This window comes from Herpailurus yagouaroundi, unplaced genomic scaffold (assembly GCF_014898765.1).
Source record: "Herpailurus yagouaroundi ecotype Mexico unplaced genomic scaffold, PumYag 164, whole genome shotgun sequence".
Taxonomy (NCBI): Eukaryota; Metazoa; Chordata; class Mammalia; order Carnivora; family Felidae; genus Herpailurus; species Herpailurus yagouaroundi.
Window position 1 is genome coordinate 14,478,737 of NW_024412405.1, and position 72,089 is coordinate 14,550,825.

At 41.8% G+C, this 72,089-nt stretch overlaps 1 long non-coding RNA gene across 1 annotated transcript; it reads right to left on the reverse strand.

The window, feature by feature from the left end:
• Window positions 1-14,476: 14,476 nt before the first annotated feature.
• Window positions 14,477-41,599, reverse strand: LOC121037785 (uncharacterized). The gene is made up of 3 exons (XR_005793977.1): window positions 41,291-41,599; window positions 32,737-32,819; window positions 14,477-15,448 (listed from the first exon to the last, which is right to left on the reverse strand). It is a non-coding gene; the product is annotated as an uncharacterized LOC121037785 (long non-coding RNA).
• Between the last annotated feature and the right edge of the window lie 30,490 nt (window positions 41,600-72,089).

Sequence of the window (72,089 nt, forward strand, 5' to 3'; positions counted from 1 at the left end):
TTCTGCTTAGACTTCAGATTTCTGCACCACAGTCAGGAAATTATTTCCGGACAGAGAGCCCGGGTGACCGTGGGGCTTATAGCATTACCCCGTCTATAGTCCCAGCCTGAAAACATTGGATCCTGTGTTTCGCCCGGTCCTAGTGTTGCTAACAGTGGGAGAGCCTCTCCCTGACGTTCTACTGTACCGTGTACCAGGTGGGGGAGCGGTATCCGTGTGGAGGATTCCTGCCTTTCTCATTAATGCTTTCCACAAAACATGGGAGATTTTAGGGGCTCCTGGGTGGCTCAGTCAGTTGAGCATCCGACTTCGGCTCAGGTCATGATCTCACAGTCCGTGAGTTCGAGCCCCGCGTCGGCTCTGTGCTGACAGCCTAGAGCCTGCTTCGGATTCTGTGTCTCCCTCTCTCTTTCTCTCTGCCCTTCCCCCCTCATGCTCTGTCTGTCTGTCTCTCTCTCTGTCAAGTACAAATAAACATTAAAAAATAGTTAAAATGTGGGAGATTTTAATTTAAACATGGAGGTGAGTCTCCTCCTCTCCTCAAGTGACACTAGAGCAATGACAGGAGCATAAGTATAAAGATATTGGAAGGTATGGAAGCTGAGAGCCCATGGTTGAGTGGTGAAGCCAGACAAAAACAGAGCTGGTAATGCGGGGAATCTGTAGGTAGGCTGACGTACTCTGGTTAACTGCAAAATGCTTAGGAGTTACAACAACCACTAGCTCCCTCTCGGGGACGGTTGTAAATGGGACTGACAACAGGACGTTTGGTTTAAAGCCTGAATAAGAAACAACGGCATCTCCAGAGACTCTCCCTTCTCCTGTGCAAACCGACGACTGTCCCTTTCCCACACCAGAATTCAAGGCTCTTCATTCTGGGGAGGTTGCAGCAGGAAGTTTCTTGGGGACAATAGACAAAACCGAAGGCAGTAGAAAAGCGAGGTGCCAAGTACTGGATAAAAAGACGTGGCTCTGCTACCAAGGGCAACTCGTGCTTGCACTTCCTGGCAGAAGATTGGTGCGTTCTTCTCTATGGAAATGAAAATACAGCAATAACCGATACAAATTCCTGATGTGGAAGAACGGCTTTCTTCACGCACCCAGGTGATCTGACTTCAGAGCCTGTGTGCAGAACTACTACACTCTCCTGACTTACATAAAAGGAGAGAAAATACTCGATGCTAACAGCTGGGGAATGGCTCAGCCTGCTCACCCACGGGGCTGCCTACGAGTTGACCCCCTCGTCAACCCTGCTTCTCAGCGCCTTCCTCTTCAGAAGGAGCGGTCAGCCACAAATGACAAGGCGACCGATGAAAGCCTGGAGTAGGGATCAGAGACTCCAAAATGAACACACAGGGAAAAAGCACTCAGGGAAACGGAAACACCGTAGGGAGCATAAGAAAATTTCAAAAAAAAAACCCTATAAATTAATACTCTCAGAGACACGTTTGAAACAGACCAGGAGGTTCTAAAAGAATGACTGTTCAAAAGACAACAAAGAACTCTTGGCTGCTGAGCAGGGGGAGGTTAGTGGGGTTATTCCACATGCCCTCCGCTACCTGCCCACGTCTTGGCATGTGCTCTGCACTGGGGAGCCGAGAGTTCTCCTGGCATCTTCTTTCAATTTATTCTAAATGTTTCATAACTAGAAGAAAGTCTCCGAGGCTGGTAGCATGATGCCAGAGTTATTTCCTGATTTCAGTGCAGGTAAAGCATTCTCTGATCTTTGTAATCTTGAGTGCCTCTGTGAGGTTTTAGGAAAGTGGGATGTCTTTAAGTGTACCCAAACACTGAGTTCCTTGAAGTTGCCCTATTTCCTTCTTATTTTACCTCTGTGATCACATATGAAATAAGAGTATATGTTACGTGATTATATAGTAGCATATCATTTCTTTTTCCTGTGATTTGAAAACATGCTCATAGCCTGAACATTGTTTTTCTTTCTAGAAATGCTCGCTGACACTACCTTAATGCTTCTAAATGATTTTTGGGGGGTTAGTCACAAGACCTTGCAGGAACATTAACAGAAAAATAAAACATACGTGCGTAGATTCTTTTTTAGTCTTTATTTATATTGCTGCTGGTTAAGTAAAGGGATTTATAGAATGGAGGAATGCCTTCATGTTCAGGACTCGATATCAGTTTTAAATGCAATCAGGTTAACTAACACCAGCATCTTCTAAACCTCTATACCATGTGCAAAGTTCTGTGCTACACCCTGGAGACAGAAACCTGAGTAAATAAGCAAGTCTGCTTCCAAAGATAGACAATCGTGCAAACTAGCTGCATGATTGATATGTACCTTTTAGGGTGATTATTTATGCTACTCTGCATTTACTTACCAAATCTCAGCGAAATGTTTATCCAGTTCATTTTGCATTTTAGTTTATTATTACCCTAGTTATGTTCTAAGGAGCTTAATCCAAAGGGACTATTTCAGGAACATATATAATTATCTAAATCTCTCTCACTGATAACTCTGAAGGGTGTTCTAAATGGCAAAGCCACAGAAATATCCTAGGGTGCTAATTGTATATGGTTAAATGCCCTATTTATCTGTTTAAATCCACATAAGAGATAATCAATACCACAGTTAATACTTAGTATTATTTCATTATCAGAGGCAACACTATAAATATCTGAATCGTACACCATGAAAGCCAAAAAAAAAAAAAAAAAAAAAAAACCTACGTGTGCATCACAAATGATGCTCTCTAGATCAAAAAACAAAGTACCTTCTTGCAAAACATTTTCTGATTCACATAGTCCATTTTAACTAATAGTGCTTCCCCCTTCCCCAAACCCAGATGTTATTCATACTAAAGAATTAAAACACAGCCAATGTTAAGGCCTCTATTCAATTTTTAGCCATCCACAAAAGCACTGCTGAAGTTTAGTTTTTGAGAACTTTTCTCCAACCATCCAGCCTAGGAAAACAAGCTTCCCACCTCTCTTTTCTATTCATGAGGCATTTTGAGCACTTTATTACACAGGATTTGGATTACCAGTCTTCCATGTCCGTGCATTCTTTTTGTCTCTGGTGAGATTTTAATTCCTCCAACACACAGTCACATTTACTTGTGTTTCCAGCTCCTAGCAATGTGCTAGAAGGTATGATATATGGAACAACACAAAGGAGCCTCTCTGAGAATAAGAAATATCTACTTATAATCCCACTTCTTATTTGACCAATTTCTGGATATGGAAAATTCATGCTTAAACTGAGTCCTTGTATTGCCTTTGAAGAAGAGGGGAAAGACTTGTTTTTAGTAACATGCTAAATTAAATCTACTGTGCAACCTTCCAATTGGAAACGACAAAAATGGCTAAACAAAGTATTGTCGTAAGCACCTATAAAAATGCTCACTGAGCTGGTAAGAAACTAAAAAATCCACAAAGGACAAAACACAATATATAGCTAGGGAACTAGAGGTCAGCAAGCAACAAAAACAGCAATTTTCCAAACAGTATCTGGTGCTTTTGAGCCTAAGTTTTGATATCTGTGTTTGGATAAGTAGGGTGATCGTATATCTTGGTTAATGCCTGTTGCCTTGGTGTAATTATTAGTAGCACCTACTCTTATTCTTAAAAGTATCTTGAGTGGTACATGGTCATCCTAATTATAAGAGACAGGACATAATGTAGGAAACTTGAAAAAGTAAGGATTCTATTAGGAGATCTCACGAAAACCAGTGTGTTAATGGGCTCCATTCTCCATGTTAGGAAGAATGATAAATAAGGACACAAAGCTGAAGGAAGCAGCGTGTGAAATAGCCTGTATTTACTTTGACACCGGGCAGAAGGAAAATGAATCTGCCCCTGAGAAATCATAGTCAGCATCAAGCCCTCATGTACATTTGTTGTTATCTGCATGTTTAAATTGAAGTTCAAGCGGAGAATTGCATTTAAAGTGATTTCCAGATGGGTAGTACCACCAGGCAACTGGCAGAGCATATGCAAAACCTCTCTGAGGGGACATAGCTTTCACCTAGGTCTCCAAGAATTCCTGGTGGTAAAGTTTCCAAGGAAATGAGAAACACATTTAAAAAGAAAGCACAAGAAACGCCAACCAAAAGGCACAATGGGTGAAGTACATCAGAGTTGGAGGATAGAAGAATCAGAGTGTCAGACTTTCCTACGTGAGAAATGTTAGGCATGGATTATAAAATGGAATGTTTATTTTGTTCAAAAAATTAAGAAAGTTCTAAGAAGTGGACTGATAAAGATAAGACAATAAAATGATTAAGCAAATTTAGGAAAACAAGACTTCCAGAAATAACAAATGTAAGTCGCTATAAAAAATATTAATGGATTGGTAAAAGAGAGGATTAGATACAGCAAAAAAGACCATTAAGGAGTTGGAAATGAGATAAGAAAGAAACTACCTGGAATGATACCAAAGAAACCCAAAGAAACCAGAAAATGAAAAGTGTAAAAGGGCCCTGGATTGAAGACTGAGGAGGCTTCACATATACATGAGCAGATTTTCAGAAGGAGATGGAAAAGAGAATGGGGGAAAAAGCAAAAACAGTCACACAATTAGGTCACACGTGTTTATCCTAGTACTTAGCATGCAAACAAATGGATCATACGAAGGAAGGCTTTGCATAGAATGGTGATGAGAATCTGTCATAGGCCAAGGATTGTGATGAATCCAATTCTGTCACATGGCAGGTATAAAAGATAAGTCAGTCAACCAGCCAGTAAATAAATAAATAAGTAAATAAATAAATAAAATTTAAATGAAATCAAGAAAGAAGAGGGAAAAAGAAACAGAAAAGTGGAACAAACAGAAGCCATACAATGAGATGGAAAAACAAACACAAATATGTCAGTAATCACACTAAATGTGAAAAGACTAAATATCCCAGTTAAAAAGAGCAAGGCTTTCAGACGACCCTTTAATTTAATATAACGTATGGCCTTTTAAAGAGACACATCTAAGACATAAAAACAAGTTACGAACTTGTGAAAAAATGAAAAATGCAACAGATTATAACCATGAAGGAAATAGAACTAGAAATTGTCTTAAGACAATACAAGTTTGATACTCATTAAAAAAATCAGTGTAGATGTTCCTGGTCAGAAGGCAGCTTTTGTCCATGCAGTGATTCATGGACCGAAAGACTTTTCACTTCATGAGGTGTCCACTGCCCAGGGCCTCAGAATCTTCTTTTCTTTTAATGTTTATTTATTTATTTTGAGGGAGGGAGGGAGAGAGAGAGAGAAAGAGAGAGAGAGAGAGAAAGAAAGAGTGTGTGTGTGAACGGGTGGAGGGACAGAGAGAGGGAGAGAGAGAATCCCAAGCAGCCTCTGTGCTGAGAGCCTGCTCAGTCCCACAAAATGTAGGCTCATGACCTGAGCCCAAATCGAGAGTCTGATGCTTAACCAACTGCCACCCCACTGCCACCTTCGTGCTCCCCGAATCTTCTCACCTTTCTCACATTCCATCAGCAATAACCGATCACAGTTCTCTCCAAATGGTTTGGTTGTAAGAGCCTCATTATCTGGCTATTTAGGAATTAAAAGACTGGTTTTCTGCTGACCACACCCACCTCAATACAGAACAAAGTAAAGATAATATCAATGTAAAAGCTCCTTCAGAGAAAAACGAAACGGAAGAAGACCATAGTCATGGAAATGTTGAACCCCTGCCATGTAGACATTGTGAAAACCCTCTTCCCTGGCTGTGATGTTCCGGATTAGAATCAATTCTGTTCTCTAGAAGAAACTTCCTTTTCACTGTTCCCCATCCTCCGGGAGATTTTTCCTGATTCTTTCTCCTCTAAGGCAGGGGTTTTAAGATTTAGCAAGCATCAGAATTCCCCGGAGGGCTTGTTACAATACAAATTGCTAGGCACCATTCTTAGAACCTCTGATTCGGTGAGTCGGGATAATTTACATTTCTAACAGATTCCTGGGTGACGATGAAACTGTTGGTTTGGGGACCACACTTTGGGAGAACCACAGTCCTAAGGCCCCATCTAAAATGGGCTGGAGGAATACGTACTCCTTGAGGGTGCTTCATGTTCACTGCCAGCTTCCTACTGGGGCAAGTTTGGAGGCGTGAGAGCTGTTTTATAGTTGCAGGCTTTTTAATTTTTTTTTTTTAACATTTATTTATTTTTGAAACAGAGAGAGACAGAGCATGAACAGGGGAGGGGCAGAGAGAGAGGGAGACACAGAATCTGAAACAGGCTCCAGGCTCTGAGCGGTCAGCACAGAGCCCAACGCGGGGCTCGAACTTACGGACCATGAGATCATGTCCTGAGCCGAAGTCGGACGCTTAACCGACCAAGCCACCCAGGCGCCCCGTTGCAGGCTTTTTAAAACCAGGCTTCAGTTTATTTAGCAAGATATTCCCACAGATACTTCCTAGATTCCTCATATATTTGCTTCCAGTAAATTCCATGTATGAATAACCACATTAGTTCTTCCCTGGATAGAATTCTTTGATGTGTATCTTTACTTTCTGCTCCGCACCCCCCAAGGTTGACTCTCTCAAATGCAATGACAGGTATCTCGAGGCCATGTTACAAAGTAACCTCGAAGTGGAAAGAAAGAACCTTAATGCAAACTTGGCCACAGAGCCGAACCCCTTCGTGTAACTGAGAACCCCTGTGGGACCTTTGCTGCTCAAAGTCCTTTGTTATAGCTTCTAATTCTGCTTTACAGCATAGATACAGTTTTGCCAATCCTCAAACGTGCAAGTTCCTGGACTCTCTCCATTCCCGTTCATCTCTGCCCTTGAGCCAGCCACTTCTTGTGGGGACTCACCTTTTTGTTTTTTGCACTTCACTATAAGAAGAAACCAACACACCAACATTTCTAGCTCCTTCCAATTACTGCTTGCAAATCCACACATTTACTAGGCATCAGATACACTTTCGAGATTACAGCAGGCCACGTTTTATGCTACCAGGGAATAGAGCTCTCCGTATTTCTGTCTGGTTTTATCGTTTTCCTTGCTGCCTGCCACCCACCTATTACCTCAATGCTACAAATTTTACAGTTTATTAAGGGGCGGGGGGGATTCCCATTTCAAGATAGCAATTTCCATACTGGTTAGGGTAATAAATGTTAGCTGATGAAACAAAATAGTCCCCAAATATAGTGATTCACGCAACAGAGGTCCTTTTCTTGCACAAGTGACTGCCCAACATAGGTGTTCCTGGCTGGCAGGCTATTTACCTACGTGCAGGGATTCAAGCATTTCTGTGCTTTCTATCTGTGGCCTCACCAAGTCCCAGGATCCCAGAGTCCCTGCATCTGAGTGGATAAGGAAAGAGAGAAGGCATGCACTTCTTGCAACAGTGCCATATCACTTCTACACATATTCCGTCGTCAAGAGCGGGTCATGTGGCCCCATCTCCATGCAAAGGTGGGTCAACTAATTGCCGACTGAGCAGACGCTTTCCCACGGTAGCTACCCTCGGGAAGTGGGGAGGGGCATGAGTTAGGGGGAGCTTTCTTTGCGACAAGTATCAAAGATAATACGGTAACACTTTCGAAGGTAAAGGAGCCTGTCTTTAAACACCCGAAAAGGAAAGGATTTTTACACAAGCCACGAAAAGTTACAAACCGTAAATATATTGATAAATTCAACTATGTAAAAAATTAAGAGCTTCTATTCATCCAAATACACCATGAAGAGAGCAAAACGACAAGCCTCAACTGTCTTTCGAGGCTGTCTCTGAAGATATTTGCTGTAGAAACAGCTGGCCCTACATACCCAGAATACGCGCAAAACTCTTCCAAGTGAGTAAAAAAGATAATTCGGTAGAAACAGTAAGTAAAACCACGTAGGTAGCGACTTCCTGGAAGTAGCACGAAAGGCCACCAGGTATGTGGAAAGCTGTTTCCACTCATTGGAATTTAGGGAAATGCAAAATGGAAGTGCAAAGAGCTGCCCTCTTGCACCCGTCAGGTTGGGTGAGTGTTTAAAGGTTGGGCAAAGCGAAGTATCAGTGAGGAGATGGAGAGAAGTGAATTCTCTTACGGTGCTGTTAGGGACAAACATTTACACACTGATTTATCAAACAGACTGACGTTGCCTCGTAAGGGTAGTGGGTGCCAGGGTTCTTGTTTTCTCATTATCCAATAGTAAACTGTGTGTGTGTGTGTTTGTGTGTGTGTGTGTGTGTGTGTGTGTGTGTGATCTATCTCACAGTACAAACATTTAAAACAGCACTCTTTTGAAAATATGGTGTAAGAACTATGGAAAAGAGAACGGCCACACCTCGGTTGCCCTGGACACGTTTGTGACGTCCCGTACTGCCTCCCTGTTTAGAACTGGCCCTTTCTTCCACCCCTGGATCAGAGGCGGATGGCATTTCTTCTCAGACTGATGAGAAATTCCAGCCCGAACAAATCCACCTCATTTTAGTCTCAGTACTGGCGAATGGGGGATGAGAAAGCCGAGCCATGGAATCTTCTCCATCCCAACGCGCAGCCCTCTGCAGGAAATTCACGGAGGAAGCACACCTTCTGTTTATGTCAGAGGGGTTAATTAAGAAGAGTTGGTGTCATTTCCAATAATTACCAGAGATCGAAATTTACAGAAGGCCCAATGAGGGCCCGGAGGCTCTAGTAAAATAAATCTGCCTCTGACCACAGGGCTGCAGCTGTTACATCTCAGAACGTATTTTTCAAATCACCTTGGCTTTTTGAAAGCCGGAGTCTGAGAATAGCGTGATTCCAACCACGTGGACTGGACCAGAAAACAAGAAGTCCCCACAAAATGCCACGTGGCTGTCCTCGGTGGCCTTAGAAAGGGACACAATTCATTTTCCATTTCTCAGAGGAGTGAATTTTAAAGCTTCTTCTCCAGGATCCAGAATTTAAGGACAGAAATAGGCTCTTCTCTGTCAACTTTCAGACTGAAATAACCAGTTCTTATAATAAACTATCAAATGTAGTCTAAGTGAGGCAGAATTTCACACAGCCCTGTGTTGGGGAGCACAGGAAAAGAGGTTGGAAAGATAAATTGGAAGTTTGCAACCTGTCTTTGTGGAAGGTGAGGTGAAGCCTAGAATTCAAGAATCTCCCGTTCTCTGAAGGTGCTCCAGAAACCACTTCAAATCCTACAACGAGTGCACAGCAGTTTCTCCTTTATTCCCCACAGGCGAAATTTTGCTCCCTAATTGCACATTGCCTTGCCTCAAACACCAGAAACAAAACATCCACTAGAGGGCATAGAAAAGCTTATTAGAAATAAAAGTGCCTCCGAGAAAACCCTCAATATTGGACAAAATGAAAGGCTTAAAATGCGATCTCAGCCAAATGCAGCTGGGAAAGGCAAAGTGAGGATGCATTTTAAAAATACAGTCTCTTTCTATAAAATAAGATCCTCCTTTTGGAATGTGAACTAAATAGACAAAATTAGTAAATGGGCACCTTTTCCTACTGATGTGAAACAACTAACAATTTCTAACTTACCTTACAATTTAGATTAGCCCACAGATATCGGTGGTTTTCATCCAGAAAGTTCTTTCAAAAGAAAAGTACTGTAGTGGCTATTAAGCATCACAGCACTATTGGCTTACAAAGCCAACACTTTCTTAACTCACTGTGCTTAGAAGCTTCCAAGGGACCCCTGACCCATAAGAGATGGGGTCTAATGAATGGAGATTTTGTTTGGGAGAGAGTAGGATCATCTGTTTTAGGAATCTGTGCCTTGAACTCACTGGGAAATAAAGTCATGATCATTTAGCTGGCTAATCCTTCATCTGGTTGGTTTATGGCCTTTGTGTTGTTGTTGTTGGTGGTGGTGGTGTTTATCTTGGGTCTATGGGTCTCTCTCCGGAATGTAAGAAATGCATATCAGCTTTGGAATCCTGTTTTGCGATAAAAATGAATTGCTAAGTCATGCTATGACTTCATTTGCCAACCACATTCCTTCTGCCTCTGCCGAATCACCAAATATCTCCATGTTGCTGAAATCAGTTGAGCTACAAGTGAACTTTTAATAAGTATTGATGCATAAGGAAGATGAGGACGTACCTGGAGACGAGATGCTGAGGGAAATTTTGTTGATCCCAACAGATAATCATTTGTTTTAAACTTGCAAGAAAATGGAAGTCAAAGGAGAAGTTGCCAAGAAATATAAAAAATTATGCTGTGGGTTACTTGGTTCCACGGAGCTTGTGGCAGAAGAGAAAAAAGGGGGAATGAAAAATGCAACAAAGGAGATAACACACTATAACAGAGCATATGTTGGTAATATTTCAACATGGAGACTGCTGTTATCTTTTGTCTTCCGGGATGGAAACATGGAAGAAGAGCTGAGGAGCTTTTGGAAGAGACTCTCATCTTTTAGTGACAGGTACGGTTTCCAGACCAAAGAATTCAGTGGAACCTCATCTAAAATTCCCTTGGGTGTCAGAAGCATCTCAAGTGAGCAGAAATTTTGAGGATTACGTTTTCTCCTGTAAAGGCAGTCTGTTTGCTTAAATTTTTACTGTGTGCTTGGCTTGGCGTGTACAATAGAGGAGACACTTCAAATCAGAATTAAGAAGAACCATTAGACTACAGAATAATGATGGTGGTATCGATTATGACGATGACAGCAAATTCTTCAGAGTGCTTGGTTGTAAGCGCTTTGTGTATACTAACTCATCAAATCCTCACAACGACCCTATAAATTAGAAATTACTATTATTATTCCCATTTATAGATGGAACTGAAGCGCAGAGAGATTAGGGAACTCACCCAAGGTCACGGGAGTAATAAACAGCGGAAATGGAATTGAACTCAAGGCATCTGTCTCAGGACCTATGATTTTAACTGCTGGCCAAACTGCTTCTCTAATAAATAAATATTGTCTGTTATCGTATGATGTTATGGTAAAACTTTGGTTTGTGAGCATAATTCGTTCCAGAAACATGCTTGTAATCCAAAGCACTTGTATATCAAAGTGAATTTCAAGAACCGTTGGCTCCGTTGTGATCACGTACTACTCGCTTTGCAAGACATCCCTTGTTTATCAAGTTAAAATTTATTAGAAAAGTTGGCTTGTCTTGGGGAACACTCACAGAACAAGTTCCTCACAATCCAAGGTATTATGGTATTGTATATTACTTTATTGTCTATTAGCCCTCGTTGTGTGAATGAAAGGTAGTAATCTGTAAGTTCAAGTGTCCTGTACCAGTTGACAGATCCCTGCACAAGTTAAGAAGAACGAATGCTATTATTTGCACACAGTCTCATCTCGATTTTGTATCTTGAAATGTACAGTGGTATCTCAAATAATAAACTCTAAAGAAGCAGATCTCAACAATGTTCTTCATGTTAGATAGAATGTGCCAAAAATGTTTATATTCCTAGTCGCCTGGAAGGAATGGTTTGGGGCAATCGGAAGGCAAGTTCAGACACTGGTGTCATCCACTCGGCATCTTATTCCCTCCACTACCTTATTCCCACGTCTCCCTCTTCATTTTCCAGGCCTTTCCACATACTCATGACTATAAAATTTGCTCTCGCCCAGCAGTTTAGAAACTTTCATAAGACTGGTATCACACAGCGTTGGGGCTTTCTCTGAAGGTATGTTTCCCTCCCATCAGTCATTTTTAAGTAGAGCTTAATTTAAAATTCTATGACTTTGATCAAACCTAAGGGAATTCCTCGACCAGAAAAGATTGAGGGAGTGCCCATGAGGCACGGTTTTTATGGGTTTAGTTGGCCTATTCCTGTACTTACTCCCACCAAAGTAGAAGACTTTAAAATGTAGGTTTTATATTTAGTCCAATCATATGATCTCAGGCATTTTGCTTACCAAGTTTATCTGAGCATCTGCCTGAACTTTTCTAATCATTTCTTTCAGCTAATATTTTAGACATTAGGAGGTTTGAAAAACCATAAAACAATGCCACTCTTTTCACAAATATCTTTTGCTTTGGTAAATACAGTTATCTTTCAGAAATATGCATTATTTATGTTAATACGTGACAGGTTTATTGTCATTTTAAGTTAATAAATAAATTTAAAGCTTATTCTTAAAAATTTTAAAGTTTATTTATTTTGAGAGAGACAGAGAGAGAGCATGCACACAGCAGGGGAGGAGCAGGGAGAGAGGGGCGAGAGAGTCACAAGCAGGCCCTGCACTGTCAGCACAGAGTCTGACATGGGGCTCAATCCCATGAACAGTGGGATCATGACCTGAAAGAAATCAAGAGTCAGATGCTTAACTGAACGAGCCACCCATGTGCCCCAACACTTTTTTTTTGCTTTGATATCTAATATCACATTGATAGATATAATCCACATTAACCAAATCTCTTTGAGGTCCTCACCACTTTTTTCATGAGTGTAGAGTGGTCCTGAGAACAGAGTCTAAAGACTTGTGCTTCACACACCTGGCCTCAGCAGCCCCAACCTCCATGCCATCAGAGGACCTGCCATGCTTCAGTGCCAAGACCACAATGGTAGAGTCTATAGCCCTGAGTCTGGTCATGACTGACCATTTACTAAGAGGTGAGTCCTCCATGCCTTCATCCGTAAGGTGGAGAGAATAATAACTAGTTCTAGGGATGTTAGAAAGCTTGCATAAGTTGCCAGAGGTTAATGTGCATAGCCCAGGGTCCAGAATAAAGTAGACAAGAAATACATAGTAGCTCCCTTCTAGTTTCCCGGGTGCCTCGTATGCACCATACCATTACATCATATTGTCTTTAAATCCTTAATTTTTAGCCCAATAGATCACCGAGAACACCTGCTTATCTCTTTCCTAAATAATGTTCTTTCTAAATCTCTCCTCATGACAAAATCTTGTAACCAGAACCACAGCTTACATTTATATAGTGCTTGCTGTGTGCTAGGCACGGATCTACATATTTCATCTGTATTAATTCATTCAATCCTAACGACAAACTCAAGAGTTAGGAGCTATTACATATAGTTTGGTTTTACACAATAAAAAACTGAAGGACAGATAGCAAGCAACTAATATCATATAACCAGCAAGTGTTGGAGTCAGCACTAGAACTCAGGCTGTTTTCAGATTCTACGGGCTTCACTTCGGCTGATGGTGCTAAACATTTTATAAATGGCTCCTAAGGAACTCTGCACCGGACCCCACGGGTTCTGTGTGCAGCCAGTTAAAATATGACTAGTGGCAAATTGACTTCATCACATCGATATCTGCTTGGTTGAGAAATTGCAACAGCGTCTTCTCTCTCCTTGCTTTGGTATCTCCGTTGCAAAACAGGCCGACTTGTCAGCACTTAAGTAGGGTGGACCAACAAACCCAAGCTCCTTCTTCCGTGCAGTGGCTCTTTGGGACTGTTGCTGCTTAAACGCAATCAGATAATTGCCTCTGGAAGATAAACAAAAACAATTTAATATTTTCCTTCCAAATAATTGCACTGTAATCCATCAATCGGACTAAGGCCTCAGCATCAATGGCTACTTGACAGCCCATGTTAAACATCTTTAAGTTGCCAGGGTTGGACAGAATGGGACATTGATACTTTTGTTGATGTGGGCACATTTGCATCCACACATACTGGAGACTTTTTAAACATTTTAATAACATAATTACATAAATACATGACATACATTGTGTATGCACTCAAGCAGTAATTTCAAAACACGTTGTAATTTTTAGAACAGACGCTACATTGCTGCCAGAAGGATCTGAACAAGCCATTGTTTGGTGCCATGAGAATACTTCTCTTAATTTGTTTTTTTCCCCCTCACCTAGGTGTTAAACGACTGTCATTATTTTGTCATCTCCAGTGCCTAATCAAGTTAATTCGGAGCACCAAACATTTTTCTACAATAGGACATAACTTCTATTAGTTTTCCCAAGCTCAGTGGAAGGTTGAGACTCACAGAATATTAAAGCTGGAGGGGCCCTGAGGGACCACCTAGTTTCTCCCTCTGATTTTACAGGTGGGGAAATAACTCGGTATATGGTTCATGTGGGGTCCGTTGTTCAGACAGGGACGTAGAATGGGGGAAGGATGGTATTTCTATTTCTATTTCTTTTTCTAAATTTCCTTGCTAACTCTGGTGACCTAGTTTCTTCGGAGTTCTTTTTTTCTCTTTGATCTCTGTGCTTTTCTCTCCGTCTTGGTCACATGATGGGTCACATCTGTCTCCTTCACACGCCAAAAGTTCCACTCACCTGATGAAGTCACAGAGAGGAAACTTTCACTGGACGTAGGTAGGAGTAACAGCATGGGGGCACTGCATCTCCTGACCACATGGTAGATGAATTTAAATTGAACATTAGAGGGGCGCCTGGGTGGCGCAGTCGGTTAAGCGTCCGACTTCAGCCAGGTCACGATCTCGCGGTCCGTGAGTTCGAGCCCCACATCAGGCTCTGGGCTGATGGCTCAGAGCCTGGAGCCTGTTTCCGATTCTGTGTCTCCCTCTCTCTCTCTGCCCCTCCCCCGTTCATGCTCTGTCTCTCTCTGTCCCAAAAATAAATAAACGTTGAAAAAAAAATTAAAAAAAAAATAAATTGAACATTAGATCCTTCTTTTTGTAAAAGTCTCTGCTTCGTCTGGTGACATATGTTTTCTGCCACATTCTCTGGATCTCTTCTGCCCATCCCCCCATCTCTCCCCCTTCTCTTCTCTCCCAGCTCCATACTGCCTTTTGTGGGTCTCAGGTTTTTAATCTGTCTCTGTGTTGTTCCTGCTTTCTCTCAAGGCCTTATTTTCTGTTAGCTGTAGCTTTTCAGTGTGTTTTCCTAAACAAAAATGGTTCCTTCCCTAACCGGAACTCTGGTGTCAACAGCGAAACAATACTCTTCTTTTTACCCGTTATATCATAGCTGAGATATATGCCAGAGCATTTTGGACAACTGGGCAAAAATGCTTCATCCTATTATAGGAAAGGTCATGCATGGCACCATTTGCTGTGGGAAATGAAGGAGGCAAGTTGGGGGAGGAAGTCGGGTCAGGCCAGAAGAGCCACGTGGAGGTGAACGTAGAACAAGCAGCAGTCTGCAGGGCACGGAGGGGCCTGAAGTTCACAGTTCCTCTGGCGGTGGGAGGCGGTGATAGGCAGATGGATGTAGGGGCAGATAGCAAAGGGTCTTTCTTGTCATGGTGGGGTATTTAGATGGGGAACACCAGGCACCAGGATCTGCTCCCCTGGATCTTTAACTTCTCTACTAACATACTCTCCATCTGCCCTGCTGTGACCGTGGTCCAGCCTGCCATACCTTTTGCTTGGACTACTACTGTGCTTTGAGGTACAGAGACAAATAAGGACATGACACATGAGGCACACAGACTGTTAACTCAGGAGAGTTAGAGGAACAACGTGGAGGAGTAGATAGGAGATGAGGGGAAGACAAGCAGGGGCCTCGTCTCTTTCCAAAGCTGACTCTCCATCCACTCAACTCTCGAAGATCCCGGCAATCTATCTACCCAAATCTGCTTATTCAACCTCCAGGAGGAAGTGTTCTCACCATCCAAACCTTTCTACCCACTGTCTTCTGGAAAAAACAAAACAAAAACAAAAACATGAACAATTTATGATTCTAGCGGATTTCTAGTGTCGCATAAAAGTTTCTTATAAAAATGAATATCAGAGTAACAATATTTTATTGATAAAGATCAATGAAATTAGTAGAGACGCTCCACGTTTACAAGAACTGGTTGTAATAATGTTTAGTTATTCTAGGCCATCTGTGCACACACAGAGATAGCCTCATTATATGTAAACACATAATAATACTAGTTATTAAAATTTGATTCTCTTTGTAGTGTATTCAAACAAAATGAGAAGCAGAGAGGCTAAGGTACATATTCTTTTTTTTAAATTTTTAAATGTTTATTTATTTTTGAGAGAGAGAGAGAGGCAGAGCTTGAGTGGGGGGAGGGGCAGACAGAGAGGGAGACACAGAATCGGAAGCAGGCTCCAGGCTCTGAGTCATCAGCGCAGAGCCCGACGTAGGGCTCGAACCCACAAACAGTGAGATCGTGACCCAAGCTGAAGTGGGACACTTAACCGACTGAGCCTCCCAGGTGCCCCACTAAGGTACATTTTCTATGAATGTGGAATCAGGAAAATAATTAGATGTGAAAAGAACTGTAGAGTTAAAACATTTTTTTTCCCCTGGGATATTTATAGTTTTCATGAGGAAATCCAAGATGCCCTATAGGTTATCCTAGCTACTGACTAACCTTAATCACCCAGAGCTGGCAATGTTCGTATATGGAAGTTCAGAGTCATCGAAAGCAGCAGGCTGCCTTGGGGAGTGTTCTCTGTCACACCATGTCATGCTGTCGTGCTGACCACGATCTCTGTCAAAGTCCCTGACGTTGACGAAGCCCATAATAAATGGTAGCTTCCTGGGGCACCTGGGTGGCTCAGTTGGTTGAGCGGCCGACTTCGGCTCAGGTCATGATCTCGTGGTCCGTGAGTTCGAGCCCCGTGTCGGGCTCTGTGCTGACAGCTCAGAGCCTGGAGCCTGTTTCAGATTCTGTGTCTCCCTCTCTCTGACCCTCCTCCATTCATGCTCTGTCTCTCTCTGTCTCAAATAAATAAATAAATAAATAAAAATAAATAAATAAACATTAAAAAAAGTAAATGATAGCTTCCTTCCTTATTGGGTGAGGAAGGGGCTCCACCATCTCCACTGGAGTTTTACTTTCATAATTTATGTTTTGATTCTTTTTGAAGAAAAGAGAAAACAAGGCAACAGTTTATGGGTTTCTAGTATCTGCTAAACACTATGCACAATAGTTCTTCGTATGTGTATACACACATACGTATTTTTTTATATGCAGAACTGTCTTGTAACGTTGGTTTTACCATCTTCGTTTTACCGATGAGGCAAAAGTCTCAGCTATCGAATGGACACTGCAGACTGTAGACTAGATGAGCCAAAGAGCCAATATTTAGTTCAAGTTCTTGGTTCTCCAAAGCTCATCCTCTTCTTGACCTTTCTTATTCTCCTGCCATCAGCTTTTTCCCCATGGGACTTGGGAGCCGATTAAAGAAACTTAAAGCCTTTTCTCTGACATATATCGAAAAAAGATGTCCAACATTCTGCATCAGCTAAGTTTGGGTTTTACGGTTGAAGCACACTTACTATTCACCCACTAGCTTTTGAAATTCCTTTGAATACAGGTAGCCCTCACTGCAGATGCAAACTGAAACCACGCAAAGTGGTTTGAATAATCAATAGGAAAAATCATGCGTGTTCCTTGGCCTTTAAAATTTTATACTGAGACATTAAAAACTCCCTTATGTCTGTTGTAAAACATTAGAAGCACTGAGAATGAAAGTGTTTTCTTTGTAAAAAAAAAAAAAAACGTATCAAGAGTAGTTTGAAGCGTTCTCACTTTCTTCTGATTGTAGAACTTAGGACACGGAGCAAGCATCTTTTCTATACCTTGTTGAATTGTTGTACTCCTTTATAAACTTGGATCAGCTCTCGACGTTGTGTTTTCTGGGCCTTCAATGTCATGAAACACCTCTGAGAATTCCTTTCATGTGAAGGTTTTCTTTGCCAGCTTTGCTTCCTCTGGGACATCTTTATTTATTTATTTCTTTTATTGCAACCACTTTCTTCATTTATGTTGATGAGTTCACTTCCAATAAGTTCCTTCTGCTGCACATCCAGACTCTCTCAAAAGGAAGCAGACTCAACATTCTTGACACCTGCTATTGCTTCTATAGTTCTTTTATGTTTGATTTGCATTTTACTTACATGGTTATCAGTTTTCACTTTTCTTTTTCTTTACTTTCTTTCTTTCTTTTTTTTGGCCATCTTTGTTTCAATTTCCTCTTTATTTCCTAAAAAATGTTTATTTATTTATTTTGAGAGAGAGAGAGAGAGAGAGAATGAGAGCAGGGGAGGGGCGGAAAGAAAGAGAATCCCAAGCAGGCTCCATGCTGCCAGCACAGAGCCCAGCGCGGGGCGTAATCCTGAAAACCATGATACCATGACCTGAGCTGAAATCAAGAGTCGGACACTTAACTGACCGAGCCACTCAGTTTCCTCTTTAGATCACCCTCACTGGTAAAGGCAAACATAACGATCCATACAAAACTATAATGGGGACATTTAAACCACTTTTAACCCTAATACATAAGTTAAAAGATAAAAAAAAAATTAAGAACTACAACTACAGAAATTTGCCGGTGGATGTATAGCATAAAACATGTTAAGTATGGGGGATAAAGGGAAAGCATAGGGAATATGGTCAACAGTATTGTAACAGTGTTGCATGGTAACGGATGGCGGCTACATTTGTGGTACATGCCTGTTGAATCGCTCTGTTGTATGCCTGAGATGAATATGATATTATGTTTCAATTATACTTCAATTAAAAAAAAGATATAAGTATGACATCAATAACATAAAGGGTTAAAGGGGGAGGGGTAAACATGGGGAGACTTTGTATGCGATTGAAGTTCAGTTATCAGCTTAAAATAAACAGTTGTAACTATGAGATGTTTAATGAAAGCTTCATGGTAACTACAAAGAAAATACCAACTGTAGACACACAAAAGAAAAAGAGAAAGGAATCAAAGCATAAGACTACATTAAAAAAGAAATCAACAAATCACAAAGGAAGATGTCAGGAAAGGAAAAGAGGGAAGGACGAAAGAACCACACATCAGACAAAAAAATAACAGAAGGGTAATAGTGACTTTTTACCTAACAATAATTTCTTTGAACGTAAATGGATACAGCTCTCCAATTCAAAGATACAAAATAAAATCAGGAAGTGTGATGACTACAGCTTTGCTTTTCTTGTCCAAAATTGCTTTCTCTATCCAGGGTATTTTGTGATTCCACATGAATTTTAGGATTGTTTTTTCTCTTTCTTTGAAAAATGTTATAGGAATTTTCATAGGGATTGCATTCATTCTGTAGATAGGGGGAGGGGGGGTGGCATGGACATTTCAACATTATTCATTTTCCCAACCCATTAGTATAAGATATCTTTCCATTCATTTGTGTCTTCAATTTCTTTAATCAATGTTTTATGGTGCTCACTGTATCGATCTTCTCCCTCCCTGGTTAAATTTATTCCTAGGCATTTTAGTCTCGTTGATGCTACTGAAAATTATTTCAAATAATATTACAAAGCTACAGAAATAGAAAAGGTATGGTGCTGGCCTAAAAATAGACACAAGAGTAATGGAACATAATAGAAAACCCAGAAATAAATCCAACTGATCTTCGACAAAGGTGCCAAGAATACACAACGGAGCAGGATAGTGTCTTTAAGAAATGGTGCTGGAAAAGCTGCATATCTAAATGCAAAAGAATGAAATTGGGTCTTTAGTCTACACCATGCACAAAACTCAACTCAAAACGGATTGAAGACTTAAACCTAATATCCAAAAATGTGAAAATTTTAGGAGAAAATATAAGGGAAAAGCTCTTTAAATATTGGTTATGGCAATGATTTCTTATATATGGTGACAAAAAACACAAGCAACAAACACAAAAATGACAAAAAAAAAATCCAGCGGAAAAGCTTTGTATAGCAATGGAAACAATCAACATAATGAAACACCAACTTTTGGAATGAGAGAAAATACCCAGAAACCATATAAGTCATGATGGGTTATTATCCAAAACATATAAGGAACTCATACAAGTCAATAGCAAAAAAAAAAAAAAAAAAAAAAAAAAAAGTAACCCAGTTTAAAAATGGGTAAAGGATTGAACAGACATTTTTCCAAATAAGACAAATGATGGCCAGTGAAAAGATGCTCATTATCTAGGAAATGCAAATCAAAACTGCAATGAGATATCACCCCACACCAGTTAGGATGGTTATTATTAAAAAATATATATATATATATGGGGCGCCTGGGTGGCGCAGTCGGTTAAGCGTCCGACTTCAGCCAGGTCACGATCTCGCGGTCCGTGAGTTCGAGCCCCGCGTCAGGCTCTGGGTTGATGGCTCGGAGCCTGGAGCCTGTTTCCGATTCTGTGTCTCCCTCTCTTTCTGCCCCTCCCCCGTTCATGCTCTGTCTCTCTCTGTCCCCCAAAAAATAAATAAACGTTGAAAAATAAAAAAAAATACAAGTTTTGATAAGGACGTGGAGAAAAGGAAACCCTTATACACTCTTTTTGGGAACGTAAAATGGTTAAGCCACTATGGAAAACAACAAAATTAAAAACAATAAATTAAAAATGGAACTACCATATGATCTGACAGTCCCGCTCCTGAGTATACACCCCAAAGAATGTAAATCAGGGCCTCTAAGTGATATCTGAATAATATCTTCACTCCCATGCCATGACAGTAGTATCCACAATAGCCAAGTTATGGAAACAGCCCAAGCGATCATTGACAAACTAATACATAAGGAAAATGTGGAATATTAGTCAGCCTTAAAAATAAAGGAAATATGGGGTGCCTGGGTGGCTTAGTTGGTTAAGCATGTGACTTCGGTTTAGGTCATGATCTTGCAGTTTGTGAGTTCAAGCCCCGCGTCGGGCTCTGTGCTGACAGCTCGGAGCCTGGGGCCTGCTTTGGATTCTGTGTCTCCCTCTCTCTCTGCCCCTCCCCTGTTCACACTCTGTCTCTCAATAATAAATAAACGTTAAAAAAAATTTTTTTTAAATAAATAAAGGAAATACAGCCATTTGTGACAACATGAATGAACTTGGAGGACATTTTGCTAAATGAAATAATCCAATCACAGAAGGACACATACTGTATGATTCCACTCACATAAACTACCTAAACTAACCAAACTCGAAGCACAGACTGGAATGGTGGTTATCAGGTGCCAGGAACAAGGGGCACCTTGCCAGGGGAGAGGGGCAAACGAGGAGTTGTTCAACTGTTCTAAAGTTTCAGTTATGCAAGATGGATAGTTCTAATGATCTGATGTCCAGCATAGCACCTAAGTCATCACTCTGTATTATGCACTTAAAAATTTTAAAGTGTGGCTCTCGTGTTAAGTATTCTTATGAAAAAATCCACAAAGAGATAGAAGGAAACTTCAGAGGTGTTAGATACATCTATTACCTTGGTTGTGGTGACGGTTTCATGGGTATATACATATGTTGAAACTCATCAAATTACATACATTAAATATGTGCAATTTATTGTATGTTGATTATACTTTAATAAAGCCATTTTTTTATTTGTTTTTAACAACAAGCTAAGTGCATAAAAGGAAGAGTGAATTTCCTGGACAACTTCAGAAGCTTGTTCCTGCTTTAGGCACCACGTGAAAGAGTTGTCCTCAGTCTTTGTAACACCAATTTTTAACTCTGCTCTTTGGAGAATTATTTCCATGACCATGTATTTACCCAGCTCTTGGAGTCAATGAAGAAACTGCTTTCACTAATATTTACTTACTGCTGTTAACATATCTAAATGTTGAACGGCAGCTGGCCACCCCAGTTTCCATTGGGAGCTTTTATCTTCTTTTAGAGACGATTTTGTTTGACTATGTATCCCAGACTTTCTTCATGGTAAGTCAAGATATTTGCTCATATAAATATTTCAGGAAGGAATACAAAGAGCCTCGGAAAGAATCCTTGAAGAGGATACAGATTTAAGTCCAGATTCTCTTCCTGTGACACTTAAATTCTTTCTTCTTGTTTTCTAAACACAGTTCCAGAAATACTTCACCAGTGCAATCTCTCCAGATCTGAAGCGTCTCCCAGAGAGGGTCTAAAACAGGTCCAACCAGGGGCTGGCAGAGAGCTGCTCTTAGTCTGTGGTATGTGTCAAGCACCATGCTCTCATTACAGTGCAGGGCTCTGTTGTGATGGAAGGAAGGACAAAGCATTCAAAATAAATATCTTGGTATTTTAAAGAGCCTTAATTATGGAAAAAGTGGCATTTTCACAATTCTTTCAACACTGTGGAAGGAAAAGCCTTTGTGCTCAAATGGCTTATTTCCTTGATTATTTAAAGGTTCTCTGCCTGTGCAGAAGGTCTTCTCCCAGAGGGAGGCAGAACCCTTGGGTCTCAGGGGGAAGAAGGTGCATCTGAATTCCACACAGTGGGTTAGTCTCAAGGATGAGCTTTGATGAAAGGAACAATGAGGATCGAATTGCATAGTAGTGATCGTAAACTTCATGCTTCCAAATCCCTCTAAGCTTTGGAGTAGATGAAGTTCAGGGTCTGCTGTCTACAGAACAGACAGTCATGATTCCAGTTGTGTCCACTCCTATACTATCCACTTACTCCTTCAACGAACTGATGTTAGAGTCAAATTTCAAATAAAGGACACATGCCCTCTTTCGGTAGGCCAGAGAAGACATCTTGGTGAGAAGGAGTGAGTTGTGTGCCTTCCCAAATGAAGTTATATTGCAAGCCTGAGTTTGTTGTTTGGAAATATGGTAGTTCAATCATCTTCAGAGAAATTAATTATTCAAGAATGTTCTAAGAGAGTAAAGAGAAAGTTTTTAAAGAAAAAGGGGATTAGCAATAAAGCTACTGATGAGCAAATATTGAAACTAGAGATAATTAAAATTAATTCACCAGATATTTATTGAGCAAATACGTTATGCCAGGCAGGTCTGCCATGTGCGATTGTGTAGTATGTAGACTGTGCAAAAGCATCTGGCTACTCACAAAGAAACCATGTGAATTAGTGGAGACCCGAAAGTGAAAAAGACATTTCAGCTCTGGGGATAGAATGGTGAACCCAACAGACAAAATGCCTCTCCTAATAGAGCTTATATTTCAGTGGAAGATGCAGACACATTGGCAAGCACTTCTATAACAGAGTGTGGGATGTTGCATATGTGGAATGCCATGGGCACAGTCAAGAGGACTCTGATCCAGGTAGAGGCTGGAGAGGGCAGAAAAAAATAAACTAACACCAGAGGGTGAGTAGGATCTAGACAGACTCACACACAGAATGTGGGCAAAGGGAGGGTTTCAGACTGAGAGAAGGAAATCGGTAAAAACTCAAAAGTGTTCCTGAGCTTGGGATTTCCAAGACTCTGAGTGAATTCCATTTTAGCTGGAGCATCAGAAGGAAGGCTGGAGAATGAGGCTGGGGGTGGGGGTGGGGGTAGGCCAGGCAGGGCTCCCTACTGCAGAGCTCAGCTGACCATAGCAAAGTGGTTGGAGCAGTGAGTAAATGTTTTTGAGCAGGTAGGGAGGGAAGCAGGGGTGACAGGATCTTTTTTTTTTTTAATGTTTATTTTTGAGAGAGAGACAGAGCACGAGTGGGAAAGGGGCAGAGAGAGAGGGAGATACAGAATCCGAAGCAGGCCCCAGGCTCTGAGCTGTCAGCACAGAGCCCAACACAGGCCTCCAACCCACAAACTGCGAGATCGTGACCTGAGCTGAAGTCGGACACTTACCCGACTGAGCCACCAGGCGCCCCAGGATCTGCTTTTTGAAAAGACCATAATGAATGCAAGGTCCAGACTGATTTAAGGGGAGCAAGAGACGAGTGTGCTTTGAACACACCCAGTATTGATTTTACTTTGGAACCATATACATTACTTCAACCACATTTAAATAAATTAAGAAGTAATTACTTAAAATTGAAAGTAAAATTAAATGGATGACCTTAACTACATATCTATTTGGAGACAAAACCATACAGAGAAGAGTTATTCCCAGTGACTTTAAAAAAACAATCACTAGATTGACCCTAGTGGGATAGACCTTGAGGAAAAAAGCACTGTAAAAAAATCCCTTAAGATTTTAGAAAAATCCCTTAAGATTTAGCAATTATTTTGTTGGAAGAAATGTTAATATAAGTTTTCTGATATTTTTCTGTATGTGTCATGAACAATATCAAACAAGTAATTAAGTGAGCTTTTCAGCAGTCTTGAAAGAAGATACAAGTATCAGAGCAAGGAGGTTAAAGGAAAACTCTATAGGCCTGACTTTGAATGGCAAGTATTACTATAAATTTATGCTCCATTTTTTATTTAAGAAAAATTATATTATTATTAGACACAACGAGCAACCCATCTGCCGTGACACCATTAGTGCCCAGAGTGTCATCCATAAAGAGTGAAAGGAATCAGAGATCTTGTGAGAAGTATATTATCCTAGGTCTTGGCCCAGAATATGCACAAAATGAGTCTGGAATATCTCTTTGCACCAAAAGACACGATCTGAATTAGTTCCTGCTGACCAAACATGAGCAAATGCGACCGTTAATAAGTACGATGGATTAAAAGACAATGTCTTCGTATGTTTGGGCTACCATAACAGAAGTACCATAGAGAAGGGGGCTTATAAACAATAGAAATTTCTCACAGCTCTGGAGGCTCAAAGTCAATGTGCCTGCATGGGTCTGCTGAGAACCCTCTTCCTTCCGGGTTGCACATCACTGACCCCTCACTGTGCCTCACACGGAGGAGAACAGAGGAAGCAAGCTCTGTCTCCTGAGTCTTAAACCCACCCTCATGACCTTATCTAATGCCAATCACCTCCCAAGGGCCCCACCTCCTAATACCAATGTGCGAGTGGGTAGAATTTCATGTGAATTTGAGGGGAGGACACGTTTATTCTAGAACACACAGCAAATGATATTTAAATGCCTGACCTCATAGATACCACAACAAACCAATAAATAAACAAAACCAAACCCTTACTGGTCAGTATGGGAGGATGAAAATGACTGACCTCGTGACCAAAGGTCCTTGAAGTCTTTAGACATATCTGAACCCTTGGGGCAAGACAGCCAGTACTGGGATCAGGGTTCGACCTAAGATTTAAGCAGAGTCACCCATGTTTGTGGGGTTTCTGTTTCACAGTGTTTAAAAATCCCATTTATGCTCTGGGTCCGAGAGAAAGCCCATTATTACTCAGAGCAACAGGTCTCACTCACCGAGACAATACTACCTTCCCCATTGTAAATGAAAGTACAGCTCTTTTTGGGCTGAAACCAAAATGTTTCTAAGTGATCTATGTGATCATCCATCACATAAATGAGATTTCCTAATCATATAAGCACAAGAATTTTCCAACATTCTAAAGAAATTGATTCCTCTCAGTTTAAATAAAAAAAAAACAACCGTGTCTCTCTTTTAAGATATAAATGGTGGAAGCTACAGAAGAACTATATCCAACACAAAAAAGAATTTCTTCCATTAACTAATTTCCAGAGACTGTCATTTTCTTAAAGACAAAAAAACAAAACAACAACAAAAAAACGCTAATACAAATTTAGCTGGTTGGGAAAATCTTGAACTTTGCTAAATATGTCACTGTTATTTCTTTGTTTTCCCTGTAACAACGGCAGCAAAAAATAACTATTATTGGAAAGCTTTGCAAGTTAAAATGAAGCTACCCTGGGGAACCAAATAGAGTTGCTAATCCTGTATACTTAGCTGGTTAGCTGATATTTTAGACTATATTTTTCAATGTACAATGAAGGGCACCTGGGTGGCTCAGCTGGTTAAGCGTCCAACTCCTGATTTTGGTTCAGGTCATGATCTCATGGTTCATGGTATGGAGCCCCCGTAGGGCCCTTCGCTGACAGCACGGAGCCTGTTTGGGATTCTCTCTCTCTTCTTGTCTCTGCTCCTCCCCTGCTTGCATGCTTTCTCTCTCTTTCTTTCTCTCAAAATAAATTAATAAACTTAATAGATAGATAGTTGCACGTCAAGAGACGTCCACTTAGGGAAAGTAAGAAACTGAGGGCTAAGCTAAGAAGGGACCCAGTTTGTATCGAGCACCCCAGCACACATCTCCCAGGCCTGGGCCCTCTCCTGTTTGAGAGAGTTACTTGCAATCTAAACAGAAAAAGGACATTAACTTGCATTCCTAGTGCTCTTAATTCGTCTCCCTACAAATCGATAAGAAAAAACAAATAGGAAAGTGTGTGAAGGATGCAAAGCTGCTTCTCACAGGACAGGAAGGCCGCTGGTCAATAAGCACATCCCACTCGTAAAGGGAGAAAAGCAGACGAAGCAGCAGTCCATTGCCATTTCCCACCTGCCTGACATGTTGGCCAAAAATTAGAAGTCTGACCAGCCGTGCCCGGGTGAGATGCGGGGCAATGGGAGCCCCACTCACTGCTTGTGGGATGAGACACCAGTCCACACATTCTGAAGGAGAATTTTGTACCATCTGGAAGTCCTGGATATTTGTTTCTTCTTTATGATGAAATATTTTGAGTATTAAAAAAAAAAAAGTGGGGGAAAATATGCAAACATCCATGTATCCGCCACCCAGAAGGAAGGATGCACGTGAAAGAAGCTCTAAATGTTTCTCCTTCTCATCCCTTTCTCCTCTTTTCAGATGAAGCCACCGTCCTGAAGGTGGTGTTTGCCGTTCTGATGCTTACTTCCCTGTGTATGCGTCCACACGCCAAGTCCTCGAACTCCACGCAAATGATCTTATATTGTATATTTCTTCCCGGAACTTGGTTATTTTTATTTTTGTTCTTGGTTGCACGCACCATTATCTTTTCAGGAGTGACCCATATATCCACTTATCTTTACATCCATGGTAGATGTAGCTGGAGTTTTTTCCTTTTAACTTCTTGCGGTGTTCCTTTGATAAATACACTGCAACTTATTTTTCAATCCACTACAGATGATCAATTATTTTTTTCCAGGTTGTTTGTGCTTTCTGTTTGGTTGGGGGTTTGCTATTATAAGCAATATTTCAATAGGCTTTCCTGTGTAGATAGCTCCTGTGAAAATGTGCGCGAGTTATCCTGGGTGTGATTTGTACTCTCCTGTGGAGTAGTCTAGTTGAAAACCTCCCCAACTTGTAATGTGATTGGAATCTTTTTCAAATGCAGATTCTGGTTCAGTGATGTCTGGGGTGGGAAGAGAAACCTCAATTTCAAAAACTCCAAGGTGATGCCAGGGTTGCTGGTCTGTGGACCACTTGGGGAGTTATGAGATATTAAGTAGCCTTTTGCTTCTTAGGACACTCCCATGCCCTTACATCAGTGAGCTCATGGTGTCCTTAGGTACGCCTTAAATGCAATTGGCCTGCTTTAACTCTTTAGTGCAGAAGGGACCACTTATCTCAGTATACCTTCTCCGATCAATTCAATACACCATAACGGCGTTTTTAAGAGATGTGATAGAGTTTCTTTACAATGTCTTAACGTTGCCATAAGGCTCCCCTTGATTTTCACGTACAGGAGAGGTGACATGCAAGCCTTGGCTCAGCACTGGCACTAAGCTGTCTCCGAACACAAACAGTGCTGGAGCCTGGGGTTACGAGGATGATTGCCAAGTGAACATGTTTTGTCCCTGGTCTTATATTTTATTCTCTTTACTGATTAGTGAAATTGCGTGCGTGTGTGTGTGTGTGTGTGTGTGTGTGTGTGCATGCATGTGTTTATTTTAATAAAAAAGTAATAAATGCACTTGGAAAAAACTAAACTGTGAAAAAATGAAACTGGATCCAATCCAATTGTGTGGTAAGTTACATGAGATTGTAGCGCTCATCTTGCTTGAGTTCCTTGCTACTTTGAGGGCTGTGTGGGTCCCGTGTGACATCCTTTAGGCGCCAAGGGGGGGGCCTCAGCTTCTGCAACAACCATGTGAGTTTGAAAGCAGATCCATTCCAGGGCACCTGGGTGGCTCAGTCGGTTAAGCATCAGACTTTGGCTCAGGTCATGATCTCACAGGTCATGAGTTCGAGCCCCACCTCGGGCTGTGTGCTGACAGCTTAGAGCCTGGAGCTGCTTTGGATTCTGTCTTCCTGTCTCTCTGCCCCTCCCCCACTCTCACTCTGTCTCTCTCTCTCTCAAAAATATATAAATATTAAAAAAAAAAAAAAAAGGAAAGCAGATCCATCCCAGTCAAAGCTTCAGGTGAGAGCACAGTCCACCTGCCGCTGTGACTGTGCCCTCAGAGGGAGTCCAGCCAAGCCATTCCCTGACTCCTGACACAGAAACCAGGAGATAATGAGTGCGTATTGTCCTAACCATTGTAACAACATGGATACACAGTAATAGAAAATGAATACACTACTTCCATAAATGATAAACACATACAAAAGATTTATACATTTCTCTCTCTCTCTCTCTCTTTTTTTTTTGCTCCAAATTTGGAAATTATTTAACATGGTCATATATGCATGTACTCTCTTAATTTCTAAGGCTGTCTTGTATTTCAGAGATTGAGGCTCCACATTTTCCTATTTTATGCACTTCTAGATTGTTTCCCTTGGCTTTCAAAAGATCCCATTCTGTCGTCAGGGAATATATGAAAGTGGCTTCCAATGCCTAGGGACAGTAAACCATTTTTAAACATCTATCTGCTTTAGTTCCTGCTTCCCAGTCTTGTCTTTCTAGCCTTTCTTCCACTTGAGGTTTGAACTAAGATTAGTAACCATTTGGTTTACTCAGGACTAGGGTTTTTCTGGAATGCAAGATTTTTGGTGCTAACACTGGGGCAGTCCCCTCTCCCCCAAAGGGACAGTCGCTAGTCCTGCAACCCCTTTAAAAGTTCAAACAAGAGGAAAAGAAGGCATTCTAAGGACTGCAGGTGATTTCCTCTATGCTCAGCCAACAGTGAAGGAATAACAGTCCCCACGTCTGGTCTCTGCATTGCGCCACACTTGCATACCCAGCTTGGGGTTCCCTGCGAGGCCTCTGCTAAAAGTGAATATGCAAGTGTCTTTACCTAATGCAAGAATGAATAAAAGACTTTGCATTTTCAGAGCAATCATCTACCTCTTTTTATAGGAGGGATAAACCTCTCAACCTAAAAGAATAGTTACCCACACAGGGCTTGGATTACGCCTCATAAAACAGCAAGCCTTCTATTATCACCTAAATAAAGCTGCCATCAAGCTGGAACAAAGAGGCCAGGCAGAGAAAGTCTCTGAAAACAAGAGGCTCGGCATTTTACTTTTTTTATTTTTTATTTTTCTCTCAATATATGAAATTTATCGTCAAATTGGTTTCCATACAACACCCAGTGCTCATCCCAAAAGGTGCCCTCCTCAATACCCATCACCCACCCACGCTCCCCTCCCTCCCATCCCCCATCAGCCCTCAGTTTGTTCTCAGTTTTTAAGAGTCTCTTATGCTTTGGCTCTCTCCCACTCTAACCTCTTTTTTTTTCCTTCCCCTCCCCCATGGGTTTCTGTTAAGTTTCTCAGGATCCACATAAGAGTGAAAACATATGGTATCAGTCTTTCTCTGTATGGCTTATTTCACTTAGCATAACACTCTCCAGTTCCATCCATGTTGCTACAAAGGGCCATATAGTATCGAAAATCTATAAACAGCTCACCAAACTCCACACCCAAAAAACAAATAACCCAGTGAAGAAATGGGCAGAAAACATGAATAGACACTTCTCTAAAGAAGACATCCGGATGGCCAACAGGCACATGAAAAGATGCTCAACGTCGCTCCTCATCAGGGAAATACAAATCCAGACCACACTCAGATATCACCTCACGCCAGTCAGAGTGGCCAAAATGAACAAATCAGGAGACTATAGATGCTGGTGAGGATGTGGAGAAACGGGAACCCTCTTGTACTGTTGGTGGGAATGCAAATTGGTGCAGCCACTCTGGAAAACAATGTGGAGGTTCCTCAAGAAATTAAAAATAGACCTACCCTATGACCCAGCAATAGCACTGCTAGGAATTTACCCAAGGGATACAGGAGTACTGATGCATAGGGGCACTTGTACCCCAATGTTTATAGCAGCACTCTCAACAATAGCCAAATTATGGAAAGAGGTTCGGCATTTTAAAGGCTTCGGAAATGCACAGTAGGGTGGTGATGCCGGGGTCTGGAGTCTGACTGGCTAGAGGCCTGGAGGAGATTACTTCCTGCCTCCGCTTCTCTGTTTTCTCATCTGCAGGGCCTAATACATGGCAGACGTTTTGTAAATCTACATCCCACCCTCTCACTTTTCCAGAAGAGGACACGGAGGTCGTGCCGGGTGGTCCGAGGTGAACGCTCGTTTCAGAAGGGCGGATAAGCCCATTCGACCTTGATGACACCCGCGTCCAAGTGCACTTGGGAAGAGGCACTGAGAGGAGGCTCCAGAGCCTGGGGCCCCACTTCCTGCCCTCAGAAAGGTGACACCCCAGGTTTACGGCCCACACGTGAACTATATCCAGAGACAGACATTGCAAATCTGCTCAGTAGCACATTTGAGAGTCTCCACGAGGACAGATGGTTAGGGGATGTTTCCTTGCGCCCAATGGCAGGATTTCTGGCTTTGTGTTTATGACTTCATGCTTCCTTGTCAGCGTTCAAAGCTATGGTTCTAAGGAATGTAAAAAAACAAAACCTAAAAACCTACACTTTCATATACTGGAAGCCCATAAATTAAGCACCTTTTAGCCTTTTCTTTCTTGGACTCAAAAAACCCAATCCACATACCATTTCCTGGGGAGCTGGAGATGCATTTGTGTGGCAGCTCGGAGCCTCCCATCCACAGCTGTCATTCTGCAGTCACGGTGCTCGGAGACCCTGGGACAAAGCTGTTACCTGCGCTTGCCAGCTCAGTAGTCAGGCTAAGTGGAATAAAAAGGGGTCCCAGGCAATGAGCACCCTCCTTTCACTCATGACGCTTCTAAATAGAGGCACGGGTGCCTGTGTGTTTGCTATTTTTATTTGCAAGTGTCCCATCTGCGGAAGGGCCTTTAAAACAACAAATGGGCTTTCGTTGGGGAAGGAAAACAAAATTGTCCGTTGAGAGTAATGAAAGTTTACTGATGATGACAGAAGCCATTAAAGATTTTTCAATGTTTATTTATTTCTTTATTTGAGAGAGACACAGAGTGCATGAGTGGGGGAGGAGCAGAGAGGGAGGGAGGGGGGAGACAGAATCCTAAGCAGGTTCCATGCTTAGCACAGAGCCTGACTCAGGGCTCAATCCCACCACCAACTGTGAGATCATGACCTGAGTCCAGCTCCAGAGTCAGATGTTTAACCAACTGCACCAGCAGGTGCTCCTGTTAAAGACTTTTAGAATAGACAGGGATCTGGGGTCTCCCATGTGTGACACCACAAGGTGTGTTATCAAAGAGAGAGATGTGGTTAAATGACTGTTCCTGGGCCACGGGGACAGGAAAGGAGCCAGAGAACCTTCGAGGAATGGCCGACAGACTTCCCTTTGTCTGGGGGCTCAGAGGGCAGAAGAAACAAAGGGGGGTGGTAGCCCATGCGGATTCCTTCTGTACATTTTATCTTCTTACCTCCCTTTTTGCCCCACTCCCACCCCCTGGCCCTGAGACCTTTTAGTGACGGGCCTTCTGAGCCCGCAAACCTATCATGTAAGGTTTATATAGCCCCCTTACGAGGAAGCTAGGATTGCATCCCTGAAAATGTCACTCAAGGTTTTTGCAGGAATCATTTCGGTCTCCTTGGTTACTCGAAGCCATCCAGGTGACGTGTGTGTCTTTCACAAGCACGTGCTGCGAGGAAGCAGTTGAGAACCCAAGTGTCACAAGCACCAGGGTGTGCACTGCCCACGTTCAGCAGCAATGGCAGTAGAAGAGGCAAACTGATATAGAGTTGATACGTGACTCAATAATGATGCATATTTCCGCTCTGGAATTTTTCACTGTCCTCAGTCATTCGTTCATTTACCAGATATTTATTTGGCCCTAGCCATCATGCCCCTCATGTTCCCACTTTCTCTGCAAACACCTTTAATTCCCTTGCTCTCTACCTGCCTGGCCGATACCAATACTAGAGAAACCAAATATCCACTTATTCCATTCCTGCAGCGGAGTAGCCAAACATTGGCTTAGCAAAGCACACAGTTTCATGTGTTTGTCTCACTTTGAGTCATGTTCATACATTTCAAACGGGCATACAATGCTGCTTGCTAATCTTATCACAGATCCCTAGTGGTCTCTTTCCCATTCCCTAAAGTGACTTTTTAACACATTGCCCTCTCTCCTCAAACATCTTGCTTCCCCTCCTCCCCCTTCACTCTCAACAAATGACCTTGCTCTAAAGTTCTAAGAGAAATTAGAAACAGTGAAATAGGAATTTCTTGTGCTTCCCTCCACTAGATTCACCATGAGCCTAAGGTTTGCACCTGCGCTCCAAGGGTGGTGAATAAAGTATCTCTTCAGATGTCAACCACATGTCTTCCACCTTCTCTCCCCTTTTCAAGAACATCACTCGTGTAAGTATCCCTTCTTTCTCCGGGATCATTAGTTTCCTCTTTGTACCAGATCATTCTAATGTGAAACAAAAGTGCCTCCAATCCTTAATAAAATATAAGATAGAACCACAGAATCCTCTCTCAACAATCTACCAATCTATTAGTGCTCCTTACCTCCCCAAGCAAACATTCTTGCAAGGGCTGTCCAGAGTTCCTGTCTTTACTACACATTGGGACTCCGCTAACACTGCTAATTAAAATTCCTGAGGATCCTGACTCTGCCACATTCTTTCTCTATTTTTGCCTTACCTGATTTCTACGGAATAGTTGATGTGATCAGACATTCTATCCTTCTTCAAACACTTTTTTCCCTTGGCCTCTGTGATAGCACACTCTCCTGATTTTTCTTTTACTTAGTTGTGGCCATTTATTCAGAGTCACTCATTCTTAGTCTCCTTTATTGACTGATGCTCTTCTGCTTGGCCTTAAATATTGGAATATTCCAAGGGATATGTCTGGGACTCCTCCTCCCAAATGATACTCTCTTTAGGTGGTTTCAAGTGTCTCATTTCAATGTCATTTATAAGATAAAAAGTCTCACCTTTGTGCATATACAGATCTTTTACACACCAGACTCTTGCATCTAATTGATTACTAGATGCCTTTACTTAGTAACGTATCCCCCAGTCTTTCCTATATCAGTGACACTTGCAACTGAAAGTCAAAAAACAGGATGAAGTCTCTTTTTCCCTTACCCATCATATTGAATTAATTAGAAGGCTCTGAAAATTCTTCCTCCAGAACACATCCTGAATCTCTCCATTTCTAATGCTACAACCTGAAAGAAAGCCAACATCATTACTTCTCTAGATTATTCCATTAAGCCCTCAATGATCTCTCTTCTTCCAGGTAGGTATTATCTGTATTTAACATATGAGGACACTAAAGCTCCACAAGGTCAAATGACTTCATACATTCATTCAGAAATATTTCTGAGCACCTGTTTTGTGCTGCCAGATGCTTGTCTAAGTTGCAGGATATAATGGCAGTGCCAGTTCTATCTGACGCTAAAGCCCTGTTCTCAGTCTCACATACCATATTGGTATCGGATCAGGAATGTGCCAGAACATTCCTTCTAGTACAAGAAACAAATACATAGAAAATACACTGGTATGTAAGAACATCACATGCTTTATAATAGCAGAAATATACTAACTCAACCTGAGGGCTTTGGGGAGTTTACCTAAGGGAGCCAAACTGATCTATTTCTATTGGAAATTTCTCCCAAGGATCCTGACATCTTTTCCTTTACCAAAGTGGCTTTCTCTACCTGGCCTACCTTGTAGATCATTAGCCTGGCTAATGACTACTTAACTCTGCAAAAGCACTGCCTTATCTAGGAATGGTCTACCCTTGGCCTATCCATGTCAACAAAAGTTCTCTTCCTCTGTGTTCCTTAGTTGATGCTTATTATATTGTATTGCAATTTGGGGTTTATACCTACAAATAACTTTGTGAAATCCTTTAAAAAATATTAGGTGCAGTTGATAAATCTAGATGGAAATACTTGGAAAATGCATAGGGAACATCTAACTATCTAACTTTCCTTTGCAAAACCTGACACTCATCACCATGTTCTCTCTTACTAGCCTACATGTCTTGAAAACTAAAGAAGTTTAAAATGTGTATTCAGTACAGGGTTGAATGGAAATGTCATCCATATCAGTCACTACACAAGCCTTGAAAACAAATACAAGCCCTTCTCTTTGATCTTTCCAATGAATCACAAGACTCATTTGCCTTTCTTAGTAGAATGGTGCTATAGTGGTGGTGGTGACACTTCCGAGGGCAAAACAGAATCTGAACCAACTTTCCCCCGCACTCCAGGAAGTGGAGACTCTGTAAGGATGTTGCTGAAGATTGAGCCATCCCAGCCATCAAAGAAAGTGGGAGCTAGGTACTTTGTTTGCACGTGTATGTATTTTTTTATTCCGAATGACTCGGGTTTTAGTTTTAATGGTTACTGCATCTCTCATTCAAGGCTTTTCATCTGGAATTCATCTCTATTCAAACAAAGTTGGGTTTATGGATGCTTGGCGCAGCAAGCAAGACCACACATCATGGGGAAACGCCCGGTATTTCAGTAGGAGAGTGTCTGAAAGGATAATTAGTAGGGATGTGGGCTCTGCTGAACATCAGGATGTTCTGGCACATTCCTGATCCGATACCAATATGGTATGTGAGGGGGTTTGGGGGGGAAATTTAAGGAAGCAGGAATGCTCTCTGCATAGGTCACTGTCAGAAGGCAGGGGTAATTCTATAATTGAGCATGTCTCTTAAAATTTATTTATTTATTTATTTATTTATTTATTTATTTATTTATTTTTGAGAGAGAGAAAGCGAGAACGATCAGGGGAGGGGCAGAGGGAGAGGGAGAGAGAATCCAAACAGGCTCCAGGCTGTCAGAGCAGAACCCTATGTGGGGCTCAAACTCGTGAACCATGAGACCATGACCTGAGCCAAAATCAAGAGTTAGATGCTTAACAGTATGAGCCACCCAGGCACCCATATATAATTGGGTATCTTAATAAATCTTATATCTAGAACCAAACAAACAAACAAACAAATGAAAACAAACAAAAAAAACACACAAACAAACCAAAGAGTGAGGTCAAAGCATTAATTGGTAAAGGTGAGGTAGTCACTCAAGTTTGCCAGGAGAAGGGGCCTGAGATATTATGAATTATAAGAAATGTACATATCTGATCTTCACCCACGTCTTTTGGGTGGCTCACATTTGGGGCCATTGCCTGAGTAATACCCATAGGGTATGCAGGGCAAAACCAGATGTACACCTTTGTTCAAGTTTCTAGAACTGCTAAGTCAGCCCTTGCTAGCAAACCACCAAATCATCACCTGGCTGGACGGCAGAAACCAGCTGGCTTTTGGAGGGGTAACGTGGTACCAATGCCACCTCTGGGGTCCACCCCAGACTCTGAGGCTGGAATGCTTGGGTTTGAAGGCTGACGTTCCCACCCATTGCCTAGCTTTGCACATCTATGCTCTGTTTCCTCCACTAAAATAGTATATACCTTGTAGGATCATTGTAAAGGTTGAATACTTCCATGCATGTGAAGTTTCTAGACCACTGAATGGCATATTGCCATCTGTGTTACTTTTCAACCCCACCACGCACACACATTCCTGGAATCCTTGGACCCCATACCTGAACTCAGTGGTTAGACAAACCCAGTTAGAGCTCCCAGGGCTGCATGGTTAGACAACCTGGATTAGCGCTTTCCAGTGAGGGGCAGGGGTCGTGGTGAGTAGGCAGGCCTGTCATGTGGTATTTGTGGAGCTGCAGAGATCAGAGTCTGAATCTGGCATGAGGAGTCTGAATTGATTCTGCCAGTCCCCTGGGTCCTACACAGGGTGCCTGTAAGGCAGGGGTCATGGACCATGTGCAGATAAACACACTCTTGAGTGCAGTGGGCCAGAAGTGCCATTTTTCCAGGCCTCTTTCTTTCCAACGTGCATTTTCACACACAATAGATCCCAATAAAGCCTGTAAAACTGCCACAGTTTCCCCATTTTAGGAAAGGCCAGCCTCCCATTATAGGGAGGGGCTGTGTGCAGCAAGCATTAGTGCTGTAAATCACAAGGATGGGCTCTGCACACAGCGACTCCTTGCTTATAAGCCTTTTAATGTCTTCTTCCGTCACTGGGGCGTATGTTATTTACTCTCTGCCGGAGCTTTGGCTTCTGGCCTTCTGCTGACCATAAAAGTAATAGCCTATGTTTGTGCACAATGACAAATCAGAGAAAGCAAATATTATACCTGTGGAGTACAAATCCACCTGAACTCCTTTTGATCCCTATCACAAGGTTAGGTTATTTGGATGTGTCAGAGTAAGAGGATTTGGCTCTGTTTCCTTATGAGGGTAGATCTTACGAGCAAGCAGAGCAAATAGGCAAATACAGTTTGATTTGAGGGGTACAGACAAGGGCCTCTGTCCAGCTCCCCATCCTCCACAAAATGTGCAAGTATACTTTTAATCTATGTGCCATTGACTGCTTTACTCAAGAGTGTACAGTCTGAGGGCGGTCAGCTGGTCTTTCCTATTGATCTATTGCCAGATTTCAGACCTAGGGGCATTTGAATTTCAAGGAATGCCAAGAGTTTAAGTTGAAGGAATACATCTCCAGTTGTGTAATTCAACCAACAGTTAGTCTGTGGTGGAGGTATTTGCTGGAGCATGGCAGGTTGAGGTCTAAGGTTTTGGGCTACAATTTGCTATGCATGTGAACGTGGGTTCGTGCCCACTCAGATTCTAAAAGATATAGACAATTCTTTTTAGACCATTGAGGGACCATTAGTCCCATTGTGGCCACTACATTCTGTTTTGGTTCAGTTGTATGCTTATTATTCTACATCATAAGCAAAAAGCTCCCAATATGGATCATGATGAAAATAATTTAATTGCCAGCTTGATGGAAACTCAGAAATTCCAACATCCCACCTCCTAAGAACCTATGCTAATTTCTAGGAGAAAATTCCCAATCGGGTAGACTATGAGCGTGGAGAAGGCTTTCCTGGGGCTGTGTTCTAAGGGAGGCCCATGTTCTGACCCTGGGGAAAGAAACTATAGACCCAGGTCAACTAGTAACCACAGCTGAACAAACATAGAAACAGAGGAATGGAACAAGACATGCCCTGGAAGGATTGCGTTGAGAAGACATGACTCTGGGCAGGAGATTCAACCCTGTCATGAAGTCTGAAACGTCCATTAAAGTACTCTACCTACAGTAACGAGGACTTATGAATGTGCAAGTATAGTTTTAATCTATGTGCAATTGACTGCTTTACTCAAGAGTGTACAGTCTGAGGGAGGTCAGCTGGCATTATATTGGAAAATAACACATTTCAGGGGTAACTACAACATGTATTTCTGATAGCTAAATTTTAATCAACCCACAGTGTTCATTTGTATACCAAATGTCAGAAAGGGTCTTATTGGTGAAAAAATATTGATCTATTGAGTAGTATGAGGACTTAGAAATGGGATCTGATGGGTAAAATTCAAGGTTTCCAAGATATGTAGGTGCGCTAAGATATTTTGGAGATATCTCTGTGTTCCCTGCATCCCCCACATCTCACATGGCAAGGGTATAAAACCCAGCAAGGTCGGTAATCTGCTTATGCATGCATAACCCCTGAGATCCCCAAATGGTCCTTCATCCAGCCATCAGGAGGATTTCTGAACATCTGACTAACTTTACATCCCAGAGTACTATGTCTGCAATGTTATGTTTGGCTCAAGAGAATATTTCATGCAAAGTAAGGCCAGAACATTTAGAAGGACCAAGAACCGGACCCTCATTGAACTTACTGAATGCTAATTATTTTTGCCTGCTTGCTTAATGTTGATTTAATAAATGTCTGACATGTGGATTGGCATTTTGACCTGCTCTCTTTAGAGTATGGTAGTGAGGTTATGGATAAAAAGCCACTCTCGGGGCGCCTGGGTGGCGCAGTCGGTTAAGCACCCGACTTCAGCCAGGTCACGATCTCGCGGTCCGTGAGTTCGAGCCCCGCGTCGGGCTCTGGGCTGATGGCTCAGAGCCTGGAGCCTGTTTCCGATTCTGTGTCTCCCTCTCTCTCTGCCCCTCCCCCGTTCATGCTCTGTCTCTCTCTGTCCCAAAAATAAATAAACGTTGAAAAAAAAATTAAAAAAAAAGCCACTCTCATCTAACTTAGTCATTTTGGGGTAGCTTCTAGTCTCTACCAAACAAACTAAAACAAAAAAAACACAAAGAGTTGGACATTACTATTTTTTCACCTGTTCAAGATGTAGTCTGAAACCTTTTTTTAGAAGGATAATTATACTATGTGGTTTTTAAATACTTTTCTAAATATAAGGATCTGTGGGAACATTTCTCTAGAGACATGGGGAAAGGGAAGGGAAAACCGGATGGGGTCGGAAAAAGCTTCAAGTCTTTAGAGGGCATTAAACAGAAACACAGCACTGAAGGGAGTCAGAGGAACAGGTTTTCCCTTGGTTCTGCCACCAAACAGTTCTTTGTGGTTGGCTTTTCCTCTTGGACTCCGTTACTCTCAGCTGTGTAAAATAAGGAAGATGAATAGAAAAAGCTCAAAGGTTCCCTCTGGCTCTCAAGTTCTAGGTGTTCCAAGGGGTACAAGCAAACGGATCTCTCCACCTTCTGGGTAAGTCACCAGGAAGGTAATTCTATCCCAACAGATGAGCCCCCTGCCTGACGTTCAGGTAATAACTGGAACCACACTTTGGTGAACACTCCTCCTTTTCAATAAAGTATTATTAGAGGACAGTGGGAAATTACAAACATTTACAATTCATTGAAAATGAATTTCATTGATAGCTTTCTGATAGCTGTTAACACTTCATGAACTAGAGTGTTGATCATTCTTCCATGACTGGAAGGGGAGGTAAGAAGGAAAAGAAGGGGTCATTTTCATCAGTGGTACAGCACTGAGGACAGGAATGGGGGAGGAGGTATGTTGAGGGGTGTTCAGGACACGTGTAAGCACAAGTGGTGGTTAGTCAAAACCTGGACATCCAAGATTCCTAGGTTGCCTGGGGAGTGAGAAAGGGAAATTGGGAAAGGAGGGACAAAAAAGGCACAGGTGATTACTAAGCAGATTTGCCTATGGGTTACCTCTCCCCCAACAGGCCCTGTGCCATTACAGAAGCCACTGATGAACCCTGAATTTAGATTTGAGAGCAGAGAACACTATCCAGAAGGGGAGAAGGCACTGCCGTCTTGGGATTCCCCAACTTTCCAGCTCTCTGCCACCTTTCCTCCAGAAGCTAATGCTTTCTCCTTCTCTTTGCTTTGTGAGCTGACTCAATGGGAAGGCCCAGGTTAACAGGGCCCACCCAGTTAACAGGTGTGTGTGTGCAGAGCCATTTTTGGTTGAAATCTGCTTCCCCTGTCGGCAGTTCAGAAGGAGACTCCCGGTCTCATCTGGGCCCCCAACAGAAGCTGACATGGCATCAGCCTTCTGGTGCTCGAGGTAAGATGGCAACATTCCAAACACACTTCACAAATCTTGCTCGGGGAACATGGGCACAAGCTGCCTCAGGAGCCTACCGTTGGAGCACCTATCAGTCCCAGAGAGGGCAGCAGCCATCCTGCTTTCTTAGTGATCATCCAGCCCTATCTCTTCTGCCAAGAATATCTTCCAGAAGCTTTCTAAGATGGGGGGAGTGAGGGGGAAATTAGAACTTTTGCATATCTGAGCTCACTTTCATAGTCCCTACTCACACTTTATTGATCACTTGGTGGGTATAGATTTCTGGATTGAAAATGATTTCTCATTTTAACTTTGAAGGTGATGCTCCATGATCTGCTAAGCTTGTAATGGTAGCCTTGAGAAGTCTAAAGACATTCTGGCCCCTTCCCCTTTGCTTTTTGTCCCTGGAGCATTTAGGGATATTTCATCACACTGCAGTATTTTGGCATTTGGCAAAGATATAACTTGGTATTGCTGCCCTTGCTTTAATTATGCTGGGGACTCATTTTCCTCATTTCTCAGAAATCTTATCATATTTCATTGATAATGTCTCTATTTTCTCTGCTATTCCTTTCTTGATTGCAATTTTAGCTGGATGTTGTATGCCCTAACTTGATGACCTACATCGCTTATATTTTCTCTTCCATTTTCCCAACTTGGTTTTGCTGTTATTCTGTTTGATGTTTTGTAAAGTGTATGTTTTCAATCACTTTGATTAAGTTATATTTTCATTCCCCACAAAGTGCTCAGTTTAGAGTTTATCCCTTACTTTCCTATTTCAGTCTATGCACGTTTTCTTTTTAGTAGTGTCCTTTCAGTCAAAAGATTCTCCAAAAGGATAAAGACACACACCAGACAAAACCCGCAAGACTACAGAAGTGTCTTGACACTTGTGAAATACACATGATACTCTTCTACTTCAATGTCCCTTTTGTGGCCACATGAGTTGAGACACTCTTGTGGTTCTTGTGGCCTGCCTTGAAGCTTCTATCCTACCTCTAAAATGCTGTTTCCACCAGAAGTTTCAGGAAACAACCGAGTTGTCACCAAATCCATAAATGGAAGGGTTATGCAATCACTGTAGTCAAATGGATGAGCAAAGCCCTAACTAGCAGCTGCTTTAAAACATTGATTCAGAGTATGGCAAATCAGTACTCCAGAGTGGGGAAAGTATAGTCATGATCCTTCTGCTGAGTTTCATAGTTATAATCCAGAACGTATCACTTTTACCGACTCCAGAGGATCAGAAAAGCCACTGAAATGATCATGGTTGTTGTAAATTTTTTCTTACTGGGTAACACAAGCTCAACGTTTAATTGTAACCATGTCCATGTACCTATACTCTGTTGAGATTCATTTTCACAAGGAAATATATTTTTTTCTGGTTTTTGTTCTTTGGGGTGTTGAGATCTGGAATTCATAACTGCAGATCTAAGAATGCTAAAGCCCTTTTCAGCCACAGGCAGTTCCCTATTTAAAAGATAGATTCCAAATTGGCATTTATCTCCAGTTCCAGAGTTGGAAAGTGGGTAGCAGCCTATAAGTGCCTCCCTGCTAGGAAAAAAGAGTTCCCGGGGTCAAGGAGACCAGGAGAAAGCAAAGACAGAGGTTGGCAGGTTGTCTGAGAATTACGGAGTTTCAAATATGCACCTTTCTGTCTCTATAGACACAAAAGTAAAAGAAAAAGTGTTGTAAAGGCCCTATTCTCTCTGAGTATGAGGGGTATTTCTGTACTGTGAGTCTGTCCACTGGGAAATCTGATTTCAGCCAGTAAATCATGTAGAATGTGGCTCAACAACTCTTCCTTATCCTTTTCTTAGCTTCACTCCAGAGAAGCAAACTTCCTAATTCCATGAAGACCAAATATTTCCATTAGGATAATAATACAGATCCCATAACTGTGTTATCACACTACTGGGCATTTATTCCACAGAAATAATTCTAGAAAAGAAAATATAGTTTTACCTGTTCTTCACAGAAAAATTATTTATAATTGCAGAACTACTGCGGTGAGCATTTGTGTCACACAGGGGAATGGTATGTAAACGATGCTATTTCCTTAATGGGTCATTAACAGTAATAACTATTAAAACCATGTAACTATTAAAACCATGTAACAGTAAGAAAAGAGATTTGCAGTTAAGTTTTAGTGAGAAAGGAACACAAAATATCACCTATGTGATGATTGCCAATTTTTAAAATGTATTTATATGGACTACGGTGAGAAATAAAAAACAAAAATAAAGAATATTTACCAACAGTTGCTGGTAGAAGTTTGGTCGGTGTCTCTTTGTTGTTATTTGTCAAATAGTGGTCACCGTGGAATCTCATTCTGGAACAGCCGTTCTGCAGAGAAGCAATTGGGAATCCCTGGCCTCTGATAATACTTCCTGGGTATGTTTCATGGTATACTAGTTAGGTCTAGGATACTAAGATATTCCATGAAAACAATACAAAGCAAAACAACAAAGAAAATACTTTTGACCAAATGAATGTTAAATCCGTTTGCTCTCAAAAATGTTACTGTAGGGCTCCTTAGAGACTTAGATATGCTAATATAGAACATGAAGTTCCCAGAAGGGAAATAAATATGCAGTCTTTTCAAGACACTTCTGGCTACACAGATTCCCACCCTCTCCCCCAGCCCCACCTCCCTCTCTCCTCCCTCCCCTCCACCTGCCTCACACACACACACACACACACACACACACACACACGCACACGCACACACAGGCATTCTGCAGGACTAGTGTCTTGCTGAGCAAGCTGTAGGTCATTTCTGATTGGGTTGGCACATTTCCTTGGCTGTGCCAGAACTAAACAAACACTTCTCCAGGGTTCATCGTCTAACATAGTAGCTGAGCAATTTCTTTTCATCTTTCAAGGTCTCCCTCGAGTGTCACATCCTCTATGAGAACCTTCCCAATCCCTCCAGGCAGAACTAATGTTCCTTCCTCTCACTCCCCTTCCACTTTGCCTTTGTTATTGCACACTTTATTCTTTGGCAATTATTTGTGTTTGTTCTTCAGCTAGAAGGGCTGTTTTCAGTCCTCCCTGTGCTTCAGAATCCACTGGGGACCTTAACATAGTACAGATGCCCAGGAACCACCCCCAGAGATTCGGGTTCCTTGGGTCTGGAGTGAGACCTTGGCAAGGTCTGATGAGGACCACTGGGAGAAAGAATCAGCTCCTTAAGGCCAGGTGTGAGTTTCATTGATCTTTGTATTACTACTGCCTGTCACTAATGGATAGGCACAAACTTCTGCTAAATCAATGTGCCCTAGTGAGAAAAGAGGAAATGCTTACTTAAACACTGGTTGTTAAATTCCTCTTAGTGAAATAACGTGTTTTGAGTAGCGAGGTTCCTTCGTTTGCCATTTTAGTTATGGAAAGACAGCTGTGGAAGCGTCCAGGAGATGAGGAGAGAAAGGACACAAAAGGTCAGCATGTGAGAGACCAAGAGGAGTGACTGGTCCTCTGGTGAGAACCAAGATGCCCGATGTTCAATGTTAAGTTTTCAGTTTTGCCTCATTGCCATACCCTGCTGTTGCTCTCAAACCTTAAGGAAAGAGCATTCCAGCATAACGCTCTGAAGTTCAACCAGTCAGGGCCTGGGTTGGGTTATCCCTTGAGTTTTGTCTGAAAAGAAGAGAGGCCAGAGCCTGCATTAGGGTGAGGTGAGTGTGGTGCTTAGGGCACCAAAAACTGCAATCAAGATAAATACTATTTTGATGCAGTATTAAAAAAAAATCAAAATGGAAACAAAAATAAGTCTATGATCAACCAAATACCAACATTTTATTATTTATTTAATTATTTATTTAATTTTTTTTTTTTTTATTTGAGAGAGAGAGAGAGAGAGATATTGAGAGAAATGCCAGCAGGGGAGAGGGACAGAGGGAGAGAGATAGAATCCCAAGCAGACTCCATGCTTGGAGTGGAGCCCAATGCAGGGCTCAATCCCACAACCCTGCCATCATGAACTGAGCCAAAATCAAAAGTCGGACATCAACCGACTGAGTCCCACAGACACCACCCAAAATTTTAAATAAAGACAGAATCAATCATAGCTGTGTCCCTAAACATAGTAGAGCCTGAGGAAAGGAAAAATCAGTAATACTAATCCTGTCTTTATCTAAAACTTTGGTATTACGTTCATGATGGATTTGGGGGTTCATTTTGATTGTTTAGTATATTGCACTAAATAGTATTTATCAAAAGCTTTACTGATCTTGATCACTGAAGCATCTGGTGCCCCCACCGGTTTTATGTCTGAAGCAAGTACCCTCACTTGCTTTACTCTAGTCCCAACCCTGAGATGGACACTTGGAAACTCCTCTGAAACTAGTCTTCCAGCTTTGCAAAGGATGCTGTGTTTGAGAATACAGGATGCCCAATTAAATTCCAAGAAAGGAGGCTAACCAAAAAATTGCTCAGATGACACAGTATAACCCAACATCTATAGTCACAGAACGTCTTAAAGAAAAGAATATTGCTTTTTGATAGTAGGAGGCTTCAGACTGATCTGGAGAAGGATCCCCACTGGACTAGCCCATTGATGCAAACTGCATGCAATCCTGGTCTGGGGATTTTCTTGGGACTGACAGAAATTGGAAAGGATAATATTGAAACATGGCAAGGATACACCAACAATCTGCTACAACATTGGCATGTGTATGACACAGAAAAGCAAGGAATCCTCCCTATGCTGGAATCAATGTCTTGGGCACAGAACTTCAAATCCCTCAGTGCAGGAGACTTCTGTCCCTGAGCCCACGAGTGTTGGTTAAGTGAAATGCAACCAGGACTTGCGGTCTAGTCTATAAAACATGGATGATGCACCTGCATTGCTTGATGTATGTAAACCATTTTCTCTTGGGGATCAGTGTAAACAATTATTCAAGTTCTACAAATAAATGATGTGTTTCTTTCTGCCATCCTCACTCATCACTTCAGGGTGAAAATTTGAGGGGTAGGTACCCTTATGGGGACTGCAAAGATTTTGCTGAGAGGAAAATGTAACAGAACCACCACAACACCCCGCCCCCACCTGCAAAAACCAGCTATGGTTGGCATATCAGCTGGTGGCAGGATTCCTTTCTATGGGGTGAAGAGGTTTTTCTGTCCGTAGTGAGATACCTTGATGGGTCCTTTCAGTTGGAGTGAGTGAGCACCCAGTCATGACGCAGGTCATCAGGGCAAAGCAAAGGGAGCCACGTTGCCCTGCCTTGTAAAGTGGGAGAAGCTGTAAGTTTCAGGACATCGCCATGATGCATGGGGTGCCCTGCTGGAGAATGGACATGAAAGGGAATGAGTGCCTTTGGGGCTTGGGGAGGCTATCCAAAGCTCTGTTTGAAGATACTTGCTACACTGTGCTTTGCCGTCATTTATAGCCTCACCCTCACTCACTCCACCACCAAATTCGTCAATAAAAATCTCTCTAAATATAAGCAGTTTTTGCAAACGGCGTTTTGAGAGAAAAGCACAACAAAAGCAAAATGGGTTAGCATTCTGTGCTTGGGTTGATGGGGGGCGGGGAGTGAGGAAGTGAAATGAATAGTCAGAGAATGGGAACTTCAGGGGAACTGAAATAAAGTATAGAAGCAAAATAGAAAAAAAGAAGCAAAAGCCCTTGAAACTCCTTGGCCTGTGTTAGGTAGGGGATGGAGAAACTGGGAATGAGGGTCCTTCCTCGTGGGGGAGTGAGGCTCCAGCCACCTCTTACTATTACGAGAAAAGGTGACCCATAAGACAGGCTAGGGTGAAGACTTCCAGGTGACTGACATAGAAATGAGAGCTTAAATGCCACTACGTGTCACATAATGGCATAATGGAGCTTCTTTTCCCAGAATAATAATAATGCACTTGACAAAAGGCTTTTACATGAGTGAAGAGAACATAATTTCTGAATATTTAATGCAAATTGCCATAGAATAAAATGATCATTAAATATGTAAATGCTATTTACACGTGCTTATTGCTACCATAACTCATCTCTTATATAATGCGATCTCTGTGCCCTAATTTGTTACTTGGTCATGGGTTCCACAAATCAAAATCTGGGGCAGCTTCTCACAAAGAAGCAAGTTGATGAAATGCACAAAAAATATCTCCTTTCAGCGCTAACAGGAGGTTTCTGAATTTGGCCTTTGTGCTCTTGATCCGAGGAGGAAAGATGGAGACCAGCACCCTACTGGGAACTGATGTGATGCCAGGTGCTGAAGGGCCATTCGGATCAAAGAGAAGCCCAAATGTCCCGTCTCAAGTACACACCGTGGGTCTCCTTAGTCTCCTTTAATGTAATACTAAGCAAAAGATTAAGAAAGTTTAAAAAATTGTCCTTTGATGATCACAAGTGAGCCAAATTTCTACTTTCTCTTGAGGGCTGCTTGGGTGCTATTTATTATTTTAAAAAGAAAAAAAAGCGAAGCTGGTGAGAGCAGCCTCCCTCATTCTGACCCTCATTATTGTGCACTTTTTGGATTTTCGTCAAAGGGCCCAAGGCCTGCTTACTCAAAGTGCATCTGGGCCAGCACTGGCGTCACCAGGAGCATCTTCGTTAGAATCCACATCTTAACAGATTCCCCAGGTGGACTGTATACACATCTGTGGTGGGTTGTTTTTAAGTTTATTTACTTATCTGGAGAGAGACAGAGACAGCACGAATGGGAGAGGGGCAGAGAGAGAGAGGGAGACAAAGAATGTCAAGCAGGCTCTGCACTGTCAGCGTGGAGCCCGAGACTCAAGAAACCATGAGGTCATGACCTCAGCTGAAACTAAGAGTCAGAGGCTTAACCAACTGAGCCGCCCAGGCTCCCCCCGTGGTGGTTTTATGACAGTGTCAGTTTGGATAAGACTCCCCCGAAATTAGGGTTGGCCAAAAGAAAACCTTTGCGGGAGATTGACAAGATGGACTTAAAGCAGCCTCGGTCCTGCTCTGGGGCCCTCCTAGCCAGGGTCCCTGTAAACAGGTGGCTGGGTTCCAGCTTTTCCCTGCTGTCCCCCCTCTACCTGCACACCCAGCTCTTCTATCTGACCGTCAGCCCAGTGAATCAAGGGAACTCCAGACAGGGGGCAACAGCCTTCCATAGGCTCTAGCATCCCTTCCCTTTCCCACTGGCCTCCTAGATTTCCCAAAAAGTTCCAACTTGTTCATGCATGCAAAAGCTTCAGGTCAGTTTCCTTAGTGACCTTTCTGATTCCCCAGTTCCACTTACGGGAACTTCCCAGCTCATTCCACAACTATAATAGGTGCAGTTTGTATAATAAACCCCTTCCTCTATATTACTCAGAGCAGCTTTGCTTTCTTGGTAGAATTCTTAACTAGAAACGCATTGAAGTTCAAAGGCACTGGTCTAGGTTACAGTCGTGATTAGCAAGCAACATTGCAAGTTATCCATTTTGAGCAAGTCCACTGGCCCCATCCCTTACAGGGTTTATCCGAATGAAGTATGTACTTTCCAAGCAGTGGTGGAGGGAGATTCGGAGGTCTCTGGTAATTTCTGGTGAGTGCCCCTTATTTATATGAGAACTAGTTTGGTGGAGACAGTTCATCTGGGAAGGCTATTGAGTCCTTTCAGCCACATTGATTGGATGTTTCAGCTCGGAAGAGGAAAAGGTGAGCTGTTCCTTTGGACTTTGGATACCTTATCCTGGTCCTTGAAAGTTTTCCTGGTGCATTTTTGAGTGATTTTTTTGAACTCTTTGAAGTTCTGTGCTGATCAGCTCTCTGTCATTTGAAAGTGATAGAAACCAACTCAAAAACAGCCCAAAGCGGTTAGAAGTGCTGTTTTCGTTTTTTGTTTGTTTGTTTGTTTTGTTTCTCCCTTAACTTTTTTCTTTTTTTTTGGCTGGGAGGAGGGGTCAGCAAGTTTTAGGTTGAATTTGATCCAAGACCTAGGTGATGTCCTGAGGACTGAGTTTCCATCCCTCTGTCCTGGATCTTCCTCTTTGGGGAAAGATTTTTTTTTCAGTGGCTGCTGGAGACAATTCAGGGAATCCAAAGTCCAGTGGCACAAAAAAAGGTAATATCTTCTTTCTGGTCATGCAGGTGGAAATTCTGGGACCAGCCTTATAGGATCTGATGGACTGACCTATGCCACCTGCTCATCCATGATCCAGCCACCTGGCTAGGAGAAGGTCATAGGCCGAGGTCCACCCTGACAGCTGCGATTGGCATAGTCTCTACCTGAGGCACCCTGAAGTCCTGGGACTGAGAACCAGTATGGCAGGAGGTGGTGTTTTTACAGGAAGAATAGGGAATTGCTGCAAGCAGACACAAATCACCACAACCACCATGATGAAATGAATAGATGGCCACTTGAGGATCATAGTATAATATACTTTGGATTTCACTGTTCGGATTCTAGAAAGGAAGTAAGATCATGGCCTCTTAGTTTAAAACTCATCAAATGTTCATTGTTGAAATTTTAGAAAGTGCAGGAAAGCATAAAAAGGAGGAAGAAAAAAAAGTCACAGCAATCTTATCACCAAGGGAAAATCATTGTTATTGTGTAGGCAAGTAAACTTTTTTTCCAAGTAATTTACTGAAGAGTATTTTCCATATCATTAAATATACTTCTATACTGTGCTTTTCAGTAAAGGCATAGTTTTTCACTGTATGTTTGTGCTACACACCTGGTCCCATATTGTAGACCTTTTTATTGTTTCTAAATTATGAATCCAATGTGTAAAATGCTTACCCATCAATCTTTGTGAATATTTATAATAATTTCCACAGGATAAATGCCTAGCAGAGAACTCGCTCGGTTAAAAGACATGGACATTTCTCCTAATTTCCAACATCTTGCTATCCATAAATGTATCAATTTATGTTTCTATCGGATGTTCATTTTGCTACTTCCTCAACAGTGATTATTAAGAGTATATTTTAAGCTTGCCAACTCCATAAGCAAAAATGTCATTGTTGTTTGCCCTTATATAACTTTGCGATGTTAACACACTTGCGTATGTGAATATCGGGGCTTGTATATTTATATGTGTGTGTGTACTTCCTCTTCAGGTTGTTTGCCCATTTAAGAAATTGGAGCATTTTTATCTTTCCCTTTTATTTGTTAGACTCTTTGTAAACCAGGGACATTAATTCTTTATAATATATGTTATAAATATTTTTCTCAGTTTAACATGTACACTAAATTATTTTTTAATGGAAATTCAGATGTTTCCCTTTTTTTTTTTTTTTTTTTTGTAGATCAAGTAATCTTTCCACTTATGTAACTTGCCCCTTTAGAATCGTTATTAAAAAATGCCTCTTTCATTGCAGGAAAGGGGGGGAAAAAGGAAGACAAAAATGGAACTCCTGAAGTTCCTTTCCAGGCATTCTGTGCTATTCAACAGTTAATAATAGATATTTTGTTACCCGCTGATAGGAATTACACCAGCCGTTTCCCGTTCCTCCCAAACGCTTCTAAGAAGGCGAAAGTTGTTGCTAGCCATTTCTGACATAAAATAATGTTATTTTGCACTGCGTTTTCCGTATGAATTTGGGTTTCTTTTCATGTGGGTCGTTCATTTCCAGTGATAAGTGTGTCTGTTCTAGTCCCAGAAACACACTGTTGATGACTGCTACTTGGTAATATATTTTATTTTCTGCAAGTGTAAGTCACATCTAATTATTTTGATTATGTAAAATTTGACTACTATTTTATCTTTTTTTTTTTTTTTTGGATACACTGTAGAATAATTTTGTCAATCTAAACAAGTCCTTCTGAGTTTTTTATTGGAATTGCTTTAAGTTGATGAATTAACTTGGGGAAAAAAGTATTTCTTTCCATTCAATAGAATTTCATATTTGTTTCTTTTTCTCAAAGAGCATCATCCCCCAAATTGAATATGCTTTAAGATCCACAAAACCATGACACCTCTCCTCCCACATTTAGAAATCCCAGGCTCGGGGCTGACAGCAGTATAATAGTTTAGCTTCCTTCTTTCTGGGTGATCTGCTGATCCCTCTGGCATTCCCAAGGTTTTCCAGTGAGGACTGGGGAGCTCTCTATAAAATTCTTCATAACCAAATGAGATCTGACCTTGATCTCCAGCCCTGCCATGAGAGAGAGGGAGGAACTAAGAGGCCCCTCCCATGTTCTTCGCTCTTCAAGGGGAAAAACACACCTTGCAGACAGGCTAACTCATGCTCCTCAAGGAAAACTGGCCAGAAGTCACAGTGGCAGAACTGGTCATTTTCTTCCACCTCAGAGCAGATTCTTTTAGAGCAGCAGGAAATGAAACGGTATTCACACTATCAATTACCCCAGCTGTTTACCTAACGAACTCAGCTGCAGAGACAGGCGTTTTCAAGACCAAAAGAATATAATAAGCCCACGGTAACCCTGCAGTAACAAGCACCTTGGCAAACTCAAGGTCTGAATTCACACGATTACAGTCTGGCTGCCGGGAAGATGCCATCCCATTATTGACTTATAATGCCATGTTATTTATTGGGATAATTATGCTTTTCTACCCTTCAGGGGCCCAGAATCAGAGAAAGTGAGCAATTTATTCTTATTCATTCAGCATGTGAGCAAATTTCAAATTAGAATAGATCTCTCCAAGATCTATTATACTGCGTGGAGGCACTCTGCAGGCTTTGGTCCCTACCCCTAAAAATTACAGGGGCTTAGAGGCATTGTAGGAACCCGTGGGAAGCAGTGAAACAAATTTCCATTTTGTCCAGAACTCTACTCTCCCTCTCTGCCCTCAAATGTTAGCATCTTGTGCCGGCTCTCTGAGCTGGTTTGTAACGTTGGACGCAGTAAAATGAAATTTTAAAAAAGCATTGCATCTATTCTGCATAACCCTGGAAAGGAGTTATTATTGCAGACGAGGACGTAGTTAAATGACTTCTTTGGTGAACACAAGTTAATTATTTTCTTTTCACTGGGGCACCTGGGTGTCTCAGGGGTTAAGTGTCTGACTCTTGAATTTGACTCAGGTCGTGATCTCACAATTTGTGGGATTGAGCCCCAAGTTGGACTCTGTGCTGTCAGTGCAGAGCCTGCTTGGGATTCTCTCTCTCTTCCTCTCTTCCCCTCCCCCCCCAAATAAATTAATAAATATTTTTAAACATAATTTTCTTTTCACTGAACATAATTCATTTGTTTGCTTATCTAATTTCCCACCAGGCTTCCAGGTCCTTGAAATCAGGCATCTTCTAGTTAGATATCAAATATCTCTGGCTCTGGTATAGGTCCTAATATACAGTGGGAGTTTAACAATTGTCTGCTGAATGGTGGGTCAATACTGGGCTAAATGTTGGTAGAATGCTCAGATCCAGTCTCAGGGCTAATGATTATTATTAGCCTCGTGAACCTGGGTCTATCACTTTGCTCTGGCCTTCATTTTTCTCATCTCTAAGGGGACATAATCATACCAAACTTTTCTTTCTTTTTCTCACAAGTTTTTTTGCCAAGGATGAAATGAAATTTAGTGGAGGAGAGGGCTTTGAAATAAATTATAAAGTACGAATAAAATGAAATCCACCGTGGGGTGCCTGGGTGGCTCAGTTGGTTAAGTGTCTGACCTTGGCTCAGGTCATGATCTCCAGTTCATGAGTTCAAGCCCTGCATGGTGGTTGGGGGGGGGGCCTACTGTACTGACAGCTCAGAGCCTGGAGCCTGCTTTGGTTTCTGTGCCTCCCTCTCTCTCTGCCCCTGTCCCACTCGCGTGTGTGTGCTCTCTCTTAAATATAAACATTAAAAAATTTTAGAAAAAGAAAAATTTTAAATGAAATCCATCATATTAAATTCTTTTTAATACAAATTGACTAGATTAGAAGAGGCCATTATGAATGCGCTCATGCCTCTTAATATGCAGGTCAGGGCTGTTTTTGTGTCATCAGGGTTTACTGAGTTTATTCCGGTGGACCCTTCTTTCTGATGGGTGGTCTCTAGGTTCTATGCCCTTTTGAGTGGTGCAAGAGAAAGATCTCTGAATACGGAATCAAAGTATTAAGGCTTACTACCCGTTTTGCCAGTAATAAACCATGTGGTCAAGTCATTTAAGCCCCGGATTTCAGTTTGTATTTTCTTTTCTGTAAAATAATGATGGTGATAGTGTTGGTGGTTGTGTCTACGGAGAGAGAGAGAGTGGGGTGGAGGGAATTGGCTAGATCATCTCTAAATTATGCTGCAGCTTTATTATTCCATGTTTTCACCTGTACCTTTAAAGTCTAGTTTCTATGGTCCAACTAGAATTTAGAGAGAGCGTAGTTGAATTAGATGGAAAGCTCCGAGTTTGAGGCATATGCATGAGCACACAGGGTCACTGCTAAAGAGTGAGAATCAAGAATACCATTTCCCTTTCTCCGCCTAAAAGAAAACATTTTACATATGCCAGTTGGGAGTAAATTCGGCTCCGAACTTGGACCTGCTTCCACTGGAGTTGAGGTAAGTTAGACACCAAACCTACCACTAAATTGGATGGCTTCCTAATGAGCCACTGGAGCTCAGGCGGCCAGACTTCACTGTGAGGGCCTGAGCTGTTGACTTCTTCAGTGTGGGGAAAGTACTTACGAGGCTGTTGTCACAGGCATCACATGGAACTTTCTGAGGCCAGCACATGTTATGCCCAGAATCCGTGATCCCCAAAGACCACCAGGGAGCCGAGTCCGATGCAAAAGCAAAGAGCCTTTATTCGCAAGCTAGCTAAAGCTCAATCCCTTACCTGCACCGACGCCTCGGTGAGATACCGGAGAGAGAGAACGGGTTTCAAGAGCACAAAGGTTTTATAGGGATCATGGCCTTAGCTGATTGGCTGGGGGAGGGTCGTGGCCTCAGCTGATTGGCTGGGGAAGGATAGAACAATGGCTGCCAAGGTGTGGTCCCAGATCAGCAATTATCAGCGTCACCTGGAACTTGTTAAAAATGCAAATGTTGGGCCTGGTGGTCACAGACCCACTGAATCAGAAACTCTGGGGGTGGGGCTCAGCAATCTGTGTTTGAACAAGTCTTCCAGGAGATTCTGATGCACCTGAAGTTTAAGAACCACTGTGTCTGAGGGTCTCTAACATGTTTGGCCTCAATGTATACAGAACGTTTCTCACTGGTCACCTATTAACCATTGGCTGTCAGCCTTGCTGTGCTATATAAATACCTAGCCCCAAACACCATCCCCAGAGACTCTGATTAATTGGTTTGGGGAGGGGTAAAATGCTTCCAGGTCATTCTAAGCCTGGACAGGGTTGAGGGCTCCTGCCTTTGGCTCCTACCTGAGAGAAGCCCTCCCTCTTCTACTCACACTTTCCACTCCTCTCACACTCCCTTTTCTCCTGCCTTAGACTTCAGAAGAATGCATCAATCGGTAGCCTGCTTTCTTAGAAAACATAAGTTACTCAAGGGGAGGAGGCATGGCCTGAGGTTTGAGCGGGAACTTCTTTCTGAGGCCATGTCAGGGACATAGTTACTAGTCAGCCAGCCTAGGTCTGCTCTTTCACACAGACTGTTCGCCCACTGTTGCTTGTGTCCTGGTCTGACCATTCTTCCAGTGCTTCCTCTTCCTGGAGGTGCCCCAGCTCTAATCTTCTCCATTTTCCTAATGAATATTGCCCAGACATTGCAATTCTGCCCCTGCAGTATGTCTGAGAAATTCATCACCTTCTCTGGCAGGCTTTGAACTTAGTTGCTGACTCAGAGGATAGGATCCAATAAAACTGGTTTCCAAAACAGTGGGAATAACACAAATTTCATAAAAATCAAAGGCCCATCTTCTCTGTTGTATTTCACATGAGTTTCCCATGATTCACACATGTTGCTGTATTTTACCTTAAGAGATTGATGCTTCGTAGGGAGAAAACATGTATGCTTGCAAAGTTTTCCATGGAAACCTTTCCTCCATCAGCCACGTTACTGCACTTCCTCAGGACTGTTCCGTTACAGACCCTGCTGAGACCTGATTCATATTCATGGGAAGAGAATACAAGCCTCTGAAGACATCTTGAACTTAAGGGTGAAGAAATATGCCTTGAGGAGACATTTCAGCTCCAGAGTACAGCTCAGAGCCACCAAATCTCCGAGAGAGGTGATGATGAAAGACAAAAACATTTTTTAGTCATGGGTTTTTATCAGCTAAACCCTGGGGATTAGTTCTTGGTGCTGGAAGAATGTGAGAGTCACATGGGCAAAGAGCCTGCTCAGTAATTTGAATGACCTTTCCTATGAATAAAATAGTTTTATTACTTTGTACCTTTGCTAAGGATTCAGGGCCTAGGAAAAGGCAGGCACGGCAGCAAAAGATAGTTAGCTTTGACTTCAGTGGTGGAAAATACATTCCCCAAATAATCACACTGGGCTGGGCCAATGGAAGAGCTATTTTTGAAAAATACTGGAAATTACTGAGATCCAAACCAAATGGGGTCTGAATACTCTCCCGCCACCTTATATTTTCTTTCAGACTGCTGCCTTCCATCGTCCAGAGAGGCAACTTCCAGTCATCCCCACTCATCCCTAAACACCTCATGTCACCTCCCCCGGGGACTCCCCAAAGATGACGTGGGGGCCAAAGTCATAGAATAAGAAACCACCACCGACTCAGAATGGCCTTGACTTCTTGCCTCTCACATATGAGCTTACCATGGCTGGTATGCTGTTAGTCAGCTAGGGTTTCTATAACACAGTAGTACAGACTGGATTGCTTGAACGACGGAGATGCATTGCCTCACAGTGCCGGGGGCCAGAAGTCCAAGATCAAGGGTGGGTTCCTTCTGAAGGTGCCAGTGAATAATCTGTTGCAGGCTTCTCTCCTAACTCCTGCTGGTTTGACAGTGTCTACAGCCTCACCTCGATCTCTGTCTTGATCTTCATGAGGCACTCTCCCTGTATGTGCATGTCTCTGTCCAAATTTCTTCTTCTTCTAAGGGCAGCAGACATATTGGATTAGAGGTCCACCATAGTCCAGTATGACCGCATCTTAACTAATTACACCTACAATGACCTACTTCCACATAATGTCACATCTGGAGGTACTTAGGGCTGGGACTTCAACCTAGAAGTTTAGGGAGACACAATTCGATCCATAACAGGTTCCCATGCCTGATCTTTTCCAAAGTACCTTTCTCTCCCATGTGGCTACCCCTTAGCAGAGATGTTTTGGAGACCAACCACTCCTGCCTCCCCTAGAATCATCTCTCTTCACCAGGTGCCATTGCTTCTGCTATACTGATCCTCCCAATCAAGCCTTCCAACAAATTCACTTCTCTTTCTTCTGAAGAACCAGCTGCGGCAACAAAAGCTTTCCACAGCCTTTACGTTCCACTTAAGCCTTGGCCCTGCACCATCTTTTCCGTCACTGCCCCCCGTCCGCTCCCTCCATGTGCTGCCTCCCGTTCGCCCAACTCACTACAGTGTGGCCTTCACCTTCACTGCCTTACTGAAAGGGCTCTTGCTGGGAATAGTAGACACCTTCCTTCAGCTATGGGCTGCAGAGGCTGCATCTTCCTTGACTGTATATCATGGCTTAACATTGCTAACCTGTTTTGACTTTCGGAAGTGCTCTCCCATTTCAGCTTCCCCAGCTCCTCATTCTCCTGACATCATGTTGTGTTGTGTTCCTTCCTGTCTCACTAGATGTTACAGTGCAGTCTCCTTTGCTGGCTTGTCTTTCTTTGTCAATTTCTTGAAGTGTCAGCGCTTCTCAGGGTCCAAGCCTCGATTCTCCAGACTCCCCCCTCCTGTGATCTCCTGTCCCACCAAACTCCAATGACCACCTGTATGCTATGACTTTCAAATGTCCTTCAAGCTCAGATGGCTCTCCTGAGCTCCAGGCTCGCATGTCTAATTATCTGCAGATGTCTTCGGGTGGATAACCACAGCCATCTCAAACTCAGTTTATTCCACACGGAATTCATGACAGACAATCCAAGTCTATTTCTATTTCTCTCTCTCTGCTCATTATCTTAATGGTACCATTAATGGTTTTACCCAGTGTTGAAGTCTTGGATTCTTCTTCACTCTTTCCTTTCCCATATACCACATCTAACCACACTTATTCTCTAGATTCCATCTTGTTATCTTTTGGAATCCTGCTTCTGGCAGTGGCTTATGCAGGCTGGGGGCATCATTTTTCCAGACTACCACAGCAGCCTGTGGACAGGCCTCCTTGCCTCTGATCTTGCAGTTTGCTGATCCGCTCTCCACACAGCAGCCAGAGTGGCCTTTCACAGTGCAATACCGCTCTTCTGCTAAAAGAGATTTTTAATGCTTTTCATTGCTCTACAGTTGAAATTCAAACTCCTTAGCACTGGAGTCTCACAATTTGCTCACAACTATGCTGGACTCCTCAGCATCATTGTTCAATATCCTAATGGGGAGCTCCAATCTTTCTGAAGTACTTGCAAATCCCCAGTGCACTATGATTTCTTTCCACTCCTCACTCCATTCCCCTGTACGGCGAGCTCTTAGACCAGGAAACTCACCCCCAAAGCTGACCTAAAAAGTCTTCCTCTATTCTCTCATCAGACAGGTTTCCACCAGCTTTCCTAACTTTACCACATTATATATTGCATGCACATTCATATATTCCTTGAAGACTAGGACTTTGCCATCTATGGAAAAGAAATAGCCTAATTTAGTGCACACAGCACAGGGACTGGCATATAGTAATCGTTCAATAAATGCCTGTTAAATAAAATGAAAGGATCAAACCTCCAGAGATAGCCAGCTTAGCCATATCCAACTTAAAATAGCAAATAGTTTTGAAACCCCCATCAAATATTCTCAAATGCAGAAAAGTTAAAAAAAAATCAGAAAGGTCCCCAAAAGCTTGAGTACATGGGTAACGTTTAAGGACATAACATGAAGAATATGTCCTTCTAATCCGTCTATTTGTAATATTTCAAGGTAAGATTGAGCCCTCTGAGGGGAAGAGGGAAGATTACTTATGTCTATGACTAATAAAAACAAATTCTGCTAACTCTTCCTTCAGAATATACCCCAAATCCAGTTACTTGCCACTACCCTCTCTGCTACTCCTCTGGCTCTAATCACCGTCATATTTTGCCTGGATGATTTCAAAAGCTTCCTAACATCTGCCTTCGCACTTTCACTTTGCATTCTTAATCCAGTAGCTAAGGGGATCCTGCTCAAAGAGAAATGTAACTTTTCACTCCTGTGTGTAATCCATAACAATAATCAAAATGCTTATAATGAGCTTCAAGATCTTACAAGAGTAGCCTTCCCACCTCCAGCCACAACCACCCTGACCTCCTCTCCCGCTGCTGCTCCTTCATCCTCACCACATCCCACACCTTGTTGCTCTTCACACACTTCAGGCGTGTTCCTGGCTCAGGGCTTCTGCACTTTCCCTTCTCTCAGTCCAAGTGCTTTCGCCAGATATGTCCGTGACTAGCTCATTTGTTTCCTGAGGTCTTTGCTGTGACGATTTCTTTTCAGTGGTGTCTCCCCTATTCACTCTACTTTAAATTACAATCGCTTTTCACCCCCAACACTCCCTGTTTACCTTTCCTGTCTTGACTTGCTTTGTAGCACACAATCCTATCTGGTGCTCTGTAGGCTTGTTGATGTGTTTGTTTCTATTGCTTGATTTTTCCCACATGATATGCTCTTTAGGAGTTTTATCCACTCTTGCATTCTCTGCATTTAAAGCAGTGCCTGGCACATAATAGTCAATTGATAAATAAATGTTGGGTGAAAATATAAAATTAAATTTGAGGACTTTCACTTTAGCCATAGTGGAATGAGAGGGACCAGATTAATCTTCCGACTTAGAGAAAACATTACAATGGAAAAATATAGGTAATAACATTTCCAGGTATTGGACAATGGGCAGCACAGGAAAGCTATCTCTGAGAGAAGGACAAGAAAGAAAATGAGACTCAAGATTGCTCCGGTTTACTGCCTTGAAATAATTCATGGGGTGTAATGCAGGTAGGGACCCAGCAGAATCCCTAAGTTGAAGAGGCAGAGACAGAATTTGGAGAGTCCAAGATGGCTAGAACTCATAGGGAAGAATAATGGAGAGGTGATATCTATATATCTACATATTTATATATTGATATCTATCTGTCTACCTACCTATCTATTTATTTATTTATAGGGAGGAAGAGGGAAAGAAATTTCTGGAAATCTACAGAGGATTCTCTTTGAATCTTTAACTGGGTACTGGCCAGTGCATGTGTGTGAGAAAACTGCACGAGGCCAGAAAAAGATAGCAGGAAGGATCAGATGGGACCAGTCCCCAGTGATCACATAGAGCCAAAAATAGTTTCTTTTCCACCAGCCAGAGTGGAAAGACCTCTTAATACCTAGATCATCAAATATAATGTTTGGAAGGGTATTGTCATAGCAGTGGGGCAAACAAGAATCAGAATAAAAATTGTTCTGAACCTATCTTAAAGTGGTTAAAAGAAAACATAAAGATCAAATTATTTCCAAGTAACTTAAGTGTAACACTGAACATAGCCCCACAGAATTTATAGTTCTCTAGAAAATCATGATGTTAATTTCACAACATCTGGCATTGAATCAAAAATTAATAGGCATGCAAAGAAACAGAAAGTTTAATCCATAACAAGGACAAAAATAAATCAATAGAAAAGATCCAGAAATGAGATTGTTATAGGTTGGATAATGTCCCCCCCACCCACCCCGACAAATTCATATGTTAAAGCCCTAAATCCCATACCTCAGAATGTGAAGCTATTTGGACATAGGCTCATTTTAGATATAATTAGATAAGATGAGGTTATTAGGGTGGTCTCTAACCCAAAATGACTGGTGCTCTTATTAAAAGGAAAATTTGGAGACATAAAGAAAGATGATGTGAAGAGACAGGCAGATGATTACCATCTTCAAGCAAGAAGAGAGTCCTGGAACAGATTTTTCCCTCATAGTCCTCAAAAAGGAACAAATCCTGCTGACACCTTGATTTTATATTTATAGTTTCTAGAAATGTGAGATAATAGATTTCTATTGTTTAAGCCACTTATTTTGTGGTACTTTGTTAAGGCAGCCCAAGCAAACTACTGCAGACATCAGTGGTAAAATTAGTACAGAATGACATTATAAAGCTCCTATACATGTGAGGTATATATTTAAGAAGGTAAAGGAAAATATGTACATAATAAGAGACTTGGAAATACATTCCAAAGACTCAGACTGAAGTTCTATAAATAAAAACTATATTATCAGAGGAAGAGAATTACTAATAGGTTTTACCTGTAGAAGAATAACTTGAAGACACAGCAATAGAAACAATTTGAAATCAAATACACAGAACAAAAGAAAACAAAATAATAACAGTATCAGTGAGTTGTGGGACAACTTTAAGTGGCCTACCACACAGGTTATCAGTCCTGGAAGGAGAAGAAGTTGAGGAAAAACAAATATTTGAAAAATAATGGCCCAAAATTTTCAAAGAAGCTCAAAGAATTCAAGCAGATGAAACATAGAGAAAATTACAGCAAGGCATAATGTAATCAAATTATTTAAAAGTAATGTTAATGATTAAAAATTTTTAAAGCAGCCAGAAGAGAAAGAAAAGAAACATTATGTACACAAAACAAAGTTAAGAGTGACACCAGGGTCAGAAATAATGCAAACAAATAGTAGTATAGCAACATCTTTAACATCTGAAAGGGGAAAACTATCAACATAAAATTTTATATCCAGCAAAAGTATCTTTTAAAAAATGAAAGCAAAATGAAAGCAGTGTGGAATGGCCCACCAAGCCATTTACTGAAAAACATTACAAGATAGTGAGAGATTAAAAAAAAAAAAAGAAAAGAGAAAGAAAAAACCAAGAACAACAAAGACACAATAAATTGTTAACACTTCTCCTCTGTTGAGAAAATGCACAAAAATGCAAGCAATCCATGGTCACTTGTGTCCCAACAACAACAAGAAATCTTTATGCACCCAATAACAAACATTTAAAATACATAAAGTAAAACTGTTAGAACTGAGGAAAGAAATAGACGCATCTTGAACTATATAAGACATTTCAATGTTTCTCTCAACAATTGATGGAACATGTATACAGGAAATTGGTTAGGATAGAAGAAATGAAGAACTCATTTGACCAACTCGACCCAAATGCACATGGAAAATTTACTAAATTAGGCCATATGCTGGTCCATAGGATATTGAAGTTTTAAATTATATAAAATATGTCACTTGATCACAATAGAATTAAATTAGAAATCCGTAACTCAAAGATATGTGGAAATTCACTAAATAGTTGGACACTACACACATACTTCTTAATTCATGCATCAAAGAAAAAAATCATATGGGGAATTAGAAATTATTTTGAAGTGAATAGAAATGGAAATGCACTATACCAAACACTGGGGAATGAAACTAAAACAGTGTTTACAGGGAAATGTATAGCCCTAAACACTAGTATTAGAGAAGAAGAAGGGTTTCAAATCAATGACCTAAGCTTCCACTCTATAATCTAAAAAAGGAACAAATTAAAATCAAGCAATCAGAAAAAATGAAATAACAAGCATAAAAAGAGAAACGAATAAAATGGAGACAATATTAAAAATCAATAAAACCAAAAGCTGGGTCCTGGGGAAGATTATAAAAAAAAAAACAACAAAAAAGATAAATCTCTAGCCAGATTGATCAAGATGATCAAGATAGCTAGGGGAAAAAAAAATTGACAAACCCACAAATTATACCAATATCAGAAGTTAGAGTGGGGAAATTCTACTGGTAGTGCATTTATTAAAAGAATAATATAGAAATAATATGCATGATTTTGTGGCAATAAATTTGGCAACTTCTATAAAATAACACATTCCTCAAAAGTCATCAGCTACCAAAGTTCATTCAAGAAGATAACCTAGGGGCCTGGGTAGCTCAGTTGGTTAAGTGTTCAACTCTCGATTTTGGCTCAGGTCATGATCTCACAGTTGTGGGACGTGGGATCAAGCCCCATATCAGGCTCCACACTGAGCATTGAGTCTTCTTGGGATTCTCTCTCTCTCTCTCTCTCTCTCTCTCTCTTTCTCTTTCTCTCTCTCTCTCTCCCCCACCCCCCTCATGCTATCTCTCTCTCAAAAAAATAAGTAAATAAAAATAAAAGGTAACCTAAACAGCTTTGTATCTATTATAGAAATTAAGTTCACAGTTAAAAACCTTCCTACAGTGAAAACTATAAGACCAGATGGCTTCACTGGTGAATTCTACTGAGTATTAATGAGGAAACAATATAAATTCTACACAAACTTCTCAGAAAATTGAAAGAGAGAGAGAGAGAGAGAACACTTCCAAACTCATTCTACAAGCCCAGTATCACTCTATAAAACCTGACAAAGCTACTACAAGGAAATTACAACCAATACTTCTCTTGAACACAGATGAAAAATGTATTAATAAAATCTTGGCACATGATATTTAACAATATATAAAGGTATAATACATAATGACCTAGTTGATAAATCACATTAATTAGAAAAAAGGAACAAAATCACGTTATCAGCTCAACAGATACAGAACATAATTTTTCAAAATTTAACACCTATTTATAAATTTAAAAAAAAACTCTCAGAAAACTAAGAAGGGAGGAGATTTCCTCAATATGGTAAAGGAGATGAACAAAAATCACACAGCTAACATCAACATTTAAAGTCTGTGGGACTTAACGTAGGACATAGGAATTCTGTTCCTAGATATTTACTCAGAAGAAATTAAATAAGTTGTAGGAGGTTTTTTTGTATATTTCTTTGCAGTATCGTAACTATCTTTTCTCACCTGCAGCTTGCATCTCCCTCTCTTAATATGACTTTTGATCAAGTCTCTTAATATGACTTTCATCAGGAGTTCTTAATTTTAAAATAGTTCTACTTATCAGTCTTTTCTAGTTATTGTTTTTTATGTCCTGATATTAGAACGTGATTACAAAAATGATTCTGTAGGCAAAAACTGGAAACAACCCCAAAGTCCATCAAGAATTTACTAAACAGATTATGGTATTTTTACATGACTACTACTAAGCAAAGTGAAGAAACCAGGTACAAAAGAATTTATGCTGTATAATTAATTTTATTTATATGAAGTTCTAGAACAAAGAAAACCAATCTCTGCTTCTTACAATTAGAAGGATGCTTATAATTATCAGGGCCTGAGATGAGAAAGGGCAGGAAGGAGGCTTCTAGGAGGTTCTATATCTTGACTGAAGTAGTTGTTACACAGATATATGCATTTGTTGAATATCTTCACACTACATTTAAAATCTGGGCATTTTATTGTATATCTTTATAATTTAAAAGTATTTTTTGGTAGTGAAATATTTATTTATTTTTCTTTAAACACTTTTTAAAAATTCCTTAATTTTTTTAATTTTTTAAAATTTATTTGAGTTCAAGTTAGTTAACATACAGTGCAGTCTTGGCTTCAGGGGTAGAACCCAGTGATTCATCTCGTACATATGACACCCAGTGCTCATCCCAACAAGTGCCCTCCTTAATGCCCATCACCCAGTAAACCCACTCCCCACCCACCTCCCCTCCAGCAACCCTCGGTCTGTTCTCTGTATTTAAGAATCTCTTACGGCTTGCCTCCCTCTCTGCCCCCTTCTCCGTATCTATGAAAACATGCAGTAATAGGGATCAAGAACTTGAAGCTATGGCATATAAGGAACATGATGAGTGTGAATCAGGCTTGTAAAAATAAGATAGAGGAGTATCTCATCTAGCTTTTTAGACCATGTGAATTTCTTATCTTGGGTACCTATAAGGAAATGCACTCAGCAGGGAAGATAACTCATTATTGTTCAGGGGCAAACATTGATCTTTTTAAAGTTTCTAGAGGCTCTTGTGTAAAGGTCCTCCACTTTGTATCCAAGAAAAAGGGGCTTGTGACTCAGCAGACACTTGCCCAGCTTAGGCTCTGACGGAAAATCCAGTGCCAAGTGCTACTTGGAGATGTACATTCTGCAGCCATTTAGCAAACAGGTAGAGGTTGAATGAGTGCCCTCCTCTCTCAGGAGAAAGGGTAATCTACCCCTGAAGTAAAATCCAATCAGGTAGGATTCCAGTGGTCCTTGCAGCATGACGGTCACATGGCTCTACAATTAGCCTTACATATGCCCAGCCTTAACTGCAGGCGAGAGCACTGGTCACAGTTTTCAATCGTTCTCTGGAGGTTAATGCACTGGCTTTCAGCAAGATTTGACACGGCACAGAACAAGGTGCTGTGTTATTAACTACTTGGGAATTACAAATAGGTTATGGTAGACCAGATATGATTTGGAAACCGCATAAAATGGAATGATCTGCAACTCACATTAAAACCAGAATTATGAAAATTCTGCCTTGGCCTATATAGCCTCTGTCCTAAAGGTCCAATGTATTGAAACCTCATTATTCCAGCTTTACTTCAAAGGCCCTGGGCTTTCTGTCCTCAATGAGTCTCCTAACTCCCCCAGTCAATGAGGTGGTAACAAGGGTGACAACAAGACAATGAGCTGTGATGCAGAGCAGGGAGGATTCTCTGGAGTTCCCGCTGAAAGGCAATAGTCAGCCCTTCCTGGGGAGACATGACACAGTAGCATTATCGGAAGCTCTCCCCCTGCTTCCAGTTATTTTTCTTACTCTTACAGATGTCCAAGCGGCACTCTTACAGTCCAGTGGTCTTAGACGCGCACAGAAGGCGAGCCCCAAGCAGCCAACATCTTTTCAGTTATGAGAACTATCACCCCATGCCATAGATACGGAAAGCAAATGACATAACTACTATTCATGGAAAAGGCTTCTGTGAATCAACAACTAGCCTGGGAAGATGAGGCAAAGAGCACAAATGGAGAATTTACAAAAGAAGAAATGCAAATCTCTAATCTGCATTAAATAGATCCACGTGTCACTAGTGAGCAATTTAAAGCAAAATGTGCGCCAGACTTCACGTCTCAGGTTAGTGCTGATTTGGAGAATAATTGTGAGTGTATGGTAAGACAAGTACTCTTATGCACTGTTAATGGAACAGTCCATGCCATACCCTTCTAGGGAAGCGATTTGGCAATACATATTGAGTGACTTAAAATGTTCTTTCAATCAGTCATTATCTTATGACATGGTCCAAAGGAAATAATCTCACATGGGGACAAAGATGTGTATGCAAAGTGCTTATCACAGTTAGCAAAAACTGGAAATGACTTAAAGGTCTAATAAAAGAACAATGATTAACCAAGCTATGTCATATTAAGGAATATCATAAACCCATTATAAGTAATGTTTGTGGGCAGTAAGAGACAGGATTCAAGGTTAAATGTTAAGTGCAAAGAGGATAAATGGGCAAAACTATGAATAGACATTCCAAAGAAGAAGAAGGTACATAATTCTATGCACAAGTGTTGAAACCCCACAGCTATCAGTTATAAATACAAATTAAAAAGAGACATTGATTTGCAGGCCTCAAAATAGCAAAAAATAGAAGAGCATATAATACAAAATGTCACTAAGTATGTGGGAAGATGGGAACTTGAACAACACTAGAAAGTGATATGTAGGTTCTTTGAGAAGTTTTCTCTGTGAGAACCCAAGGCCCAATAATTCCACTCACTCCTGGACATAGATCAGAAAGACATTCTTACGCCCGTCCTTACAGGAACACGTAAAAGGCGTTTGCCATGATATAGACTGGGGCGGCAAGGAGTTAGAATAACCCAAGTGTTCAACATTGGGGAAAGAACAGGCAAATGTAGTAGATTTACACTATGAAATGACAAAATTTGGATTAGGTATATGTCAATAAATCTGTAAAAGAGAAGGTTGAATGAAAACACTAAAGGAGAATGGGATTTTAGTAGAAATGAATATTAAAGACCATATATGTAAAACAGTGCAACAATGTATTTCTCAAGAACAGGTGGATATATAGAAATGGGTAGGTAAGCATCTTTATCAGAAGGGAATCATAAATGTTATTATTATTATTGCTAGTTTATAATTACAATAGAAAAGGACTTTGCCTAGGTGGATAGTCAATGATGAAATAGTTCTATAACTGAAAGGCATGAAAAATTCATTGCTTGGACACCTAGGACTTTAAAAAGAGAAGAGCCAGTATTAACATACCATATAGTTCTACCATACAGTTCCAAGTTTGTAATAAATGTGCAAAAAACACAGGAAGGAAAGAAAAACATTACGATGTTAAAATTAGAATCTTTGATCGTTTGTCACCTGCCTCCTTCATATCTGTAGGTAGGTGCCAAAGTCTGGCATAACATGTCCAGCTGTTGGGATATGGAGATATTTGAGCATGGGGGGTGGGCTGGGCTGGGGTGGGCAGAGCAACCTAAGATTCCACTGGATCAATGTTCTCATGGCATGAGCCTCAGAACTCAGGCACCAAAGGGGCAGTAAATGTCCTCTGAAGACCCATTCTTTGGATACAGAACTTAGGCTAAGGGAGAGAGGAGCCACAGTCAGAAGGCAAGAAATGGTTCCCTAGTTTGCTAGGTCCTCAGTAAGAAGGTCTGGCTGGGGATGGGGGTGGAACTTGCTTTCCTCACATCTGCATGAAACCTCAGAACTTTAGTTGTACCGAGTGTCCTTTGGCAACTCCAAATCCTTAGGGAGGGGACTCTGAGTGGTCATATAAAGAAGAGCCCAGGGGTCCCCTCATTCGGTTTTGTAGGCAGCTGATGTCACTGAGTATGGCCAGATGTGGAAGGGAAATGATCAAAAGCCACAAATAATGGGCCAAACTAAATTGTGAGCATCAGTCCAGGTGCTCTGGCCCCTTGGGTTTCTCATACTACCTAGAAATGAGAGGATGGAGGGGATAATAATTGGTTAGGGATTTGAGAACTTGCATTAGGAAGGAAGAGAAAGAACCGGTGAAATATGAGTTATTACTATTAATAATCATTCAGGTCGATGAGCTGAGGAAATGTTTCCTATTTTCTCTATTTTCTGAGCATTCAGCAATAAACATATTTTTATAATAAAAATTATAATAAATTAGAAAATAAAGGTCTCAAGTATAAAGGAAAAATAGAGAGGCAAGGTATTTCTAAGAAAAGTCCTGATGACAAACTGTCCTCATCTCAGGCTTATATTGCCTGTCTCTCTGCCCCATCCTAGGCTTTGTGTTGGAGTCTGGGAAAGAGAGAAGGAAAACACTGCCCTGTTGTCCAATGGCTCATGGTCTTGTTCTGGAAGAGCATCTAAAAGCCGTTCTTTTGACATAAGAAAGTTTAATCCCATAGTTCAAGTTAAAGGACTGTTTCTAAGGCTATGGATATCAAATTTTGTGGAAGACAGTCTCTTCATACCGCCACCCTTACGGATGAAGAGTCACACCCCAAATTCTTCTTCTGCGGCTGGAAAGAAGGAAGTCGGGTTTATCACGGACCAACCACATTCTGCAGAAGCAGCTTCTTCCTGGTTAGTGTCCTGAGTCCTGTGGTAACCACCCCGCAATCCCTTTCCCCACAGGTCTCCCCACCAAACGCTAGAGCCGGGGAGAGACTTCAGTAACACTGGTTGTCTTTGGTACTTTGCCTGTTTTCCATTTCCTGGGGCTTCCTCTCCTCTATCCCCAGAGAGGGCGCCCAGTCTCTCCCAATGCCCCACGCCTCCTGTTCCCATACCTACGTGCTACCGCGGAGCTTCACAAGCCAATATTTTCTCTTCCTCCACCTTCATATTCTATCTCAGAGCTATATTTGAATTTTCAAAGCACATAATTATTATTACGAATGGATCTATTAGGCATGCTGTATATTTTACTTGCTTATTTTCTGCCTCTCTATATACTCTCTCCCACTCCCCAACATCAGTAATTCTTGTTTCTTATTCTCTGATGTAGTTCCAGGGTCTAAATCAGTGCTTGGCTTATAGAGAAAATCCTACTAGGCATTTGATGGAAGTATGAACAGATTTGAGGGAAATAATGTGGGGTAATGAACTTCCAGGAAGAAAGGCCTGGTAGATGATTGGCCATTCCATTCATTCATTCATCATTTATAGAATACCCATGAAGTGTCAACCACTAGTATGGGAGGGGGGATTCAATTCTTGCCCTGGGGGAGCTCACAGTCTGCAAGGGTAGACATGCCAATGGAAACCAAATAGTGTGAAAAGCGCTATAATTGGGTAAGCTTTGGAGCAAAGAGTGGGGGCATCCACTTGGGGGGTCTCCATAAGGGCATCAAATGCCCACCTAGGCTGAGGCCATCAAGTAGGGAAGAGTAGCCGAAAAACCGGAAGTGGTAAGTTTTGAAACAGGGAGCTCGGGGCGGAGGGGGAAAATGCTGCCAAAGCTTGAGGGTAAGAGAGGGTAGTATAATCCGGGCCTTGGTGCTGCACAGCTCAAGGGGATGGTGTTCACATCATGCTGGAAGCGAGTACCTCTCTCAGGCACTTACAAATATCCAGAAGCAAAGGCCGTCGGGTGGCCATGGGAGTGTTCGGCACTTTGTAAATGCTCGGCGCACACTGGCTCTACCACAAGAGAGAACAGGAGGCTTCGGGTGGGAAAACGGGGAAGATGGGGCTGATCTTCCTAAGACAGTAGGCGTGGCTCACACTGAGAGAGTTTCTGCCAACAAGGAGGAGCAGGGCAGCGCGTGAGATACGTAGCGTGGGAGGATGAGGTGGCAGTTAGTGGGGGTCACCGGGGGACAGGGACGCAGGGCTGGCTGAGAGTACTGCAGTTGTCCAGTTGTGAAGTAGCTCAAGGTTTCAACCAGAACGCAGGCAGTGGAGCAGAAGGACCGGGCTCGGGTGGGTAAAGGGAGGATTGCTGGGATCTTGACTAATTATAGGGGAGAATAAAGTAGGTGGATGTGAGGACCGTCTCTGCAAGCCCCTGGCTCCAGGGCAGTGACGGGGACATGGTGAGGATGGCACAGGGGGCCGGAAGGAGAGCTTGCTCTCTGGCCCTCAGCCCCCACTAAGCACCTGCCAGCAGTCCGAGCTGCTCTGCAAGTGCCCACAGGACAGCAACTGCCCTGTGCTGCAAATAACCAGGAAGCCTCGAGATGCTTCTGCACTCAGCATTTTAATAGATGGTGACAAATATTAAACCAAGGGAATGAATCTCTAATTATGGAGCTAGTCATCTGGGAGCAAAATAAGGATATCCAGGGCAGGAGAAATAAACTTCAAAATGCCTCCAGCCTGCAAATAAGATAGAGCCAACACACCCACTAGAATGGCTGTAATACAAAGGATGGAAAGTAACCAGCATTACTGAGGATGTGGAGAAACTGGGACACTTGCATTTGCTGGTGAGGAGGTAACACGGTCCAGCTGTGGAAACAGCTCAGTGGCTCCTCTACAAGGTAAATATAAGTTAATTTATTTATTTTGAGGGGGTGAGGGCCAGAGAGAGAGAGACAGAGGAGAGACAATCCTAAGCAGGCTTCACACTGTGAGTGCAGAGCCGGACATGGGGCTCCAACTCATGAACCATGAGATCATGACTGCAGCCAAAACCAAGAGTCAGATGCTTAACTGACCGAGTCACGCAGGCACCCTTAAAAGGTAGATATAGAATTACCAGTCACCCGGCTATTCCACTCCTGGGTGTACATCCAAAAGATATGCAATCAGGGACTCACAGATACTCCCACGGATGTTCATTGCAGCATTATTCACCACAGCTAAAAGGCGGAAATAGCCCGTGCCCATCAACAGATGAGTGGATGCACAAAATGTGGTGTATACATGGGGTGCAGTATTATTACTCAGCCCTAGAAAGGGAGGATGTGCTGACAGAGGCTACAACACAGATGAAACTTGAGAACACTGTGCTAAGTGAAATAAGTTAGGCACAAACAGGCAAATACTGCGTGATTCTATCTACCTAGAAATGGCAAATTTGGGGGACAACCGGTAGAGTAGCATCCGGGGAGAGACGAGAATGGGGAGTAACTGCTTACTGCCTACCGAGTTTCTGCCTGGGGAGATGGAAACGTGGTAGAAATTGATAGTGGTGACGGTCATACAACACGGTGAATGTCATTAATGCCGCTCAACTGTAAAGAACAGTTAACATGGCAACTTTTGTGTTATATGTAGTTTAGCACAGTAAAAAAGAAATTTAAGCATGTACATAAAATATGTAGGAAAAGGTACTGTAAAGATATGTCAGGGATTAAGATAAATATAGGGGGGATTTTCTTCTGGGTTTTGTGATGTTTTCGGGTAAATTTTAGCTTTTATACTTTGTAGTTTGTTGTGATTTCTTTTCTCATTTTGAGTACATTTTCCTATAGTAAAAAAAAAAAAATACATAGAGCCAATGTGTAGTTGATAGTACACGAGATACTTGCGGAATAGTTAACTCGCTGCTGGACCTCCCTCTGTCTCTCTGTCTTCTTCACTCTTGCGGCATCCCTGGGCCCGAGTGTCCTCTCTTCACAGCTGAGGAAAGGGATCTGAGGAAGCGAACGGACTTGCAAGGAGCCCCTCATCAGAAGCCCGTGCTTGTGGATGAGGCTGCCTTATGTTTGGAAAGTGTCACTTTGGATCATAACGCGGTTGAAGGAAATCACCACCGTGCAATTCCTTTCTAAGCAAATGTATGCCCCAAAATGAACTTTTCAGACTGAACCACAATGAGTTTTTGGTTGGAAAGAAAAAGCTGCTATCCTGTCCTGGCATAGCCACTGACAAGTCATGGAGCACTGGAAAAGCCAGTTAGCCGCTCTGGGCCTCGGTGACAGCATCTGCGAAAGCCAAGTCGATAATATTTATCAAGTGGCCACAAGGCACAAGACCCCAAGTGAGGCTCTGAAGGATGGGGAGGCAGCATCGGCAGCTTTGCTCTCGGTGAACTTGGGATCCAATTGAGAAGACAGGATCTAGTTGAACAGAACTGAAGGCCCATGAAAGACGACGGAAGCCAGAGAACAGATCCATCAATTCTGTCTGGGGAAACAACACTTGATGAAGTGTGAGAAGGAAATTGATAGGCGTGTAACTGAGTCACCGGCCTTTGTGTCTTGGAGGTGGGGGTGAGGGCTTCCAAGAACAGTCAGTGAAATCGGTTTTTCTGGTTAGCTGGTTGGCTGAACCCCTGCTTTGCTCTCTTCCATTCTCATAATGTATGGTTTTGATCTTAAATGCCTGCAGGTGACTTACAGGGGGTGGGAGAGGTGATGATCTATTCTCTGTCTTCTGCACGGTCCATGCACACACACACACACACACACACACACATTCCAGAAAAGGCCAAGCATTTGCTTTCATATCTCAGTGGTAGAATGCCCTGTAAAGAGCTGGAAATTCTCATGCACTCATGTCTGTGCTTGTCCTGACCCACAGCCTTCTTGCCCCCACCACCCTGGTGCCTCCACTGGCACGTGGACTTTTTTTTAACTCCTTCCATCCCTTGAAGTCTTGACCTCCATCATTCTCTGGCTGGCCCTTCCTCACTGTTTCTCCTCAGTCTCTGAAACCTTAGATGTGTACATGAGTTATTCTGTTTGCTCTTCCCTTTGTTTCTGTGGTTGGGTTGGTCAGGAGGGCGGTGTGAAGAACTTTGGGTCTAAGAGTACAGGAAACGAGAAGGGTCATTTTAAAAGACAGGGATTCTGAATGGCAGCCTTTTGGCTCTTCCTAAGCTTTCACTACACCCCAAAGTCTCATTGTGTTAACTTTATTTGTCTGTTTTTAATTCCTGACTTTCTCAAACTTGAACAGTCAAAGGGCCATAGATAAAAGACCATCCCATTTCAGATACAAAAGAGGGAAGGGTATTTCTGGCAGAGAGAACAGAAGGAGCAAAGTGGAAAAGATGGGAATAGGCATGATACATCATAGGCATGGAAATTGTCTAGTCCATCCAGTAAGTAGGGTCCTGGAAGAAAGTGGTAAGAGATGAACTCTCAGAATTAAATTGAGGACTCTGAAAAGTCTCGAGTGCCTCAATTAAACATGGTGGCCTTCATTCTGTAGCACATGGGAAACAACTATGGAAAGGTTCAGAGAAAGTAATGATACGATTGTGTCTTTGTTTTGCTTAATTCTGATGGTTGTATAGAATGAATTAAAGGGGAGAGAATATAGAAATCGACTTTTTAATTTATTCAGCAAATATTTATAAGTTGCTTCAATGTTACGGGTACTATATTAAATGTTGACACTAGACAGTGAAAAAAATGGACAAAAATCCCTGTCCTCACAGAGCTTAAAGGCTATGGTTAGAACACTGTGGGTTTGTTGTCACCTTCAATGGAGCAATGATAGGGGAATAGTTAAGAAATATGAGATAATATTTTGGAAGTTCAATTAATAAGATGTTGAAACTTGGAGTATGAGAGAAGGTGGTAATACAGTTGACTACTTTAACCAACATAAGATACAGAGAATAAGAAGAAAGTTTTCTATAGCTTTCAGGAGAGTATGGTGTAGGTATACTAAGTACTAAGTGGGAGGTTTTTAAAAATTAATTTATTTATTTATTTTGAGAGACAGCATGAGCTTGAGCCAGGAAAAGGTAGAGAGGGGGGAGAGAAAGAATCCCAAGCAGGCTCTGCATTGTCAGTTCGGAGCCTGATGTAGAGCTTGAACCCACTCACTGTGAGATCATGACCTGAGCCAAAATCAGGAGTTGGATGCTTAACCAACTGAACCACCCAGGATCCCCTAAGCATGAATATTTTGTAGGCATCCCTGTGGTGGTATCCAGAAGGCAGTTGGAAATATGCCTGGAGTTTGGGGGGCAGGTGAGAACTACAGAAGTGAAGGACATCAGAATATAGGTGATAACTAAAGCCATGGGCAGAGTTGGAGTCATCCAGAAGGAATACATAGGGTAAAAAGAAAAGAAAATCAGGCTCATAACTTTTGACATCGGGGCTGCAAGACAAGAAATCAGTTAAAGACTGAGAAAAAGCCATCAGGGAAGCAAGAAGAGAAGTAGAAGATACTGGTGCTTTGGAGCTCAGAGGAAGCAAGTGTTTTAGGAAGGGATGGGTAGAGGTCAGTACGGGAGGAAGCCCAAGATAACCCACGAGATGGTCAAGTCCATATGGAAGCTTTGAAAGCAGCTTCTTCCTTGGAGCAGAAAGGTACAGGGAGGGAAGTCTGATTTTATAGAAGGAGGGAAATAAAGGGAGTTGAGGAAGGACCGTAAGGCATTCTCCAACTCTCTATTTCTTTTTTTTAAAATTTTTTTTCAAAGTTTTTATTTATTTTTGGGACAGAGAGAGACAGAGCATGAACGGGGGAGGGGCAGAGAGAGAGGGAGACACAGAATCGGAAACAGGCTCCAGGCTCTGAGCCATCAGCCCAGAGCCCGACGCGGGGCTCGAACTCGCGGACCGCGAGATCGTGACCTGGCTGAAGTCGGACGCTTAACCGACTGCGCCACCCAGGCGCCCCATCCAACTCTCTATTTCTTAACTTGAGTCTAGATACATTAGAAATAGTAGTTTGGGTGTTCTGTGACTTCCTCTGTGACACCTAGCATGACACAATTCCTTTGCTATAGTTTGTCTTATGAATTCCAAGAGACTAAATGTAGGGAGTGCAAAAGAATCAAACTTCTTCCTAAGGCCAACAGGAAATGTCTGATTTCCTTGTTGGAAATCAGGTCTTGTTCTCACTCCTCAGAGAGCTGGGGGTGCCTTGGATTCCCTCTCCATTGTCCATAGAAAGGATTCCCGGATTGCAGTGTCTAAGTGCTATCCCAACATCTTAGGAGATGGCAAAGACATGTTTCCCTATTTTGTAGCAGTAGCAGCAGCAGTGGCTTCAGATTAAAGATGAAATTCCCATGAAGGCTTCTCTGCGGTCAAAAAGCTCCAAAGCTTTTTGACTGCAACGCTCTTGAATGTCCTACAGAAAACAGGGTCCCCTTGGATGTTTCAACATCACTATTTCTGAGGCATCATAAATCAGTAAATAATCCTTGGATCCGAATAAACTGAGTGAACCACAGCTGAGAGCTCTTAACTGGACAAGGCCTGCAGGAGATTTAAGGGATTAATAACTCAAACTTCCACCAGTCTACACGGTGACACAGCTTGATGTTGTCATAAGAACACCCGGTCCCCCTCTTTATTTATTGGAGTTCAAGTGCCTCTTCTTTCCTCCCATGGCAGTTCTCAGTGAATTTT